Below are 72,089 nucleotides of genomic sequence, written 5' to 3'. Positions count from 1 at the left end.
AGGCGATCCAAAAAACTGTGACAGCCGAATCGAACGCGATTCCGGCGGATGAGTTTAAAAAATGTTTCTTGCAGTGGAAGGACCGCTACCAGCGGTGTATTGACGCTCAAGGATCCTATTTTGAAGAATATTAGTTGTATAAGCCAAAAGGTTTAATAAAACTGCTTAAAAAAGTAAGGCTCATTTCTTTTCAATCAAACCCTGTACTTACCTCAGCGAGGATGTTCAGGGGCCCATCAACAAAATAAAATCATCGAAAGCTATTGGCCCTGACGTACTAAGTAGGGTGATGTTGAAAAAGTTGGGTAGTAGAGTACCTCACAAGGGTTTTCAATATGTCTATGGTCAGTCTCATAATTCCTGACAAGTGGAAATCAGCGAGAAACTGAAACCTGGGAAACCCGCCAACCAAGTGGAATCTATCGGCCGATAACTCTCCTTTCCTTAGTAGTGAAACCTCTTGAAGCTCTTCTACTCCCACTGTACACGAAACACCTGGCCCCATTCACACACCAGCATGGCTTCCGACGAGCGCACAGTACCACCACAGCACTCACCGCCATAAGCACACAGATAAACCGCGGTCTGAGTGGTCGACATTCGTCGGTGATATCTCGAGACCGAATATCTAAACAGAGCAAGGTGTTCCGCAGGGTGGTATCCTTTCACCCTTGCTTTTCAATTTCTACATCTGGAAACTTCCCCAGCCACTAGAGAGAGTCTCCCTGGCCTCATACGCCGACATGCACGATAATAGCGTCGGGCAGTGACATTGAAGGCCTGTGCACCAAAGTGAACGACTACCTCGCCTGCCTTTCGCGCTTGTTCACTGCGGGGAATCTACAACTTTCCCCCACGAAGTCCACCCCGACCCTCTTTAGCTCCTGGACAAAGGAAGCCAAACTGCAACTTAAGGTAAAAGTCGACGACACACCAATACCGACTGTTATACCCCAAATATTTGTATTTACCTTCGACAGTCTGCTTTGCCCCTCTGCGCATACAACCGGTATTGCAACTAAAGTCCAAAATCGCAACAAAGTCCTCAAATCGCTTTCCGGCAGCACTTGAAGCAAAGACAAAGAAATCTTGCTATCAACATTTAAGGCAATCAGCCGGCCGATTCTGAACTATGCTACGCCTGCCTGGTCGCTTGGAACTAGTGATTCGCAGTGAACGAAGCTTCAGACTTGTCAAAACACAGCGACGGGATCTCTACTGATGTCCCCACTTCAACGCCTACACGACGAGGCTCAGATGGTCCTTGTGAAGGAGCATAATAACTGCTCAGCAAGTAGTTTCTCTTAGGGTGCTACCGTAGGTCTGAAGCAGGCAATGTACAGACAGACAATAAACGACATTCATCGGGAGACACTTACCACCTTCTTAAGCTCCCGACCCCCGAATGCCGTTATCGGAGTCCAACCAATACCCATTGCAGACGGAAAGCTTCAGCTGACTCGCGAGACCCGCGTAATTATTAATTATTTATCCAGAATCGACCCCGACATACCCAGTATATGTCCAACACGTCGAAACAGTACTTAAAGGGTTTAGAAAGCTGCTACAACAAGAAGAGCATCCTAAAAATTCACCCTTTTCATAATTTTTTTTGTTGACGGTGGTGTGCATTTTCTTCCATATGTATAACGAATGCGTTTCTATAATATTTTTATGTGGAGAAAATACACAAAACCACCAGGAAAAAAATATCCAAAATATAAAATAAATTTAAAAAAAATTAAATAAAAAATAAATAAATAGTAAAAACTTTGCTGTATAACGCGCTGCTATTATTGTGCACGCAAGTGTACATATACTTACTTGTATAAGCCCAGCCAATACTGCTTGAGTGCACCCTTGAATTTACTCGTTATGAGTGCCGCCCAACGTCCGCCGGTCGTCTTCACTGCTTCTGTGCGCCACTAACAATCACAATTCTGCCAATTACGCGGAAAGTATTGCAGTTAGTGCCGGGGAGTGGACAGAAGGTACAAAGGAAGCTAAGTGTTGTGCGATTGCGGCGATGGCGTTTCAGTTGATGAGAATGCTAGCACATTAAATACATCTTCTGCAATACATATTTATATACATATGTATGTATGTACATGATGAACACGAGATGAACACGACACAATCCAGCTGCTTGTGGTTGGTTATGGCAAGGAAAGGGGAACGAAAGGGGAAGGGAGAAGCGAATATACTTGGCTGGTGGTTGGGTGAATGCCAAGTCGGTTTTTAGTATATTGTAGCGCCAATATAGTTCATGCAGCTTACTTCAGAATGTCATTTAACTATACATGACGACAGACATACATATGTGCGTGCATACGTATTTATATATGTATGTGTACGTAGGAAAACTCATCCTATGGCACACTCTAAAATTCCCATTGCGAAACTCTCTCGCCAACTTTACGTTAGTGTAACCATAAGCGCTAAACCTTCACCCGCATTTCGGATTACAATGATCTAATTATAAGGCATGGCAATTAAAGCAGCTTGAAGTGACAAATGCTAGGATTTTGTCACAAATTATAAGGTCAATTACAGTTGATGACGCTGTAGGTAAAGCGAAGTTATTTGAAGGTAAAAAATCGAAGATGCTGGGTGCACTTGTTGTTTGAAAGTCAGATGGGGTTAATGAGGTGACTGTCACTTCAAGGGGCATTTCAATTTCCTCTATCAACATGTACAGTGAGCAACCAATAAATGGCTTCCGAATGGCGAATGTTTTGCGCGTAACTAGCATTCGGCTAGCCATCAGTTCGTAGCCCAGTGTGAACATGAAATATGAAATATTTAATAGAGAGGATCGCCCCTCGACATGCCATGACAAATCTACGATTGCACTTCAGCTATAAAACACAAAAATTGTATAGTACAAATGTAAAGAATGTACCTCTATGGCTTTAAAATTCATAAAGTTTGCGCTTAGAGCATTCGCAAAAAGAAAATTGACGAAGGTCTTGCGTGTAAAATGTGGTTATGCAATAAAAAAGTACTTTCCTAAAAATAAGTGAAAAGTTAGGACTTAGCAAGTCCGTCGTTGGATATTTCATGAAGAATTATCCGAGTACCGGGCACGTGAAGAAGATAAAACCCTGCCCCCGATTTGTTAAAATGATTACTTCAAGAGATTGACGTTTTCCGGTACATAGGTTAGGTTAGGTTGGTATAGTTGCCCAAGGAATGAGCACACTTGGACGAAGAAAGACTCGTCCTTTGTGATACCATTATGAAGGAGGTGAGGTGAAAGAGAAAGATCGATGGGATGCAGGGAGAGGGCGGGGCGAGGTGGTGCTGGGATAGTTAGGAGCGTGCGGATTACGAACGATGACTATGTTTGCGTCAACCACTTTGTGCTGCTGATGAAATTCATCACATTTTTAATGTTAGCGCCAGCTATATCAGCAGGCGTGGCAAAGAAGTAAGAGCCAAGATGCCTGGAGCTTAGCCCTGCCAGAGCAGGACAGCTAAAGAGAAGGTGCTGAGATGATTCCACCTCCATCCTCCATACATCCAGCTCAAAACGGCCTCGAGGTGATTCCAAGTCTCACAGCATTGCGTCCTATGAGAGAACCCACGAGATTAGAGAGCTTATATTTTGTCAGCCTCAAAAGCTCGCCCGAGCGCCTCCGATCCACACGTGGCCAGAAGGATTTCGCGACCTTACACGTTTGTGTACTTGTCCAGCGCTCGTTGAGTTGGCGCGATGCCCATCTTTCCAGGTGCAGACCGCAGATAGTTAGGGGGATCCCAATTCTCTCCCTTCGCGGGGAAATCACCTCACATGTCCCTTGTCTGACCAGCTCATCCGCCTCACAGTTTCCCGCAATGTCGCTGTGACCAGGAACCCAGATTAGGCTGATGTCAAAAAATTCAGACTCAGTCGAAAGTGATGTCAAGCATTCCTTGACCAGTTCCGAATGCACCGTCATAAACCCGAGGGCCCTTATTGCCGCTTGGCTGTCAGAGTAAATATTTACTTTCTTGACTGTTAGTACGCATGTGAGCAGCCAATCAGCTGCATCATTGATTGTGGCTACCTCTGCCTGGAACACACTGCAGTGGTCCGGTAACCTGAATTTGAGTCTCTTCGCAAAAGACTCCTCAGCAAACCTTTCCTTCCAACTTCGATCCATCCGTGAACAAGTTCACCAGGCCCTGCCCCCAAGTGTAGCCCTCCGTCCACTCTTCCGTTGGCGGAATATGAGTGGGGAAGGTTCCGGTTGATTGAACTTATAAAACAGTCATAAACGTACCGAATACAAATACATATGTATGTAGATCTGTTCATGAAGCAAATAGTTTGTAACAATTGTTACAAATTATCACGTTTTGGTGTTCATGTACTCAAAAAACTTGCAAAGTAGGGGAAAGGAAGAGAGCGAAATGACGTTTCATTCTAAGGGGAAGTTGCAAGTTTTGACTGGATACATTTTTACATGTAATAATTTGCAAGTGAGAGAAACAGCTGATCGCGAAAAATAATCACGAATTAAAATTTGCGAATTGCAATTGCTAATGAAATGTTCTTCATCTGACAGCGATGATGAAATGGGAAAAATTATTGGGGACAAAATGAAATCATGCGATTCCGAAGCTTGTTATTTCGCATTTTATTTGCTTTTTTTTTTAATTTAATACGAGGAAGCTCAATTGAAAAATTTGTAGAAGTCAGTGACACTGGAATTTGTACTCGTATAACAACAGCAAGAGATAAACACTGCAATGTTCTGGTTCAACCGCTTGGCTTCCTACAAAAAAAAACTACATTCGAGAACTAAAAAACGAGAATTCTCCAAAAACGACTCCGGGTAAATACCACCGTTATTATTTTGCATTGATTTGAGTTATTTTGTCAGATGAGTCTACGCTATTCCTAGAAGAATGTCATAATTAAAATTTTTTTATATAGCCCGTTAATAAATATCGCCGTTGTTATTGTAGAGCGTAAGCATTCCGCATAGGTATATGTATGGGGAATGCTACTGGAGTGGCAATCCTTGACCGGATATAAATCCAGCTTACAAAACCCGTTCAGTGCGATGTAGTCTAAGGGGAGACCCAGAAAAGGTGCTGTTTCGACTGGTTGGGTTCAGAGGGAGAGTGGTGTTAGGTGAGTAGGTTAGATAGGGCGAGCAAATAATTGGTTAATGTCGTGCGGTGTGGGTATGTCGACGTCGATTAACCTGCTACAGTAATCAGAATGCAATTCGGCCAAATTTAGGCGAGTCTCGCGAGGCAGCTGAAACTCTCCGTCTGCAATGGGCGGTGATTGGACTCCGATAACGGCATTCGGGGTTTGGGAGTTTAGGAAGATGGTAAGGGTCTCCCGATGAATGTCGTTTGTTTGTGTACTGTCTGGTCCAGTAGTTGTACAGGGTGGGCCATATAGCGTTTGCTTTTTGAACCACCTATTTTTTTGAGAATGGTAACACAAATGACATGTCAAATGTGTTCATAATTTACTTAAAGGTTTGGCATTTACGAAATGGGACGCTATACGCTTGAATAAAATTGGGAAATATTGAAAACCTATTTCCAAAGTGGTGAGTCTTCTTCTTCTTTTCTGATTTTCTCATCGGTGGCTACGTCAATAAGCAAAATTGTCGGATTTGGAGCTCAGAAAATCCACACGTTACTGTAGAGAAGCAAATGCATCCACAACGAGTCACTATTTGGTGCGGTTTTTGGTCTGGCGGCATCATCAGGCCATTTTTTTCGAAAATGAGCGAGGAGCCGCGGTTAGTGACATGCTCAACGAGTTTTTGTTTCCAAAAATTGAAGAGGATGACATGGACGACATTTGGTTTCAACAGGACGGTGCAACTTGTCACACTGCCAAAGTTACACTCGAACTTTTGGCTACCGTTTTTGAAAACCCAATAATCAGCCGAAATTCCGATATCAATTGACCGCCTCGGAGCTGTGATTTAAGCCCGTTTGACTATTTTTTGTGGGGAGCCGTTAAGGACAAATGCTAAGCGAACCATCCAGAGACAATCGATGCTTTAAAACATGAAATCGAAGTTGCCATTCATGAAATTGGAGCCCAAACAATCGAAAATGTGCTTAAAAATTAGGTTAATCGAATGGCCTACTGTAAAGCCAGTCGTGGCAGTCATTTGGACGATACTATTTTTTATTCATAAATGACAATGTTATATCTTCAAAATAAAAAAAAAGAAGTTTGAAAAAATATTGATTAGTTTTTTTCTTTTTTTTATAGCCGATTCAAAAAGCAAATTTTACATGGCCAACCCTATAGTTGCATATTGTCCTGGACCGTTCGTGGTGGCTATTGTCAGATGTAATTATTGGCCGTCAGTACGTTGTCAAATATGACTTCTGGTCTTTGAAGTGCCACTCCTTAACTGAGACAATTTAAGCGGTATTCTTAGGAAATCTAAAGGCTTCACTTTGTAATAGTGATTGGGGTATTTTGGTAGCTGTGCAGCTTCGTCCTCTCCTTATCACTAATTTCAGCCGACGTGATGGGGGCTGAATAGTTTACAATCCGCCGGCCGATCGTCGTAAATGTCATCAGCAACGTTTCTTTGCCTTTAACCCAAATGCTACTGGCTACGACTTAAGGTCTGGAGATGTTGTTGTTGTTGTTGTTGTAGCAGTATAAACATTCCCCATACTTGCAGCCGGAGAATGCTGCTGGAGTGACAGTCCTTGGCCGGATATAAATCCGGGTCGTTTCGGTATCGTAGAACCGGCTGGAGATGCTTTATCCGTCTTTGTATAGAGATTTGATTTGAATTGAGCCAATCTCCATTTGCTACTAGCTTCTTACGCAGCGAAGCTCTAGTCTTGTGCTACGAAAATGGCGTCCCCTCCGCAGTAGTCGTATACAGGATAAGGATCGAATTGGAGCCGATACATATAAGACTTAAAGCATCAGCCCACTTAAGAACTGGGTTAAGTAGACATCTACTTCCCCGTGTGATGTCTTGAACCATTTCTTTACGTCCATAATGTGTCTCATATTTGTTGCCAGACTTGCAGCAATGCGTTCGATTTTGCTCTCAAAAAGCCTTGCTGCCTCTTCTGCCAATATATTGATTCGAATCGGGCTAACAAATAATCTGTTTCTGTATTCTTTAGATCCTTTGAGCCAACGAGTACCGCTTATTGCGTCCAGAGCCAGCTGAGTAGCTGTGTTTACGGCGTGAATAGTGGATCTTCATTTTCTAAAACCGAACTGGTTTTCAAATATGCTTCCTTTAGCTAGAACCTCTACATAGAGACGGCTGCACATAACTCGCTCTAAAACTTTCCCCGCTGAGTCGAACAGGCCAATGGCCTGTAGCTGGAAATCGGAGATCTTCCGGTTTTTGGCAGCAAAAGGCGATTGTCTGTTCCAAATTAATGGGTAAGTTTCCTCAGCTGAGCATATGTTGAATAGGTTCAGAAACTACGATGTCCAGTGAGAGATAACCAGTTTCAAAGCTATATTTGGGACCGTCAGGAAGTAGTGACTCATTATTTTATAGGTTTTTGGCAACCTCTAGGACTTCATCACTAGAATAATTCGAATGAGTTTTGCTGTTCCTATGAAATTAAGGAGTTCAGTCTTCTTTGCCTCGGAAGTGGTGTATTGACTATGGTTCTTTGCAATATTGGACATCTCTGTCCTCTTTGTTACATTGAGCTTTTTGGATGTCTTCTTTAGTTACATTGAGCTTTTCCCCCAAAGAATTCTCTGTAGATCACAAATTTTCAGAAATCGTTGAAATTTGCTATCTTTAGTAGCTTAAGCGGTTGCCGAGCTGCTTTCTATGATGCTCTATGCTCCAGAAAAAGGAGTTTTGCTCTTTCTCGTTGGAGACGCCTTCTCCACTTAATATATTCTTGAAGGCTTCGAAAACATCTGTTCACTATGCATCGTGTATAGTATATACATATATATAATTGGCGCGTACACCCTTTTTGGGTGTTTGACCGAGCTCCTCCTCCTATTTGTGGTGTGCGTCTTGATGTTGTTCCACAAATGGAGGGACCTACAGTTTCAAGCCGACTCCGAACGGCGGATATTTTTATGAGGAGCTTTTTCATGGCAGAAGTATACTCGGAGGTTTGCCATTGCCTGCCGAGGGGCGAACGCTATTAGAAAAGTGTTTTTATTCATTTTGGTTTCACCGAGATACGAACCAACGCTCTCTCTGTGAATTCCGAATGGTAATCATGCACCAACCCATTCGGCTACGGCGGCCGCCGTGTATAGTACCATGATGAACATAATCTATCATACCTGTGTTCCACTACTTAAGAACAGGCATCCAAAATTTTATGAACTACCGGTAATCAAAAAGTACCTAGTTTGACCAAAATACACCAAGGTCACAACATTTCTTTACAAGTTTAATCCTAAACCGGTCCTTCACAAACGCTATGTAAGCAAAGTTCTATAGCAGTGTCAACACAACACCTGTTTCTTTTCCCATTTGTTGGAAATAATCCGTCCTCACTGATATTTCATTAAGCAAAAGAATGACGAATTTTAAGTTTTCACCACTTATATTAAAAAAACTGTATTTTAGCTACGGTTTCCACTTTTCTGGTATACGCATGAGAAATGCATACATGAAATAACATATGCGCACAAAAACAGAAAGCGTTGCAAATTACAAACGGCGACCACGACGACCACCTTTCCTGCGTGTAGAATCAGATGGGATGGGTGTCACATCTTCAATACGACCAATTTTCATTGAAGAACGAGCCAAAGCGCGCAGCGCAGATTGAGCACCTGGTCCAGGTGTTTTGGTCTTATTACCTCCGGTGGCACGCAATTTAATATGAAGAGCGGTGATGCCAAGAGTCTTGCATTTCTCAGCGACATCCTAGAAGCGAATAACGTTTTATTAATTACATTAAACAACCGAATGCAGTAAAACTTACTTGAGCAGCCAACATAGCAGCATAGGGTGAAGCTTCATCACGATCAGCTTTTACTTTCATGCCACCAGTGACGCGAGCAATGGTTTCACGGCCTGACAAATCGGTAACATGTACGAAGGTGTCATTGAAACTGGCATAGATGTGTGCAACGCCAAACACATATTCGCCTTCGCGCACTTGTGGGCCCAACGACACTTGGACTTCTTCTTTCTGGGCTTTTGCCTTTCGGGGAGCCATTGTTTTTTATTGGATCAACTGCAAGTAGAGGAGAAAACAACAAACCGTAAATTTAAAAAAAACAATTATCGAACAACACATATTTGTCGGTGAATTTATTTCTTTGAAACTAAATAACTTAAGGCATATTTTAGCCTATTCCAGCGTACAATTCAGGCTTATTTTTATTCATGTACATCCTTAACCACACACAGATTTACTAAAAACTTTCTGCCCTATATTGTTTAAAAACATCGTTTTTAACTGTAAGCACATTTATTTCATAAACAAATTCACCACTTTTGTAAATAATTAATAAAATTACAAAAATTTGCACAAGATACAGACCAATTGCGTTAAGCGGATATCGAAAAAGAAATTTCAAACGTCAAAATTGACAACACTGCTAGAACGACCCAGGGTTGCATTGAATGGCCCGATTTTATTCGCTACTAAAATTATTACTGGTATTCATAGAAACAAATAAAGTTCTTGCCAAGGCGTGTCTCTAGAAGGCAGGCGAATTGAGTACCTTACGTGGCGCCTTTAAGAAAACAGTTATTTTATTTTTCGCAATTTTGACAAGGCTGACGTCAAAGAAAGTATATGGCTGCGAAAATTCAGAATTCAGTGAATGGTTTGATAATATTATTAAACTAATCAAATTAATGAAAACGAAGTGCCGTGTGTTAAATTCTCAAAACACAAATTAATATAAAGAAGACGCCGTGGCAGAAGATTATGTTTCCATTGCTTTCGCCTACTCTTCTTCTTTTCAAACAAGTAAATCTCCTTCCTTTTGTTTGTTTATTCATGGACGCTTACGACAAACGAATTCGGAAGGGGCAATCTACTTCTCTATCATTCTTGAGTATTCATCGAAACAGATAAAGTTTTTACCAAGGCGTATCCGGTGTGATTAGAATTCGCTTTTGACGATTTGCTTGATGGCATTGTGAAAATGAAATGCTAAGACACCAAAGTGCTTACATGAGGAAAGGGGACTTTTTTCACATATTAGAAGAATTCAGTAGAAGGTGTCCATGTGGGATAAATTGCTTAAATTTATTAGTTTTTCCGCAATATTACATGAATGCGCCTATGTCACTAATTGCATCAGTTTTACTCTAAAAACATACTGCACTCGAAAATTTATTAAACAAAATGTTTCAATTAATTCATTTTCAAGTGCTGAAAGAAGGCAGAAATCGTTAATTAAATATTCCTAGCAAAAGGGACCAGCGGTCGAGGTTGGATTTCGCGTCAATTAACACATTTTATTTTTGATGACTTTCAATGTTAAATTTCAATGAAACATCCAATCGAGACAGCAATTGAATGAAATAAGCAATTCATGCCCGCCGTAAGATTTTTGCTGATAGGATACCAATCACTTTTGGTGGTTGTTTTTCGTCGGACATGAGCAGATGTGCGCGTTATTTTAGCCGGCAAATTTATATTGCATATTTCGGTCGACAGTTTTTTGGCTATGGCTTGCCGCCGAAGGTTTTCAAAATTAAGCAGCTCAATGTACCATAAAAAAGTTAATAAGCAACATCAAATGTCGTTTTTGAAATCAAAGTGCTTATTTATTTGCCCACACAGCTCTATACAAAACTTAAGAATATTTTTCTTACATTTAATATATGTTTTACTCTAACGCCGACTGCATTTCTATCTATTCGAACAAAAAGAATTTAGTTTGGTCCATTTGGATCAAAACGGCAACACTGATTACAGCTATGTATTTTTGAATTCGCTGTAAAGTGGTCTCGCCAGGTATCAGTGCTGTTAACCTTTTAAATTTTAAAAAGTAGAGCTTAAAGCTGATAACAACGCGTTCTACGGTTCTAAAGGTTCTAAAGGAACTGCATTTTTTTAATCAATTATTACTTTTCTACAACATTTTGTATTTAACAAAAGTATAAAATAAACATTTAAAGGACTATAAAATTTATTCGTTCATATCAAATTAAAAAAAAATTACACACCAAATTATTCTTGACGCGCTCAACATCTTCATTTAAGTATAGCAATGACAAGAGCCGAATCGCTAATATTGCCACATTTGCTATATTTTCAAATGCATTCAGGCCAGCTGAGTCTTTAAATGTCTTAACTTAAACCCTTTTTAGTGCATTTGAAATAGCTGGTTCTTATAAATTCAGTGCTGTCACAGCTCTAAATATTTCAAATTAACTGTTTTAACTGTCTATGAGAAATGCATGTAGAGCTCTGAAAAATAGCTTTAAAAGGGTATTAAGCACTAAACCATTTTTTTTAGTGTTTTAATTTAATCTAAATCATTTGCTTAAAGCACGAAGTTGGCAACTTATTAGTTTTCCCTCTCGCCATATCTGTTATCAGTCATAGTCCATTGCAGTCACACTCGCGGAGTCAAAGCTAGAGGGAGAAGTTGATTCTCCTTCTCCACAATTGCATCGATAATCAACAGTCTTACCACTGGGATGATATTAGATTTTCCCACCATTAAATAAATAATTTAAGTATTGTGTTACCTCGACTTTAACCAGAATAAAACAATGAACTGCATCCGAATTTTTTGTCGGAAATTTCACAGCAGATTTATACTTCACTTGATATAGAAAATTTTAACCATGGATTCATGGAATTTTTCTCAATGGCCAATACAACGTTTTTCCAAGCTGGTAGCACTGGACATCCCTGCAAGTGTGTGTGTGCGTTTTGTGTTCCAAAAGAAATTTTGTGTGTGAAAATTTGGCGACGAAAAATTTGGATTTTTAATAAATTTTCGCCTCGAAAAACGGGAAAGTGTGTAGAAAACTAAAACATTAAGTTTAAAGGACATGAATATGTTAAAGAGAAGTGCGAAATGGTGAAAAAAGTGTAAAATAATTCGAGTGATTGACTCGATTGTTTCTGCTACGATTGTCAGGGGCACTCGTTCGTATTCCTTTCGACAGTAGAATCGAATTTTCTCTGCATGAAATATGTATGTAAAAAACTAACTGAAAACTCGAAAATTAGTAAATTTTTTCGGAAAGAAAAGTGTAACATTTCTATAATTCGTAATTGTCCAAAAGTGGTGTAATCTAGTGAAATTGTATATTTTTGTCAAAAGACTCGAATGAAAAGAGGAAGGGGGAACTCATAAGTGAATATTAACGTGAAGGAAAGCAAAAGTGGTGGAAGCATATAAAAATCAGAAAAAAAGATTGACTATGCAGCGAAAAAACAACAAAAGGCAAAGAACGAGTGGCTGCAGTGGCAACAACACAATCACAACGTAAACAAGAACAAAGTTAGTTTAAGGCAAAATATAATAAGATTTTGAGGAACAATAGCAATGATGTAGGATAAAGTGAAGAGGAAGAACAACACACGAATAAGGAGTTAAAAAAGAATAGAAAAGACGAGCAGCTGGTCGCTCAGCGTTCGCTGCTGGTTCCGCTGTTCCGCCGTTGAATTGTGCGTAACTTTAACTGAATAGCCTATAGCAGCACTGCTTTGCGACTTCGTCGACGCAGGCAGAGACGTTGACGTTGACGTTGTCGAACTCATCCATATTGTTGGTTTGTACGTTTGTAGTGTGTGTTATGCTGTCGCAGTTATTTGCTGCCTGCAATCCCGCTTGGTCGGTTCTCGATTTGTTTTACAGTAGTCTTCGTGTTATTGTCGTTGCAAAGTGTTCTGGTGGGGGCCAAGTGAAATAACGAACAACCAAAAAGTAAATCAAATATCCCCAACATTCGTAAAAGGCCGCGCAGACATCGAGGACGTGTTTGTATGCATCAACAACCGACTCGTTTACAGAGCTCATCGCAAGAAGCTTGAGACAAAAGAATAACAAAAGTATAGAAAGACTAAATGAATAGTAGAATCGCCGTGCTCGTCGTCGAAGTGGTACGGGAATTCCTGTCTGTAGTTATTTAAATAAATTACGGACTGAATTTCACACAAGTTGGATATTGTAAAATAATTGTACATAAGTAATAATAAGCAAATTTAATTAAAAAAGTAGAATTCCATTACTAATGGACTAAAGCGAAGACACATACGCACACACACACACACATATGCATACACATCCAAACAACACTTCATCAAGTAACATATTCGTACGAAAAGGTTAAATCATCCGTCTCGTCGCGTGTAAAACTAGAAAAATATAATTAATCACGTTCGCAACCCGCACAATTTCAAGAAAATATTCTTGGACATACATACATTTATAAGCATAATATTACCATAACCCTTGGTGTATAAGAAGCAGCATCCTGGCGAACCGCAACGGTAATAACGGAAACGGTAGTGGTGGTGGTGGCAGCGGCGGCGGCAGTAACGCTGCTGGTGGTGGAAATGGAGGTGAGGGTTCACGACGGAATGGCGCTGGCGGTGGCGGCGGCGCAGCGGCTAACGTTGCGGGTGGTGCCGGAGCAGCTGAGTGGAATCCAGAGGAAATTGACCGTTTTAGTTTCGATGATTCGGATCGTTTCGAGGAAGACTCGCTTTGCAGTTGGAGTTCCGAGCCAGAATCGCTATGCAACAATTGGCGTGGTTGGAAGAAACCCTCGAGTTTCGGCTTGACCAATCCTATAGCTAGTTCAACGCCAGCCAGCTGTGCCCCGCGTAGAAGTGAAGTGGAAGGCGGTAAGTCCACCAAGCAGCATACAAGTTTTATGTTATATTTATATACATATGCATTTACAAAAACATAATTTAGTACAAATTATTATTATACTAAGTAGGTTCCAAGGTAAACAAACTTTTGTAAATATACTTTGAAAAAAAAATCTATTCGCGAAGTTCATAGAGTACTGTCGGCGTCATCGGTGCTTATTTCTTTCGATATGAGGAAGACCTGCTGTTATGGTGAATGGCGGGCGTTATCGAGTTATGCTGACTGAATTTTTGTTTACAAAAATTACTCAGCTAAACATCGGCGACATTTGGTTTCAACAAGACAACGCAAATGGCATACAGCGAGAGTTATTTAAAAAAACACCTGAATAAAACAATCGGATCCGGTAAATGTGTACGTTTATTTTGCCAAAACAGCCGACACAGTACTTTACTATAATTACATCAATATTGCGACACAGTTACTTTCATGATGGCCTGTTCCTTGTTACTCGGCTGATTAGTTGCCGCAATCTTGCAGAAAAAATCTAAAAACTATAGACAAACTAAACACATCAAATTTGAAAAGAAGTTCAAATTGAACTGGGTCAGAAAGTAATCTAGAGTAAACCTGCGTTTGAAAGAAAACTCCAGGTGTGTACCCTGCACTGGTACACAGATGGCTGCACCAGAAGGCAAAGGCGCCGGAATATATGGCCCCGGAACCAAGCGCTCTATGCCGAAGGGCAGTTTTCCAATCATCTTCCAAGCGGTGGTGTATGCCAACTGTCTATGTCCAGAGATTAAGTTAGACATGAACTTCCGGAAAGAGCGAATTGCCATTTTGAGCGGCTCTCAAGGTTTTGTCATCCTGTGAGATGAGATCCTCACTGGTATTTGAGTGTATGGAGAAATTGAATCTGTTAGGAGCGCATAATCGCATCCGGCTAATTTGGGTCCCAGGACACTGGGGTGGGTATGCATTGGCAAGAGTGGCCGCGGCATCACTATTAATAGAACCCGAGCCCTTCCTTGCTATGGGACAACACACCATCAAGAAGAAGCTTAGCAGAGCAAAGCGTAGCTTGCATCAAACTATGGGCCTACGCCATGGGAAATCCTTACTGGGAGAGTACAAATAAAAGAGATTTAAAACTTCATAGCCCTCCCCATGACTGCAGACTGAGTAGTCACCCGTACATTATCGGATATGGTCCACTAATTCTTGGCGTTTTTGCGACCACTCGCACCAGACTCCAATGCACATTTTCCTTGAATGTGACGCTACAGCGCGGAGAAGGTTGAGATATCTCGGTTAACTGCAGCCACAAGAAGGGCACATAAGCTAATTAGTTCGTTATGACGTTGCATAATTTATGTGACAGAAGGCGATGCTATCTCACAAAAGTTACACTGCCGAATTTATTACAGCTCCGTCACACTTCTAGGTGGTTAGTGTCGCGCGGGGTACATGTCGGACATTTGTTGAGTATGTCGTGGTCGATCCCGGATAGGCAGAAGTTTAACCTGCTACAATATCCGGAATGTAATTAACCCAAAGTAGAAAAAAAACTGTTCGCGGTACTTTTGTGCTCGTCTGGAATGTGATACGCTGCTCTGTAAATCTAAATCAATGTCGATTTCCACTTTCTTTGCATTTACCATAATCATTATTTTCTCCTGAGCAGTTTACAGTAAAAAATTTATTGCTTTCTCTCGAAAACGGAATGGCAAACCCAAGGACGATCATGTTTACTCTCTATTTACTGGAAATCTCTAACGATGCCAGCAAAAGCAACATCATCCTCTACAGCAGTGTCTACAACAGCAGCAATAATAATAGCAATGTTAACATATGTAAACAACAGCTCGTAAATCTCGGCGTTTAATGTCAATTACCTTAAATTACGGCCATCACTCGGTTAGTTGTCCGTCGGTGTCTTCGATTTGCTTCTCATTAATTTATTTCATGGCCAGCGCTGCCAGTGTCACAACAAAAGTGGATGTTGAGTTTATTGCGCTGTAAAATTCGATGCTGTTAAGGCTGTAGCGAAATTTTCCATTTAAAGAGTACAAAATTCGAATTGCTGAGAAATAAAGAAAACTGTAAGGAAATTAAGAGAAAAGGCTTCAGTGAGGTTGACCGCACCATACGCGTTAACCGGAACGACCCGGATTTATAATCGGCCAAGGACTGTGTCATATATATGTATGGGGAATGTTTATGCTGCTACAACAACAACAACAACAACCATAGGCGTATACAGTGCAGCCCAAATACCAGTTCATTGGCGCAAAAATTTAACTTTTCGTTCAGCAACTGCCTGCATTCTTTCAATTAAATTTAGTAACATATTTTTGATGGTTTTTGTCTCTACCTCACGAATACTTTCTGTTGAGAAGAAAAGGACAATGAACAGAGGGACGTTCAAATCATTTAGCGAACAAAGAGATTTAGCACGCGATAGAAATAGTTGGAAATCTTTTGTGACTAGACCAAGTTCTTAAATATTAGTTTGAGGAAAAATACTTTAACTGTTTTATGGTCGATATTTAGCATCTGCGTGTTGCGAAGACTACTAACATACTCGTAACATGCCTGTCAACTTCGATTGTTTCTGTGATTTCATTGACATTTTAGACATTATCGACATTTTCTTTGATATCAAAAAGATTCCTGAATGGAATCGACGTAACCAAAATTGCACGTAATCAGCTGTTACAATATCGGCACCATAAACACCATTCACAATTTCAGCGGCCGGCCTGGCTTGCATTTTCGTATTTTCGCCTTTATCAAAGAATTTTCTGTTTGTTGACTTCCATTGTAACTCACAACTGAGTGGAACGAACAAAAACCAGGTAAAGAATTGGTCGATACTTTAGGAGATATCGATCACTACCACCGCCTACCCAGAGAATAATAGATTTATTTTCCCCAAACTAATATGTACACATATGTTTGTATCTTACAGATTATAATAATCATCACGGAAAATTCGAAATTCGCATTAAACCTGTGAACCATATTTTTTATTGTCGATCTTTCAGGACACTTCGCAACCTAAACGCAAAAGCTTGTGAGTTTTTCATAGCGCAGAATTTTGCCAAAACTGGAGAATATCCAAGCGTATGACAAAATTTTGTACCCCATAAATTTTGGGTATTTCTCAACGTGGTTCTGATTTTAGGGAGTTAGGGGTAGTCAGAATTTTCAAGAAATTGGATTGCATTTTCTTAAAGTATAATATCTTAAAAATATTGTGTGAAAATTTGAAGTGAATCCGACAAATACTTTTCGAGTTATTCAACAATTAACAAAGGGCGCTCGGGCGCTCCGGAGCGTTCGAAAGCAAGTAGCTAGCAGCAGCTGCCAAACTTTAAATGCGTTTTTCTCAAAACCAAGTATTTTGAACTGGTGATCACTGTAACTTAAAAACCGCTTAGTAGATTTCAACAAAATATATATATATATATATATAATTGGCGCGTACACCCTTTTTGGGTGTTTGGCTGAGCTCTTCTTCCTATTTGTGGCGTGCGTCTTGATGTTGTTCCACAAAATGGAGAGACCTATAGCTTCAAGCCGACTCCGAATGGCTGATATTTTTTTATGAGGAACTTTTTCATGGCAGAAATACACTCGGAGGTTTCCCATTGCCTGCCGAGGGGCGACCGCTATTAGAAAAATGTTTTTCTTAGTTTTGGTGTTTCACCGAGATTCGAACCTACGTTCTCTCTGTGAATTCCGAATGGTAGTCACGCACCAACCCATTCGGCTACGGCGGCAAAATGTATACTGCTTTTGCCTGATCAAAGGATTTGGTTTTTTTTTTTTTAAAACTTCAATTTTTTTTTTCAAAAATTTCAATTTTTTTTTCAAAAATCTCAATTTTTTTTTCAAAAATTTCAATTTTGTTTTTCAAAAATTTTAATTTTTTTTTCAAAAATTTTAATTTTTTTTTCAAAAATTTTAATTTTTTTTTCAAAAATTTCAATTTTGTTTTTCAAAAATTTCAATTTTTTTTTTCAAAAATTTCAATTTTGTTTTTCAAAAATTTCAATATTTTTTTTTTTTTAATTTTTTTTTAACAATTTATTGTCGTTTTTTTTCTCGAAAATCTAAAAAATATTTCCTGTGGCCGCCATATTGTTAATTTTGAACAAAAAAGCTTCGATCAGGCACAAGATTATCTATTAATAAAACTATTTCTCTTGTCCGATTGATTTTAGAAGAATCTTCAAGGTCTTGTGATGATCACCGCAATGGACTTCTGAAGAAACGTGCTCCACACAAACAGCGATTACTTTTATAATTATTAATTTTTTTTTTAATTTTGCTAAAGTCAAGTGATGTATTAATGCTATATTTTTATTTTTGTAAAATAAAACAATTGACGAGCAAAAAAAAAAATTATTGAAAATCATCATTTTTCGGGCCTCTGACTACCGCTAACCCCTTATAGTCTAAAGATTCTTATATTTGACCCACCTTGTATTATACCACTGCCATGCATCGCCACAGCCGATGCAAATGCAAAATTGCGGCACCGCTATTATGCTACACTACTGATTCCTGCCTAGTTGCAGTTTTTCTCGTGATGAATCCATAGAACGCCCGCAGCTCCAGCTTCAGCTCTCCAGCTACAAACTAGTAATCGCATCACACAATTATATGCGTTCTTCAGCTAGTTTATTTTGAAAGCACAGCTGAAATGCTTCTTTGTTGCAGGGCTAATGTTGGTGCAAGACTGAGCTCTTTCCTAGTCCATCTGCTGCGTTGTTGAGTTCTCGCAATTGCTGCAGTGTTTTATCTTTTTGTTTGCAGCAACATTGCATTGAATTGTCTAAAAATAACAAGTTGCATAGTTTTTATTTTACTCATTTGTTTCTGTTTTTTTTTTGGCTCTCAGTTGACTCCATGTTTTGCTGTTGTCTCCAGTGATGGCAACTTCTGCAACCTTTTCGTTTGCGCAGTGTTCAATGCGCTCTTCCATGCATTTGATGTTTTGTTTGGAACGCTTTGCAAAAATCTCGACTTGAAATGCGTAGCATTTGGGAAGTTTGTTTGCGGGTCTGGGTATTTGGAGTACTCGATGAGTCTACGAATGCTTTGCGTCCAATTGGAATAGGCTAACATACATATATGTGTATATGTAAGTATGTGTGTGTATGTATGTATGTAGACTCAAGCATACCGCATATCTATGTATCTTTCTTGTATTTCGCCGCGAGCATTTTAGATTTTTCAGAATAGTTGCACACTTGTGCTTCATTGTATGCTCTTTTCTGTGTTTGTGTGTGTGTTAAACGGCCCGCTCAACATCACCTGTGCCTTGTCCTGTTGCTGTTTGTCTGTTCGCTTCTCTTGCCCTCGTTGTTTGTTTATTTTATTTTTTTGTGTACTCTTGCTTCATTTCTTTGCTGTCTGCTTGCCTGGCTTGTTTGTTGCTGCTGCTGGTGGTGGTGATTGTGAAGTTCGTGGCAGCTACACAGTCTTGCCATTATTACCGTTTTTCAGCTCTTAAGATAAAGATATCCATGTTTAACGCTGGTTGGGCTTTGACTGCCTGTCTTCCTGCCATCGTTTCTGCCATTCTCCTTATGTTTTCTTTATCTGCTGCTATCCGTGCTGCTCTTTCTTTCCCTTGTAGCCCTTACGCAGAAGTAGATATCTGCATCTTTTGTTGCCTGCTGTGATGGTTACTCGTATATGCCACTTCGCAACAGCCTAGCCTGCCGTTCATTTGCTGATGTCAAAAAACCATTTCAAGGACTTTCGCGCTGTTGTTTTAAATGAAATTAAAATGATGACACGATTTCCATTTTTTCAACCTGTGTTTACTTCGTTCGTCCCACTGCCGTACTATTCTTGTAGCTATAATATTTAAAAAAATTTAAGTGGTTGTTCACTGATCGGTTGCTGCTTGGTTAGTTGCAATGTAATTACCCTTCTTATTTTCATGATTTTTTTTCCTAAACGTGTATCTGGTCAAGTGTTCATTTCATTGTCTTAAAGTGTATAAGGGTATAAAGGGTGGGTCGTTAGTCGGTTGCTACAGACAGTTATTTCATGTTCAGAAAAGTGAGAGCAACTCCATATCATAACTTCCGTAGGAAATTTGTTCGCCTCAGGCTTGCACAATATATCAAAATATTGAAAAATTACTTCCAAAGTGAGTGTTGTACTGTCCAAACACTGGGTTTATTGAAAATAAGTTTTGGACGAGCTTTTTTTCGTCTTCTTCTTTTTGATTGGTGCGATAACCGCTTTAGCGATTTTGGCCGAGTTCAATCAAGGGTTTCTTTCTCGTGCTAACAGGCGACATTTGGACACACCAAGTGAAGCCAAGTCCTTATCCACTTGAACTTTCCAACGCAGAGGAGGCCTTTCTCGTCTTCTGCTACCACCAGCTGGTATCGCATTGAATACTTTCAGAGTCGGAGCGTTTGCATCCATTCGGACGACATGACCCAGCCAACGAAGCCGCTGGATCTATTTGCTGCGCTATGTCTCTGTCGTCGTAAAGCTCATACCACTCAAAGCTCCATCGCTTGCGATACTCGCCGTCGCTAACGTGCAAATGTCTAGAAATTGTCCGCAGAATATTTCTCGCAAACACTCCAAGGGACGCTTCATCGGATGTTGTCATCGTTCAAGCTGAATTGGAATTTGAAAATGTACAGCCGAGAAGCACCGAGATATTTGTTAACTCTTGAAACCCTCAGGCTACAAATCCCATTGTATTTAAAGGTCTGGAAGGGGAAAAGGTAGATATTCAAGTAGAAAAGAATAGAATATAATAGAATATAATAGAATATAATAGAATAGAATAGAATAGAATAGAATAGAATAGAATAGAATAGAATAGAATAGAATAGAATAGAATAGAATAGAATAGAATAGAATAGAATAGAATAGAATAGAATAGAATAGAATAGAATAGAATAGAATAGAATAGAATAGAATAGAATAGAATAGAATAGAATAGAATAGAATAGAATAGAATAGAATAGAATAGAATAGAATAGAATAGAATAGAATAGAATAGAATAGAATAGAATAGAATAGAATAGAATAGAATAGAATAGAATAGAATAGAATAGAGACATAGAGATGGCTAGACTTATGGGAATTTTGCGGATTCTTTGGTAAATCTGAAAATATCGTCCAGTTTGAGAGAACGAATATTACACAGTCTCAAGATATTGAAACCCAAAAATTCGAAGCCTTGCTCTAGGAAAGGTAGGACACTCACAGAGAAAATGTTTCGTGTTGCATGGCTCCTCAAAACATGACAGGCAATTCGAGTACTCATATGCTGACCCCATGGATTGTGCCCTGTAATAATACCGACCATCAACCGAACGTCTTTTCTTCCAAGTTTTAGAAGAAAGTCCGACAGTTTTCTGTTCGGTCTTGTCACAAAACACTTTGCAGTTCAGCAGCGTTCTTGACTGGACCATCGCTCTTTATATAAATTGCATGCATAATCCCTGATCCAATTCATGATTCCTGCAGAACTAATTCCGATTATTTGCTCTGGTCCCTGTGGGGTAACCGTTGGTCAATTTATACGACAGGACGGGTATGATGATTTTTCGTCTAGGCAGGTACTCAAGTGGACGGACCCGCACGCCTTGATCATGCTGCTGGGAACGCCATTTTGGTTATGGCCTTATAAATACCGACTTTTTGTAGGCTGCAATTGATGATCAACATGATTGGCGTATCGTATCAAACAATCCGTCGAACAATCGACCTTATGCGCACTAAGTCCGATAATCGCCTTACGACCAAGTTAGGCAAGTCAGACTTGTGGGCGTCGCTAATAACCGATTTGATGTGAATAACTCTTAAACGTTCTAGATCCAGAGAGAAAGAGAGAGAGAGAGAGAGAGAGAGAGAGAGAGAGAGAGAGAGAGAGAGAGAGAGAGAGAGAGAGAGAGAGAGAGAGAGAGAGAGAGAGAGAGGGAGAGAGAGCAACAACACGTTTTATATGGTCTTGGGAAAATTAGACTTATAGGACCGGCTTCTGTTATATTCAACAATTAATAGGAAGGATTTCATATAACAATAAAGCAAAAATCATTGAAATTCTTTTTGATCAGTTTTTATGAGCAACTTGTCCGTTGGTCTACCCTTCAATAATAAAATACTAGTTATAACCCTAAACTTGTCATGTGTTTCAATCAAAAGGGTTACTACAAAGGAAGGCAAAATTCACCCTCCTCCAAAATGCAAAAGTTCCGGTAGCAACCTATTGTCGTGGGAACGTTGAATGTTAGGTTGTTGTTGTTGTTGTTGTTGTTGTTGTTGTTGTTGTTGTTGTTGTAGTAGCTTACTAAACCCTGTCAGTGCGGTGTATTCACCGATCGTCTTCATCTAACGGTAGACCCAGAAAACGTGCAGTTTTGACAGGTTGGGTTCAGAGGGTGAGGTATGTTAGGTGAGTAAGTTTGATAGGGTTAGTGTCGTGCGGTGTGCCTTCACATGCTGCACATATATTGGGTATGTCGGGTTCGATTCTGGCTAAGTAGAAGTTTAACCTACAGGGTTCGGCGCTCGAAGTGTAACCAATTAAAAATCCATAAATTTAGTTTGGAAAATTATTTTTATTCACTTCAAAGTAAAAAATGTGTGAACATAATACAAAATTAATAATCAATTTACTTTTGCTCGATATGACCACCTTTTGCCTCGACTATGGCTTTGAGACGGTCCAGAAACGAATCGCAAGCTGCCCGAATGTCATTTGCAGGTATTTTGGCCCACTCGCGGACAATGACGGTTTTCAGCGCCTCGAGACTGGTGCATCTTTTATTTCGGACCTTGCTCTCCAAAATGTCCCAAAGAGAATAATTCATCGGATTTGCGTCTGGTGAATTTGAGAGCCATTGTGTGGACGTTATGAAGTTCGGAACGTTGTTTTTTAGCCATTCTTAGTTCACTCGAGCTTTGTAAGACGGTGCCGAATCATGTTGAAACGTCCATGATATGCCACCGAAATGTTTGTCTGCCAACGGCTTCGAAGCAACCTCCAGAATAATTTCCTGATAATATTTCGCATTTACCTTGACGCCAGACTCGATGACCTTTCGCGAAGCTACCAGTATCGTTGTAAGGAGTAATGGTGCGATAAAAAAAAGTGTATTTACTTTAAAGTGCTCGAGCTCACGAACAATCGCTGGCTGTGATTTTTCAGCCAAATATAATGCAATCACACTATTACGTTTGAAATCTATTACTGATTTTCCTTTTTCGCGTTTCGATTCTGTCGGGTTCGATTCTGGATAAGTAGAAGTTTAACCTATTTCAATATTCAGAATGTGATTGGGCGAAGTTACGCGGGTCTCGCGAAGCAGCTAAATATCTTCCTCTGCGATAGGTGGTGGTTGAACTCCGATAACGGCATTCGGGGGTCGGGTGTTTAGAAAGGTGGCAAGGGTCTCTCGATGAGTGTCGTTTAATGATTGTCTGTACATATCCATGGCAGCCGGTTTTACGTTAGAGAAATGACTCGGGGGTTTTCCCGACCAAACGCTGCTAAACTAGCCCTTGTCTAGCGCACCGTTGAATGTTGGGTCTTCTGCATCTGTGTCTTACTACATTTCCAATATTCGTAATTTTTTTAATGCGTACTTATTATAATGTTTAAATGGCTTTATTCTTATTATTTTCTTTTTTTCGCATTTTTTTTACGATGTTGATATTTTTTATTGTATTTAATAAATATCTTTGCTTATCTAAATTTAATATCGGCACTTCCGTGTTCGCGCTAAACAGCGAACATTGAATACCGAATTGACCTGACCCGCTTCGATGGCAATCTTTTGCTGTTGCCATTGTTGTTGGCGTTGCAATCATTTTAATTGAGGTTGTCACCGTAGCGATTCAAGCTTGTGCATAGCCGACGGATGACGAGGTGAACACCTCAAGCAAATAAAACAGGCGATAAAGCAAAAAGTGCAATGAAGTGCAGCAAAAGGGCTCTTGTAAGCGGTGCTGGTAGTTACGAGGGTTGATACTTACGTATTTTGGATTACTTATATTGACTACATAATGCATTTATGGTGGATTCCTGTTGCTTGTTTTTATTTCATTTACCCTTCATAAGGATATACTTTTTGTGCCGTTTACGGTAACTTTAGGAATTTAATTCGATTAAAAGTTATGTTAATTTTAGGAAGAGAGTCGAAGTGAATAGGTAATAATGAGGGAGATCTGGCTAGTTATTATTTTTTTACTACTATTTTTTTATTACTATTTATGAAGCATTGAGGCTAAATGAGTTTATTTGAGCTTGCAAGCCGAAGTGGGTTCTAGTTGCCATGAACCAGATGGTCTATTACATGTAAAGCTATTACTAATCACCCAGATTAGCATTTCCTCATGGTTTATAGTAATGCAGGGCTCAGAGATGAGCACATTTAGTGTTTTAGTACATAATAAGTCAACTTTTTTCATAAGTCTGATGAGAATTTTCTGCCTTTGGCTGCTGTGCCTTAAGTTGCATTATCAATCGATTAGTTGATTAGATTGTGTAATTCGGTATATATAAAAATAACTAATTTTCCATTGTAGGTCACGCAAATGTAGGAAACTTACTACTATTTTTTAAAGTGGGTTTCAATTTTGCTCCTAATGTCGCGTATTTCCAAAATACAACATTGAGCTAAGGGCGTACCAAATGACGTCTGTCTGTAAGAAAAAATTGTATTGTTCAAATGGACTACTCATTATTTTCGATACGCAATCCCAAAGCCTTCCATGTCTCTGTGTATAGACATGTTTTACTTTAGTCTGAAATTTTTTTCCTGCTTCTTTTGTAATGGATGCTTTTTGTGGAAAGTTCAATAAATAACTCTCAACAGATGGGGCTAATTTATTGCCGTGCAATAGTTGCTGTCTCATGGATCATGGCGCTTGATGTGAAGGCCCTATTGCCACTTAATTTTTTTCTGCCAAGATTGTGTTAGGTTAGGTTAGGTTAGCCAGGTTAGCCAGGTTACTTGTCTAACACAAGACACTCGTTGACCCTAAGGCCCATTGTGATACGTGTATTTGATCTCCATCCCCTAACTAAGTTGCTTAAACCATTTAGATCTTTGTAAGAAGGTAACTGGCCTCTCCAGTGAGACATTTAGGAAATTTCCCAGGTCTTCAAAGAAATAGTCGCCAAGATTTTTGGTACGGCTCTTTTGAAGTGCGGGGCATTCACAGAGGAGGGGTTGTACCGACTCAATTTCATGCAGAAGTCATTCTACAGGGTGCCAGTAGTACAGTGATTTGTTATAAAAAATATAAGGATGCTGGTAGTTGATCTGTTGAATCAAGGCAGACATTTTGCCCTTAAGACTCAGATTAAATTCAGTTTTGGCCTAAGCGCTGTTAACTTGGCGCACAATTTTGCAAATCTTTTGACACTGTTCTTTTAATCCAAAGCTTGGAATGACATCGATTTTAAGTGCTTTTGACATAGAATTCAAAGATTTATCACCGTAAATAGACGTCATAAACACAATTTTCTTCTAAAAATTCATGCACGAGAATTATTGTTAATATTGAATGAATTACTAACTGCTGAAATAAATGCTTTTAAAAGCACTGTTGTCAACTCATCTCCTGCTCTCGCTTCCAGCTTCATCTCCAACGGTTGCTTCTCATCCGCTGTCGCTGTCACTCCTCAGACTAATATACGAGACCAGCTCGTTAATCCTTCTAAGGATGATAGAATGCATTGCATTATGTACATCGCGAATCCTCCAACTAGCGTCTTAAGTTTGTTGGATGATAACCACGGTGGAAAGACTCTAAATGTGTGGCCAACATCAAACCGCTAACCGGCTCTAGACGATTTGGATGGAATCAGCTGACTTGCTTGGGTTGTGGCGGTGATTTGCTTATGAAAAAACCGAGATTGTGTTGGTGATATACATAGAACGAGAACACGTGTGAAATGAGCGGGCACAATTCTGCTGTCGAGTCCCCTATGACGTGGCAGTCGAAGTTACTCTTACAATTTTGCTTTGGATGACCAAACTTGTAATCTATCATCCTTGGATGATTCTCTCCCATTGTTTTTCTTTGTTCTCATATTCCAGTCCTCCCAGTTGGATACACCAAGTGAAGTCAAGTCCTTATCCCCCTGATCTTTCCAACGCAGAGGAGGCCTTCCTCTTCTACTTTCAAGCCGGAGCGTTTGTATCCATTTGAACGACATGATCCAGGCAATGAAGTCGCTGCATCTTTATTCGCTGCTTTATGTTTTTGTCGTCTTAAAGCTCATACAGCTCATTGTTCCATCGCTTACGATACTCGATGTCGTTAACGTGCAAATGCCCAAAATTCTTCCGCAGAATATTTCTCTCAAATACTCAAGGGCCGCCTCATCGGATGTTATCATCTTCCAAGCAGTTAGGACGGGCAATCAACGGTAGTCACTTGAAACTTTACTATACTATTGAAAGACTTTCAGGATACCTGCACCAGAAATGTATTTAGTTCGCTTTTTCTAAAGTGGCCGGTATTAAATCCGGGTCGTTCCAGTAATGTAGAACCGACTTTCGTGGGAACATGTTGAGAATATATATTTTACAGTGCCCCACAACTAGCGAATGGTCATCTTTGCCATTTTCCTTGAATGCTTCTAAAGTTAACTAAAGAGTATTTCAAAAGTGACGCCTAGATGAAAGTACTCAGTAGTAGGTTTTATTAATTTTTGACATTTTTCAAGTAGACGGATGCCTCGCTCATTGTTTTGAAAACTGTATGAGCTATTGTGAAACCTTTTGGGAATCTGTGTTTACTCGTTCAGCGCATCCTCTGTGTTAGCAAGCTTTTTTCCTGCGTCACACAGTGAGTTGAACTGATCAAGGACCGGGTTATATGATCGTGTCCAAATAGATCCCATTTGGGACATATATTGTGTAAATATATATTTTCTTTTGGTTTTGTACGACTTTCAAATCCAGCTCATAATCCTATCCTAGGCAGTTGCTTTGTTAAGGATTCGTTAATGCAGTCTTCTAACAGATATTTGAATTTTTAATATTTTTGCCGGTTGTATGCAATATATACACGGCCACCCTCGTATCATCATGGCGTATGTATATGGCATTAAAATGTTTGGTTCAAAGAAATTCTTATAAAGCTTTTATTTATGGCACAATTTATTGTTTATGGCTGCAAGAATGGCAAACAGCGAAATTAACGAACACGCAAAATTAAAATGGACAAGAACAATTTGCAATGCCTTATGTACTAAATTCTTTTTTTACAATATTTTTTTATTGCTTGCACCAGTTGTTGCTGTGCCTCGCTGAGTTGTTCTTGTTATGATTAATTGTCGAATTTGTGCAAAAAGGCAGCACCAACAAGGGTGGTAAGGCCATGAGTAATAAACAGCAACAAAATCAGCTGGCAAAAGCGTACGACCAGTAGCTGCTGCTCAGTTAGTGAAAGAATGGGTAGGCGTTTCAGCGACAAGCAAATGTCCGTACGCGAGCATACGCACGACACCGACAAGCACGTGGTCACGACAGCGAACGAGCAATGCCGATTGTAGAAGAAAATAAAGACTATGATGTCGAAGCAATAGCGGCAGAAAAAACTTTTAACATAACAAGAACAACAAAAATTGCATCAACAAATACATATAAGCGAAAGTTCAAATTGTTGTATTTGGGGTACATAAAAGGTTCGCTGCCTCCAACAGCAAAGCCAATGTGGAAACAAAAACGAAAACACAAACAATAACAACTGACATTTTTGCTCTCGTTGCTGTCGTTGTCCGATGTCACTGTCATCGTAACTACCATGGCTTGCAATGGTGCGCAACAACAATGACACAACGCGTTTTGTTGCAGTCAATTGGGCTATTTTATTTTACGTCTTATACTCCGACATGTTGTTGTTGCAAAGGTTTTGATATACATATGTATGCATCATTCGTAGTATTGTTGCTGCACTTCAAAATGTTTTTACTTGTTTCTTTTTGTTTTGTTTTATTATTACTGTAGCGCTGGCGTTGCTAATGTCAGTGTTGCTAGCGCTGTTGCTGTTGGTGTGGTGTTGGTGGTGATGGTGATAGCAACACTGTAGACGCTTACGTTGCTAACGACACAGCGACAGCGACGTCGTTGATATCGTCATCGTCATTATCGCCATACACACAAATACACACACGTACATGTACGTATACGTACATACATTCAAACATACATATGTGCGTAGATATGCAATAACTCGACGAACAAATGAGAAGAAGACGACCAAGACGACGATGAATAATGGTGCCACTATGTCTGGACTTAACCGAAACAACATGTGTTTGTTTTCGTTGCTTGCTCACTGTTGCTTTTATTGTTATTGTGCTGCACAAATACAAAGAGAAAAACGAAAGCTTACAAAAGCACGTCCATACAAAAGCAAACGCATACATACACATATGCGTACTTTTTCGCCATTTAACCCTGTCATTACACCCTCTATCCTTCCCTAGTATATACCCCATCAGCCTATTATCCCTTGACATTTTTGTTGTTGTTTTGTTGCGCTTGCGAAGCTGGCGACGCGAATTTTAAGTGGAATTTGTCTGCTTTAATTTAAAGGATTGCAAATTTCATATCGAGCACCACCGTTCACGCATTTAATTAGCCAACGTCTTTGCCTTTGGCAGTCCTGCATGGCTTTTGTTTTTGTATAACGAGTACGTACGCATGCCAACGGTTATACATATGTGTGTGAGCATTTACGTCCACACATACATACTATATACTACATACATATGCATGTATGTTTGGAGAATGCAACTCTGCAAAGAAAATAAGTAGAACACTTATTAGTTAGAGCTTCTTCCCTTTTCCTTATAATCAGGCGGTGATGTACTAAGAAAACTATTGGTGGGGCTTCGTCGGAAATATCCACTTTGTTACCTTATCCAGGATATAAAATTCCGCATGGTTTTTATATCAGTAAACACCCAGAATTGAGGATCACCAGGAACATTGATAAAGCAATTGCAGTTTTTTAAAATGGGTTGAGTGCGTCAAAAAGCGGCAATAGTTATGTAATGGTACGAGGGCTAAGGTTTTTAATAAAATGTGTTCGATTTCGTTCGAGAACCGTTAGATATATAAAAAACGACTTGCAAAATTAATATTTTCGGTGGTTATATTCATTCAACAGAGCTCGGAATAAAAACGTTAATCGAAAGATTTGCGTCGATTGTCTCCATATAATGTACGCCTTCAAGGTCACGTACTGGGCGTCCAATTGGGAATAATGCGGGCGGCACTATTGGGCTATTGCTTCTCAAAAATGCAGCGTTTACCTTCAAAGCATTGCGACAACGAGATGATGCTGATGCACTTTAAATACCCTTTATAAGTGTTTACATCAGACTTCGCAAATACGCAAATCTTTGAGGAATGAAATTTCTCTCTCTCACCTCAATACAAAACATTTCTTTTTGTTTCTCTCATTGCTGTTGTAAAACCAACGAGTGAACATTCGGTAATCTCCGAATCAGCGAACGAATCATTGCGCTCTTTAAGGGGTTAGGTGGGTTTGAAAATTTCAAAAAATCGATTTTTTTTTTTTTGTCTTATTAAATAGTATAATATGTTTAAAATATTCTCCTAAAATTTCAAATTGATCCGAGTAAAATTCTACGAGATAGACCCTTCAGAAGTTCCGCCCATCAGGCCATGTCAGTGCAGCGTTTCGCAGGTATACGCGTTTATCTCAAAACTCGATTTTTTAAGTCGGTGGACACGATTTCTCGAAAAGTTATGAAGCGATTTTGTTCAAATTTTGCACACATCTTTGGAATAACATTATCAAGTTATTGAACGAAGGATTTTTTTTTATTTTTATTACAACTAATTTTTTCGAGCCAACACATGACGAAAATTTGACCAAAAAATGTGTTTTTTTGTTCAAAGTCTGTCAAAAATTCAAATTAAATTTTATTTTTTTTTCCTTCGTCCAGTAACGAGATTTATCCATGTACTAACGAAATATTTTTGGTTTTTTGATTTTAAATGAACCAATTATGAGTTATGCTGTCCACGGCAAGAGCATTTTTTTGTGAGACGTTAAGGGAGATGAGGTACCAACGGCTGAGTTTTCGGAATTTTTAAATAAAAATTTCACAAAATACTGTTTAAATATGTATCTTTGATATGCTGAATTGTTTAAATAAAATATATGATTGTATATATTAAAAAAAAAATAGTAAAAATACCCTTTTTTTGAACCTCTGTAACCCACCTAACCCCTTAAAATCAAGTGATATGTTTTTTTTGTTCAATTATTCATCCCCACTCAGATTATTTCGAAATAATAAATAAATAATTTTCAGTGATATTTAAACGTGTGAATTTTCAGTCTTTTCAATTGAAAGGCGCGCAGTCGAAACAATGTATGTCATTTTTTATATACGGTGATTATATGTATATAGCTGTAGAAGTACTGGAAGATTTTATTTCATAAATCGGTTTTTGTGACACATCAAAAAAAAGTTCAAAATTTAAAAAATTAAATCGTGCGAAAATACAAACACGTACAGTGCGTTTAATAACTACAGCACTGGGACTTATTGACAAGTTTTGACAATTTATTTGGTTCTTATCTGGTTTTCATAATTTTTTAATGAAAATATAGTTCATTCTCTTACAAAAACCATATACAATAAATCCAAGTCTCATACTATGGTATGTGCACTTAAAAAAAATTAAAAAAAATTTCATAAAAATTTAAAACTTTTTAGTCTGAATTTTTCAAAACATTTCGAGTAAGTAGTTTTATAGCCTACCGAATTTTAGGGAAATAAAGTGCAAGTTTAAAAAATTGTTAAAACCTAACGAGATTTTTTGAAGCACTTCAAACTTGTACTTGCACTTCATTATACCAAAATTCAATGGCCTATAAAACTGCACACTCGAAAATTTTCAAACAGTCGCTGTGTTATAATAATTAAACGTAGAAAATTTCTTCGAAGCAGTCTTACTCAAAAACCACAGCTCCGATTTCAACACTCTGTACATGGTTGGAAAGCCTATGGGCTGGATGATTTGTGTGTAGTAGCCTAGACAGACGGCGGCATTGATCGGTATTACCGGCGCAGTTAATTTTGATTAAAATTGTAGTGTTACAGACGTTTGTTACGGGGATTAGTGAACAGCTGATTACCTTATTGGATAGTTTTGCCCGTAAAAGATGGATCGCAGGCGACAAATACGGGTATTAGCTGCCGTGGTACTAAAAAATAATTATTTATTTTCTCGTTATCCCCATTTGGTTATGAGCGGCTGTTCGTTCCTCTCCGTCCAGGTTGAACGTTTCTTTCTGCTTGCCATCTAAAATCGGAAAAACGAAAATGTTATAAAATATTTACTCCCTAATACTCGTACTCATCATATTGTCACAGTATTTTGATGCTGCGATGATTGTTGTCACTTTTTCTTGTTCTTCTCTCTAAAAGTTTCATTGTTGTTCATTCACAATAGATATTAACTGCCATTTTTTAGCTATGAGGCCATTCAGAATGAAGTCGTTAATTCCGATTAACGCCATCGTCTGTTTAGGCTTAACACTCATTTTAGCTTGGTGTTGCCACCTGTTTGTATTTAGAAAAAGTTATGTATAAAAAATAAGCATAAGTATTACAGCATGCATATTAAGGCAAATATTCCTAAACATTTATATTCCAAAAAATTTTTTCCGACAGCGTTGCCACCTGAATTTTAGTGCACAAAAAGAAACTAACTTATCACAAATTTCACTTGAATACTAAAATAATTAAATAAAAAATAAAATAATTAAATAAAATGTCAATTAAAAACTGAAATTGTTTTCCTCTCTCTTAAAAAATGTAATTTTTTAAGTGTTAAACACATTAAGTACCTATTTCATTTTATACGCAAACAAAGCCGCGCACACGAGCTAGTTGTTTATAAAAAAATATGTTTTGATATATTGAAAAAAACCATCCTTGCAAGTCAACCGCTCAAGGTTTTTTCGAATTATGAGCTCGACCGACTTGAAAAATTATTTCCGCGTGTAACGTGTTTTCGTTTCGGTACCCTTCGGACTGAGAGAGGCTGTGCCAAAGTTAAAAATTTAAACGAAATTAATTGAAAAAAAAAAAAATGATTTTGATGACTAAAACTATGTATATAGGGTGGGCCATGTAAAATTTGCTTTTTGAATCGGCTATAAAAAAAAACTAATCAATATTTTTTCAAACTTTTTTTTTATTTTGAAGATTGAACATTGTTATTTATGAATAAAAAATAATATCGTTCAAAATAGTCCAAAGGGCTTAAATCACAGCTCCGAGGCGGCCAATTGGTATCGGAATTTCGGCTGATTATTCAGTTTTCAAAAACGGTAGCCAAAAGTTCGAGTGTAACTTTGGCAGTGTGACGAGTTGCACCGTCCTCTTGAAACCAAATTTCTCTTCAATTTTTGGAAACAACTCGTTGAGCATGTCACGGTAACGCTTGCCATTTACTGTAACCGCGGCTCCTCGCTCATTTTCGAAAAAAAATGGCCCGATGATGCCGCCAGACCAAAAACCGCACCAAACAGTGACTCGTTGTGGATGCATTTGCTTCTCTACAGTAACGTGTGGATTTTCTGAGCCCCAAATCCGACAATTTTGAATATTGACGTAGCCACCGATGTGAAAATCAGAAAAGAACAAGAAGACTCACCACTTTGGAAATAGGTTTTCAATATTTTCCAATTTTGTTCAAGCGTATAGCGTCCCATTTCGTAGATGTCAAACCTTTAAGTAAATTATTAACACATTTGACATGCCATTTGTGTTACCATTCTCAAAAAAATAGGTGGTTCAAAAAGTAAACGCTATATGGCCCATCCTGTATAAGTAACTTTACTTGTTTTGGGAAACCCTGTATTTTAGAAAAAATAATAATTTTTTGTTCATATATAAAAAAAAAATAAAAATAAATAATTGGCGCGTATACTTCTGTTAGGTATTTGTCCGAGCTTCTCCTTTCAAATAATATTATATAATTCAACTATTTTTAATTTATCTTTTTTATATTTTTTTATGCGATTATATATAAAAAATGATTTTTTCTTTTAAAGGGTTATTTAAAATCACACAAATATATCGATATTTATTTAAAATTTTTTGTATGTGCGCTATAAATGTAAAAGTATTCATCTAAATACACTTATTTTATCCTGCCATAACCGATATGTTTTCAACGTCTACCAATCGTACCACAACAGTAAAGGACACTTGTGAGCAAAGTACTCCATTATTAATTTCAAAGTAAGGCAGAAGTAGCAAAAAAAGCGCAAAACTTTAAAAAATTACTTTCAAACTAAAAACCTCTTTTCCGGTCGTTTTGAACTCAATCGACAACTGTTGCGAGACGTATCGTTAAGTTCACCATCAGAATGCAAGTCAAGACCAGCGCTTGTTGTCTGACTGGCTGACCCTACATTCATAAAATTCAAGCAATTGCTTGTATGCGAGTATCACTTACTTGCGAGCAAGTCATAGTGTCTTTCCTGCCCCATTTCCTTTGGGTTCCCCTTTGCTATGCCGATCTGTATGCTATTTCCTTCCTCGTTGTTCACTTCGACCCTCCTTTTATTTTTCTTCACCCGTTACCCGTTCCCCGTTTCCCGTGCTTTTGATACGTCATCTTCGCATTGGCAATCCTGTTGGCCAACTACTATAGCATTGCATTGGTTGTATTGGTTGCTGTCTTTGTTCCGTTCCATCTCTATTTTGTTGCAGTTCTTCATTCGCCTGCCCCACTGGTTATCTTTTGACTTGTTGGTTTCTTTCTGTTGACTGGCAGACAGACAACGACATTGCATGCCACTTTAAGGTTGTTAGGTGGTTGTTGTCTTTTGTTACCTTGCTGACTAGCTGACTTGGCTACTTGACTGTTTGACGTTTTGGCCAGTTGACTGGTTGACTGGTTAACTGGACGATTGGCTATCGCTGTTGTTATACTTGTTGACTGTCGCTTTTGTGTTGTTGCTGTCGCGCGTTTGTTATCTTCAGAACTTGTCGTGTCAACATAACCAAAAACTGAAACCCAAATAAACGAATTCCATCAACAAATATATCTACATACATATTTTTATGCTGTATGAGCAATACAAAAATATCAACGAAAAGAAAAAAGTTGAAAAGACAGGCGCTGACGGGGAAACGCTGAATTGTGTTCACTTATATAACGGGTGTTTTATGTTTATGGTATAAGTAAATAGATGGTTTTTTATTCATTAAAATGCAAGAGAATCAAAGAATGAAATTTCGGCTTTGTTGACTTGCACATTTTAATTTCCCGCTTTTACTATAGCTGCCTTGGCTGCGACCTATTAAAATCAAATGGCCGTTAAAATTTTCAAAAAATATTTATCAGGATTAATCAATTACATGAGACACACCCTCTAAGAGAAGCGGCCAAATCACCTGAGCGAAAGAACGAATAGAGAAAGCACAGACAGCATTCAGTAGCAAGCTTAGCTGCCTATGGCCCTCGCAACAGATATCTAGAAATACCAAACTACGGATATTTGAGCCTGTGAGACATGGAATCTGTCGCAAAAAGATGCGCAAGCACTTCAAACTTTTATTAACCGCTGTCTGCGTAAAGTCATGCGCAAATTCTGGCCGAATAGCATTCAAAACAATGCACAAGCAGTGCCCTATTGTTAAGGAAATGACCAAACGGAAATGGAACTGCCTTGTCCAAATACTACGCCGACCTAACAACGACGTCACCAGAACTGCAGTTGAACGGAAACCGCAAGTCAGCCGTCGTAGAGGAAGACCGTCTAACATTTGGAGAAGGATTATTGAGGCCTTGATGGAATATACGAACAACATGGAGTGAAGTTCAAATATTAGCTCAAAATCGGGACCAGTTGAAATAATTTATTGAGACCAAATGTTCCATACAGGAATAAAATGATAAAATATATAATATAAATTACCTGAGCTAGGATGGGAGGCCAATTGAGAGCTGCCTTCGTGGAATGTTGTTATTTCTCGCTATATAACCTACTCCACTAGTTTGCTAGAACCATTCAACCTGAAGATGAAGTCGTGAACAATTTGCCAGCACCATCTACCACTGACATTGGTATATAGACTATTCGAGCCTCCAACATCCAAATCACACCAAACAGTGAACATTTCGGAGTGCAATGGGGCCTCGCGGCCGCCATAGCTGAATGGGTTGAGACTGCCGCTTAGTAGTGCTCTGGTTCCAGATCCGCTATGATAGAAAATAATTTTTCTTATAGCGCTTACCCCTTGGCAGGCAATGGCAAACCTCTGATTGTATTTCTACCATGAAAATGCTTCTCAAAAAAGGATCTGCTGTTTGGAGGTGACGTAAAACTGTAGGCCTCAAAGGATGTAAGCGCCAATTATATATAAAAGCCTTACATTTGCCAAACCTAACCTAAGCTCACAACGGACCCATTTCGTGGTCTAAGTGGCATCGCTGTCTCTATGTGCGATGCGGCTGCCAAACCTACACATCTCTGTCTGGTAGGTCCAGAAGAAAAGCACATACGCTCAGTCCAACCCATCTACATATATTCTAGGGCTTTAATGACACTGGATTTGGGTGAAGTAGTGTGATGAGTAGAGGGCACAATGCATAATGAGAATACATTCAAATAATATTAACATGACTTTATTGTTTTTTCAAAATATTCTCTTTAGACGTCAGTACACTTCTGCATTAGCTTGAACTGATTTTCAAAGCCTTTTTGCCACTCAGAAGTGGATACCACCAAAGCGAGCTGTTTAAAAGGGTTTCAATAACTTCTTCGGGCGTTCAAAACCTTTGACCGCGCATTTTATTTTTGCTGTTCGGGAACAAAAAAAGTCATCAAGTGGCAAGTTAGGGCTGTAAGGCCGATGACTTACTTTCTCAAAATCTTCCAAGTAATAGATGGATAATAGAGGTGAGTTGCTAAAAATGGCGTATAATCATTAAATCTTTGTAGTTACTTTCAGTCAGCGGCCGCCGTAGCCGAATGGGTTGGTGCGTAATTACCATTCGGAATTCACAGAGAGGTTGTTGGTTCGAATCTCGGGGAAAGCATAATTAATAAAAACATTTTTCTAATAGGCAATGGCAAACCTCCGAGTTTATTTCTGCCATGAAAAAGCTCCTCATAAAAATATCTGCCGTTCGGAGTCGGCTTGAAACTGTAGGTCCCTCCATTTGTGGAACAACATCAAGACGCACACCACAAATAGGAGGAGGAGCTCGGCCAAACACCTAACAGAAGTGTACGCGCCAATTATTTATTTTTTTTTTAATTTTTTTTTTATAGTTACTCTCAGTCACTTCAACTTTGGTGATGGGTTCTACGATACGTGTTGATAGTATTGATAGTTAATCTCCATAAGACTTGACATATCTGCAACATAATTCGATCCATCGTATTGCGTATAAGCTGTTTAGATGGTCAAGTGTCCAGTTTGATTGTTAAAAAGATTTTGTTGTCCTTGTATGGATTGTAATTTACCTGCTTATATTGAATAGTAATGGCCTATAAGTTCAAATAAACACCTGTTACATAGTTTGCTTTTGCTCCTATAGAAATACCGACATGTGGCACGAATACTCTTTGTCCACAGGTTCACTGGTATGAACGCTTGTTGTAAATTTTTGCAAATAAGTCATTGGCACGAATGAGCGTTTGACCGCGGAGAACTTAAAATGTGATGTACATGGCTGTGCATGTGAAGTGCAATTACCCTTTTTGGTTTACCGTTGCCGTTGCGGTGTTTTGTTGGTGCAAGCTAGTCTGATATCTTCCCAGCTGCTTGTTGCTTAAAAAAATAACAAAATATTTACAAGAAATGCCAAATGTACGTTTGCACTTTTCACATATTTTGATTGGCAGTGTGTTGTTTACACTGCCACGCCATCGAACTCAATATAAATATTTATATTTTGAAATTTATGTGAGTAAGAAAACCGACGCAACGTCGGTGGAAAAAGTAAAAGTTTTGAACTAAGTAGTAATTCCCTTCCCAGCATCCCTTGCCAACCCATGATTGGGTTCTTTGGTTGAATACGTAATACTAAATTTCATGAGAGATTAGATTTACATTTAGTTGAGGTTTGCACTTGGTCTTTTGTGCCCTCTACTCGTTACAGCACCTCATACAGATACAGTGTCCTTAGTAAACTTAAGCTAAAACTGAGTTGAACTGAACGTATGCGCCTTTATTCGGGCTGAAAATGGCCGAGATGTCGCAACCTTCTCCACGCTATAGCGCTGCATTCAAGCAGAGGGCGCATTGGAGTCTACGGGGATTGGTTGCAGAAACGACAAGAATTAGTAGACCATATCCAATAATGTGCGGATGACTACTCAGTCTGCAGTGGCCTGTGAGAATGCCCGTGAGCAATCACAGTTTATCCTTGAGAAGAGTTATGAGTTTTTTTAAACCTCTTTTGGTTGTACCCTCCCAGTAAGGATTTGGTCTGGCTCGCACCATAGTTAATGATGAGGTCGTAGTCGCTATTGCCAATGCATCCGCTACTTCGTTCCGCGTTATATTCCTGTGTCGTGGGACCCAAATTAACCGGATGCGATTGTGCGTTCCTAACAGATTCAGATTCTCGATACACCTAAGGATTAGTGTTATTCCACTGGGGAACATAGGACTTCAACAAAACATTTATTTTTATTTATTAACATCTTATTCTATTAACCGCTGTTCTCTTTACGACATTCTACGTTTGGTTGACTGCTTCTAATTCACGAAGGTTAGAACGCCTCCAAGTATTTCGTGGACGACCGGATTGTCTGTGTCGATACGGGTTCCATTCCAGTGCTGTTCTGCTAATGATTTTTTTGTCCTTTCTGAGAGTGTGCCCGATCGATCCATCACCATTTACGACCTCTTATCACTTTTTGGATTGGATCTTGCTCGGTGATCTGCACAAGTCTGTATTTCGGATACTGTTCGACTAAAAAATTAAGTCACGCAGAAAATGAAGTCTCTTTATTTTTCTACAAAATTCGCAATAATTTGCATGCTAAATTTACGTGGCGAGTTCCAAACCCGGCGTCTTCTCACATTAGCTCACTCCCGAACTGGTGTTTGGAAGCTACCAAGAGGATATTGGGCGATGCCCGGAAATTTTGAGCTGCTTGAACCGTATGCAGAAGAATTGTGCTGGCCACTCTCTCAAGTAAATGACGATCAGGGACTTTCCCTACTTGAATTCTATTGCCCGCAACTGCCTCACGAAAACTTCTCTTATTTCTGTCGTTTATGTTTACAAAAATTTGATTCAAATATCTTTAGTATGTATTTATTTATAGGTTTCAATAAGAAAACTTTATTATAGTTTATTTTATAATCCAACACCAACGTTTACGTGCTTGTTTACAATTTGTAAGTGATCCTTACACTTTTTCTCTGTTGCCTCTTCCCATACGTGCCTTTATGATGTGGCTCAATTCAATGCAAATCCACGCAAGGGGACTTCGGTATTGCAGCTGGCTTGGTTTTACTTTTTCTTGAGATTTGGTGGTTTGAATTTCAAAGTGGCACTGCTTCTTTATTGTTGCCTTGTTTCTTTACATACTCATTGGAATTTTTGCATTCAAACCACCAAATGGAAAAAACAAAATATGTACATGTAAATAATGGTGAAAAGAATTGGGAAGGTGTGGCCAATAACAGGCTGTCGTAAACGGGGGTCACGAAGCGGTTCGTTCACTAAAATACTAAGATTGTGTTAGTGATTTACGAAAAAAACTAACCAATTACACTTCGTTGCCGTCTGAACAACGACTGATTGAACGAATGTGTGAATATGTGTTTGGACAAGTGTGGGAATACACGTGAAGTGATCGTGCAGAACTCGGCTCCCGAATCATCCGTGTCGTGGCAGCCGAAGCTCTCCTCTCTCTAGGGTTCTTCGCCAATCGTTATGGTGACAGCACTCATCGACATAAATGACTAGATGTGAAACTCTGCAGCTCATTTTGAGAGAGAGCGCCCCATGAGCTCGTTTCAAAACTTGGCAGCATTCACACATTATGGGATTTTGAACAGCTGATAGGCGACTAGGCAACTAACGAAAGCAGTTCGTTTTTGCTTAATGGAAAAATGACGCGATTAAATATTTGTAATTATGTGTCTTAAAATTAATTCAATTGAAACGTAATAATTTCAATTGAAGGGAATTTTAGAATTTTCCAAAGCCTCTTATATCCTTTTCAACTTCTACTTTTAATTAGCCTTATGTACATAAAGTAATTTTATTGAAAACTGTAAGTTGGTTTCTGTAAATTTGTATATACGTAAATATTCTATGGTTGAAAAGCGTAAGTAATTGAATTCGAGTTTGAGATATTTTACAAAGATTAAAGGTAATCTACTTTAATTTATTCTGTTCGTTGTTTGAGAATTTTTTTTGTTACCCACTTTCTGTGTTATATTAAAAAATCGCAATATGTCATGTATTTAGTTATAAGTTATGTTTTTTGTGTTCATTACTTTATTATTATTAAATTACTTTTATATTTCACTTTTAAAAAATTTCATTTACATACAAATTTTAAATTTTTTTTCTTATTTATGTACATATTTCATACGGATTGTGCTTCTTTTTAGTATACGTAGGTGTATACGAGTGATATAAGGCTATTGAGCAACCGCACACTAAATACTAACCTCAATGGTGGTGTTGAGACTAAAAATTCCCAATTTTTATTTTAAAAATACCCAATTCATGTTTCTACCGCTGTGGCAATATTGGCGAATGTTATAAAAAATGCACATTTTTCAGCGCTCTCACGAGAAGAAGAGTTTCACATCTAGTCATCTATGCTCATCGACGTTATCGTAGTCCCTTTCCGTTGCCCATAGGATACACAAAATTGAGCAACACTTGTGATCGTAGAAAACAACTGCTTTCCTTTGGTTACATATTTACACAATACATCGGTTTGTGCGTGTTTGTGTTTTGTGGTATCGACACAATGTTGCCATTGATATTTTTCCCTATACACTTTTACAGACATCCGCGTTATCAGTTACAATTGTTCATTCCTTAATAAACCAAAGCCAAAATTCAACTAATGCAAATAGTTCCATTTATCTAAAATTTACATAGTTTTCAAGTTATTTTAATAAAAATTAGAATTTTTCTAAGTTTATTTTGTAAATGATTTTGAAATGTACTGTTTGGCAACACTGTCTGGTGAGAGAACAATCAGCTGACACGATTCTACGGAACTATCCAAAATCCTGCGATAAAATCTACGATACTACGGAACGGAAGGGTGCTGAGAATTCATTTACATGGGCTCTCATTAGTTTCATCGTGTCAGCTGACGCGGGCGTATGCAAGTGGCGAATAGATGAAGCAGCTGGTATGAATAAACATATCTTGGCAGCGCTGGGGCAGAGTGAATTGAGTCCCGAAGGTGGCGTCTTCCCAAAACTGTTATTTTATTTTTCGAGATTTTGACAAGACTGACGTACAAGAAACAACATGGTTGTGAAAATTCAGTGAATGGCTTGGTACTATTGTGCTTTGTGAGCTTTAAACTAATGAAAACGAAGTGCCGCGTGTTAAATTGTGAAAGCAAAAATTAATATAAAGCCTCCAAATGCAGTTTGTTTGCATTTTTATGCTGAAGACAACGTGCCAAGAAAGTATGTGTGTGTGCATGCGTCCGTATAATTTCTTGTGTTTGGTTGTTCCCATTGCTTTCGTCTACTCTTCTTCTTCATAAACAAATAATTCCCCATCCTTTTCGAATCTTACGACACGGCGAATTCGGAAGACGCAATCTATTTCTCTATCATTCTTGTTTGCATGCAAATGTTGTTGCTCTACCGAAATCACCTTGTGTGGAGATTCGCCCTGCTTGTATTTCTATCACTCTTAAATAAACCGCAATGAGCTGATTCCCTTTTCAATACATAAATAATTCAAACGAAAGTAAAAGTCTTAAAATAAATAGTCGAATACATTTATCTGGAGGCGGAAAGGGAGTTTATCAATCAGCTGAGTTGTATTTACAAACAAAACACTCTTGAAGCGATAAATGTCAATCAGTGCCTGTTAAGTTTCATTAACATACATACAGTGGCTACAAAATTTATTCGTACACTCACAGTTTATAAACAGATACACCTTATACTTAGCACGATTTATACAAAAGAACAAAATTTTGATATATTCGTAAAGAATAACATATTTATTCAATATTTAAGGAACAAACACTTCCAAATTCATTTCTGGAATTAGAGAACTTAAGGCAATAACGAAATAAGGCTCAATTTTATGCAAAAATATTATTCGTACATAGCCATATAAAAAATATTTTATTAAAAAATAATAGAAAAAACGAGTATTCTGTACTTTTTTGGGCCACCTTTAGATTTAATAACTGCTTCCAAACGACGATGCATATTTTTAGCAATACCTTGGTTTCATTAGCTACAATTTTCTCCCACCCAACACTTAAAGTTGTCTTTAATGATGCTTTTGATGTTATTTTGCGCTTAGACAAGCTGAATTGGGTACAGATCCGGTGATTGAGGTGAATATTTAAGCTGCTTACAGTGGTAAGTAAGCCATTTTACACGAGATAAGATGAGTGTTTTGAGTCATTGTCTTTTGGGACAAGAGCCCTCAAGCATCCAGTCCAAGTTTAACGGCACTATCATGCAAATTATGCTTCAAAATGCTTAAATACAGATGTTTGTCTATTTTATCATCAATAAAAACTATTTTTCATACTCCAGATGCAACTATGCACCCCAAACCACTGCATTTCTTCCTCCATGCTTTACGGTAGGAATACGATTTTTTTTATTATGTTCTGTATTTTCTTTTCGCCAAACTTTTGGAAGCCCATCTGATCCGGAAACATTAAATTTCAACTCATCACTGAATATGACGTTTTCCCAAAAAGAATCTGGCTCATTTATATAGCGTTTGGCGAACTCCAATCTATTCTTTCTGTTAATATCTGGATGGCTTGCGGCGTGCCACTCTGCTATGATGACCAGCGTTATGCAGGCAATTACGGGTTGTTTGTGGGCTTACTTTTTGGCATAGTATCTTGAATATTTCGGCCGCCGTAGCCGAATAGGTTGGTGCGTGATTAGCATTCGGAATTCACAGAGAGGTCGTTGGTTCGAATCTCGGTGAAAGCAAAATTAATAAAAACATTTTTCTAATAGCGGTCGCCCCTCGGCAGGCAATGGCAAACCTCCGAGTGTATTTCTGCCATGAAAAAGCTCCTCATAAAAATATCTGCCGTTCGGAGTCGGCTTGAAACTGGTCCCTCCATTTGTGGAACAACATCAAGACGCACACCACAAATAGGAGGAGGAGCTCGGCCAAACACCTAACAGAAGTATACCCGCCAATTATTTATTTTTTTATTTATCGTGGAGGTTATTTTTGGATTTCGCGCGACTGATGCTACTTTGTTGAGTTCCTCACGTGGAGTAAATTTTTTCGCCTTCCTGTTTGGTGGTGATTAGCTTCAATTTACCAGTATTAACGTAATCAGCAATAACAATTTGCACTGTATAATGCGATCTGCCAATTTTTTGTCAATTTCGCGCAGAGACTTGTTTTCCAACAACAATTTTACGCATTTCTAATGGTAAATCCGCACTTCGTCCCATTTTGTCACTTTCAAGCGAGATATTACGCGCAACTGAAACTGAATGGGCGATAAAAACTAAGAAAAAACAATCTTATTTCGATTTCAACAATATTAATATAGTAAAAACACAAACAATTTTTGGAACAAAAGTATCATGAGCTGGAAGTGTACGAACAAATGTTTTGCAGTATTTTGCTATGTCTGCCTGCTTTCCTTGGACCCCTCAGTGTGATTGTTTGCGGCAATTCATCAGGAATATAACATTCTTATAATGACCCAAAAGAAATATATTGTCACAGCAAATATTTTGCGCAAAGCTAAAGTTTTTTACGTACTACGCAGGGTGTACGAAAAAATTGTGTGACCACTGTACTTCAACTTATATATTCAACTATCAAATATACCCATGTTACTTTGACGATTTTTGCTGAAGTGCTAGTCCTTGGATGAATATAAATATGGGCTGCTCCTGTAATGCAGACCTTACAGTTGTGGGAACAGCACAGACATCAAAATTTTGGTTATATGGACGTCTCTTACCGTCCTGTATGATTTCATAAAATTTCAAAAACTCGCTTTGTGAGCAAAAAAGTAATATAATATGCCTACCGCTTCCACGACAGTCGATTCTACGTTACGGGAACGACTCGGATTTATATCCAGCCAAGGACTGTTATTCCAGCATCATTCCCCGTGCATCCATGGGGAATGTTTGTGCTACTACAACAACGATAGTAAGCCTACCAAACTTTGGTAGCCCTTTGTTCCCTCGCGGAGTTTTAGGAAATTATATTTGTATATAACCTTTGGGAGAGTTTGAAAAAGTGGGCAGATTCTGTAATTCACTTTCGAGTGGATTTCAATGAAATTGCGAGATAATTTATATGAAATTCACTTAGCTTCAACAAATAAACGTAACACGGCTGAAAACACGTGTTTTTTTATTTGTCCACCCGCCAAAAATTGTTTATAGTTTTATGTTTACCTCGATAAATATAATGATACATTTTTTTCTTTTTTTATCTTTTCAGAGGTTCCTTCACTCACCGAGCTCGCTGCGCACTGTGTCGCCTCATACATCCCCTTCGAATTGGTTGAACACGTGTTTCCTCCCGTGCCAGAGCAACTGCAATTACGTATAGCGTTTTGGAGTTTCCCGGATAATGAAGAGGACATACGTCTCTACTCGTGTTTGGCTAATAGCTCAGCGGATGAATTTAATCGCGGCGACCAACTATTCAAGACTCGCGCCGTCAAAGACACACTGCAAATTGGTTTGTTTACAAATTACACCAACAAAAGCAATTGCTTTTTTCTACAGGGTCTTTCAAGTTGGAGTTTCGTTTTTGAGCAAGTTTTTTTTTCATATTCCGATGGCTCTTTTGACAGATATTGCGAAGAAAATTATAATTTGCTAAAATATATGTAAATATGCGCATAAAGATAATTAAAATTTACTACGAAAATGGTGGATCTGTGGTAGATGTTGCTGGTAATAAAAAGTGAATTAAAAATTTTCTGCGTGGCACGTTCGTCTCGGCCGTTCATTTGAAAATGTCGCTGCTATGCAGGAAAGCATTGAATAAGATCAAAACTTGTCATTACCATCAATGGTAAGAAGGTGCGATGGCGTCACACTCTCCATGAAATAAACTAGAAAAAAGAAATCCATTATTTTTGCGTAAAAAACTTGCACATTACAGTCAACTATTACAGTATGGCCACCATAAACATCATTCACAATTTCAGCGGCCTGGCTTGCATTTTCGCATTCTCGCCTTTATCAAAGAAAAACTGTAAAAGGTACCGAATTTTCTCTTTGTTGTCTTCCATCGTAACTCACAACTGAATGGAAGGAACCAAAAACAGGTCAAGAATTACGAGCATAAACTTTAAATTGTTTGAGCCATCTACCGAGAAAATAATGGGTTTCTTTTTCCCCAAACTAATATACATACGGCGGCCGCCGTAGCCGAATGGGTTGGTGCGTGATTACCATTCGGAATTCCCAGAGAGAACATTGGTTCGAATCTCGGTGAAACACCAAAATTAAGAAAAACATTTTTCTAATATCGGTCGCCCCTCGGCAGGCAATGGCAAACCTCCGAGTGTATTTCTGCCATGAAAAAGCTCCTCATCAAAATATCTGCCGTTCGGAGTCGGCTTGATACTCGTACTGTAGGTCCCTCCATTTGTGGAACAACATCAAGACGCACACCACAAATAGGAGGATATGGCATCTTGATGTCCTTGAGTATATCAACATATGAAGCGTCAATCATCATTTCCTTAACCCAATGAATGGGTCCCACGCCTGGCCAAGAAAAGCATGCCCAGACCATAATGCTAGAACCACCAGGCTTTATTGTTTTTGTTGTATACTTTGGCTGGTATTCGGTATCAGGTGGTCGCCTTGCATATTGGCCCGATCTCTTTCCACCATACAAGACAATCTTCGACGCGTCGGACCATAAAATGTTGCACCACTTGGTCGAAGGCAAATTTATATTTTCTTTGGCGAATCGAAGTCTCTTTTCTGCATGCGTTTTGTCAACAACGGTACTTTTCTTGGACTGTGGGCACCCAGGTCATGCTCACGCAAACGCCGACGAACAGTCTCAACGCTCGAAGACACTTTTAACACGTTCACGCCGGCGCGTACCACCGGTGGCTCGCACAAGATTGCTTCATGAGGCGGCGTGTACCACCGGTGGCCCGCACAAGATTGCATCATGGGACGGCGTGTACCACCAATGGTACTTTATTAGACGGTACCTATGAGATGAGAAGCCATAAACGACTACCCTTATGAAAAAATTTCGTTTTATATAATATAACCTGCAATCGCTTCCGATAGAGCGAAAAGATGTAAACGTTGCCGTCTGTGGGCGAAGACTATGAATAACAGCGCCGGCGGGAACGTGTTAAGGTATCAGTAGCAGCCGCAAATGGAAACTCATTTGAGTATCTGACGATAGACTTAACTTCTCTAGCCGACATCGCTAGCTTTCTTCCACGCTTTTTGCCACTTGGTTTGTACTTGATGGCATTACGTCCCATTGTTGGTGAGCAACCAATGATATTTTGCACTTCCACATAAGTTTCTCCATCAGCAATCAATTTTTTTATGAGGGCGCATTTCTCGGGTGTGCAATTTTTCCTTCTGGACATTACTGCATGAGGAATAATAAAAGTTTGGCCATTAGCTACAGAATATCAATTAAATAAACTTATCTCACTGTTTTTTTTTTTTTAATTTTCACAAAGATAGTCGCGATAATATTAAGACTACTAAGATTTTGACTGACTAAAAAAAGTTGCAACTATAATTTCATGCAAAATTAACGAAACAAACAGGTTAAGTTTAAAAAGTCATTGCATAACTTGAAGCCGACTTCTTCATCTAACGGATTTTACAGTGGATGGCGAAAAATTGTTGTGATAAAAAAAACGTGACCACTTAAATGTAATGAGCCATAAGCACTACTAAGATTATATAATTGCCGCTTAGACCTTTTTTTTTGAGTGGTTGGCCCGAGCCCCTCCTCATATTTGTGGTGTGCGTCTTATTGTTTTTTCCTACAAATTGAGGTAGCTACCATTTTACGTCACCTCCGATTGGTAGATGGTTTTTTATGAAATACACACGGAGGTTTGACACTGCCGAAGAGCGATCGCTATGAGAAAAATTTTTTTCTATCGATTGGTGTTTTGTGCCCGTGGTTTCGAACCTGTCCTCCTCCGAATGGTAGTCACGCATCAACTCATTCGACTACGGCGGTCGCCTATTGAGATATTTATAACATTCACCGAGACAGGCGCCAAGATTTTACCAAACAAAAAAATTAACATTTGCAGGCGTGCACGCGGTTTCGAAAACCGCAGACAGTTTTATTTGAATTTAAAAAGGAAACTCGAACTTGAAACGCCTTTTTATATATGGCCTTAAAAAAATACTAATTCTCGAACTTTTATCATAGGCTTTCATTTATCAGCCACTGTAGTTGGTCAAACACCACGTGCCCACTTCAATGTGGCGGTTACCTTCGATCGTAGGCGCATATCGTCGTGCAATTGCACCTGCACCTCGCCCGCCTACTGGTGCTCGCATGTGGTCGCCGTCTGTTTGCATAGAATTCATAATGTAAGTCAACTGATTCAATACACAAATGTACCTTTATCTTCACTATAATTTGTTTAATAATTTCCTTTTTTTTGTGCACAGCCCCTAGAAGTATGTTTACGTGCACCGGTGTCCGAATCATTGACGCGCCTACAACGCGATCAATTGCAGAAATTCGCGCAATATTTAATCAGCGAATTGCCGCAACAAATTCTACCGACAGCGCAACGTTTGCTCGATGAGCTGCTCAGCTCACAGCCCACTGCCATCAATACAGTGTGTGGTGCGCCTGATCCCACAGCTGGTGCTTCTGTGCATGATCAGACCAGTTGGTATTTGGACGAGAAGACGTTGCATGCTAATATTAAGCGTATTTTAATTAAATTTTGCCTACCGGCACCCATAGTTTTTAGGTAAGGCCAACGGCGTTAGCCACTTTTTTTTTATTATGTTTTATATTAAAATTCTGTATTCTGTATTTATTTTACAGTGATGTAAATTATTTAACAAACTCTGCTCCACCGGCTGCTTCCGAATGGAGTTCATTGTTGCGTCCGTTGCGTGGTCGTGAGCCGGAGGGCATGTGGAATCTATTGTCGATTGTACGTGAAATGTATAGACGTTGTGATCGCAATGCAGTGCGGCTGCTGGAGATCATCACCGAGGAATGCATGATGTGCGATCAAATATTGATATGGTGGTTCCAAACGAAATTGTCGCTGATGATGGGTTCCAATGGGCATGGCGGCGGCAAACACTCGAATACACATTCGAATTCGACGGCCCTCCAACACGCATGTAGTTCACTGTGTGACGAGATTGTGGTGTTGTGGCGTTTGGCAGCGCTGAATCCGGGCTTGGCGCCTGATGAGCGTGACATGTTGCACGCACAATTCACTGCGTGGCATCTGAAGATACTCGATCGTGTAGTGAAGTGTCGCATGATGCCACAATCGTACAGCAACAAACATCAACAGAATTCAAGGTAAACAAATTGATAAACTTAACACAAATTCTTAACCCTATCCCGATCCTTACCCCCTGTTCCTTTACTTATCCCTATTGCTGTTCCAATACCTATACCTAACCTGTCCCTGTTCGTTGTTCTACCCTCGTTATCGCTGTTTCCTTAAACCTACATACATACAGCCATGGCCATATAAATAGCACATTTAGACTTTGAAAGCAAAGAGTTGAATATGTTTTTAAATAATTATATTTTGTTGGGGGAAAAAGCAACATAAAAAATAAAAAACTTCTTTACTTCCACTTTAAAACAAAAAATGGTCAAAAAAATTTCAGTTCTGATTTAATTTACGAGAATGTTGATAACTCACGAAACCTCCTGGACAAATAAATAGCACATCCTAAAAATTCCAAATAAAAGCAAAGATAGTAAACAAATCGGATAGTTAAGTAATAATATTGTTTTACCAGATTAGTATTTTGTACAGGGCTGTTAATATTCGACGGACCCATCTGGCAACCCTGTAGCTTTTGACAGAGACGTCAGATCGCTTAATGACATACCGCGTCGAAAGCGTCAGTTCAAGCAGATTTTTACCATGGAACAGTACACGCCACGCGAGCGCTCCCAAATTGTTGAAATTTACATTCAACAAAAGAAGTCAATTGTGAAAACTCAAAAGGCGTATAAAAAATTAAATAAAATGAAAAGAGCACCTTCTAAGAACACCATTAAAAGTTTGTACGAAAGGTACGACCAATGCGATCGGATGAGAATATTGCTCTTGTACGGGCCAGTGTTGAGACGTCGCCAAGGACATCCCAAAATCGCCGTTCTCAGCAGTTGGGCATTGCTCGGACCACTTTACAACGAATTATCCGATTGCATTTATTCCCGTATAAGATTCAATTGACGCAAAGATTGTTGCCTGCGGACAAGCCTCGTCGATCGGAATTGGCCCAAAAAACACATGGGTCCGTCGATTATGGGCAACCCTGTACTAGTAGGGGTGCCTTGTATATGCCGGGATTTGGCAACCATGGTGTTGCAATCTGGCAACTGACAGCTGTATCGCAAAGTTTGACATTTTTTGGCTTTTACGTACTCAGAATGTTTTGAAATACCAGCGCTATTTGTGTTGTTTACAGTAACTTAAAAGATTCATCTCGGTCCAAAAATGGAATGAAATCGTGAACATTTTCGTGCGATTATTTTTTACAACTTTCGACGTGGATTAACTCAGCAACATTGCATGGATGAACTTAATTCATTTTTTGGCGATGAAGCTCCATCAAGGACCAGTGTTTATCGATGGTATGGTGAATTCAATCGTGGTCGTAGTTCACTCCAAGACGAATTTAATGAAGGTCGTCCAAAATCAGTTGTTGTTCCGAAAACCATTGATGCTGTGCGCGAACTGATATTGCAAGATCGTCATGTGACCTATCGTGAGATTGAGACAATCTTAGGCATTAGTGGGACCAGCATACATTCAATATTGCATAAACATTTGACTGTCAAAAAAATTTGTTCGCGTTGGATTCCACAAAATTTGTCAATCGCTCAAAATCGCTCGTGTCGATTGGTCGAAGGAAATGCTCAAAAAATACGATCGCGGGGCTTCGAAACACGTCTATGACATCGTGACAGGTGATGAATCATTGATTTACGCGTATGAGCTCGAAAGTAAACAGCAGTCGACTGTATGGGTGTTTCAAGATGAGCCAAATCCAACAAAAGTTGTTCGCGCACGAAGCACTTCCAAGCAAATGGTCACCTGTTTTTTCGGAAAAACTGGACATGTCGCAACCGTACCTCTAGAACAACGCAGAACAGTAAATTCTGAGTGGTACACAACCATTTGTTTGCCAGTTGCCTTCCAAGAAATTAGGAAAACCAATCGCCAAAGACGGATCACTCTTCACCAGGTCAATGCGAGCTCTCACACATCGGCTCAAACAACTGCATTTTTGAGCACCCAAAACATCGAATTAATGGGTAATCCGCCGTATAGTCTTGACTTGGCACCGAATGACTTCTTTTTATTCCCGTACGTAAAAAACAAACTGAGAGGTCAACGTTTTTCGACACCTGAAGAAGCGGTTGCGGCATTCAGAATGCATGTTTTGGAGGTACCTCATTCAGAGTGGCGAAAGTGCTTCGACAATTGGTTCAAACGCATGCAAAAGTGTATAGATCTTCATGGAGAATATTTTGAAAAACAATAAAGTGATTTTCGATGATTAAAATTTGTTTTTGTTCTCTAATCTCGACATATAAAAGGCACCCCTCGTATATCCACCGTTTTTGATTACTTCATCAAGCCGTCGCTCCATGCTTTCTACAAGCTTGTGGCATCTTTCCTTTGGAATCGAGTACCAAGCCTCCTCAACTATATATATATACATATATATTTGGCGTGGGTGTTTAGCCGAGCTCCTCCTCCTATTTGTGGTGTGCGTCTTGATGTTGTTCCACATATGGAGGGACCTACAGTTTCAAGCCAGATATTTTTAAATATGAGGAGCTTTTTCATGGCAGAAATACACTCGGAGGTTTGCCATTGCCTGCCGAGGGGCGACCGCTATTAGAAAAATGTTTTTATTAATTTTGCTTTCACCGAGATTCGAACCAACGTTGTCTCTGTGAATTCCGAATGGTAATCACGCACCAACCCATTCAGCTACGACGGCCGCCTCAACTGCGGCCCACAATTCATCAAAATTTTTAAAATTTTTGTTAGCGATTTTGACCTTAACGTCATTCCACAAATTTTCTATAGGATTGAGTTCAGGGCTCTGCGCCGGCCAATCCAGTACATTAATTTTTTCTCTTCTGAGCCATTGCTTCACTGTCTTTGCAGTATGTTTTGGATCATTGTCCTGCATAAATGTCCAATTTAATGGCATAAACTCAAACACAAATGGCTCTATTTTATTCTGGAGTATATCCAGATACTGAAATCTATCCATTTTACCAACCACGCGAACAATCGGCCCAACACTATGCCAGGAAAAAGCTTCCCAAACCATGATGCTTCCGCCGCCGTGTTTAATCGTCGCTTTTAGTGAATCTAGGATTTAGCGCTTAATTTTTTGGACGCCGTACAATAGTTTTCCCATCTGGTCCCATCCTATTTATTTTGGTTTCGTCGGACCAAAGTACGTTTTTTCAAAACTGAATAGATTTGTCTTTGTGGGCTTTTGCAAAGGCAAGTTGGTGTTTGATATGTCATTTTGAGAGGAGTGGTTTTTTTCTGCTTATGCGGCCAAACAGCTGGGCTTCGTTAAGTCGCCTTCCTACAAGCTTTCCGGACACCTGTAGACCAGATTCTTGATTTATTTCAAGCATTATTTGCCGTGCCGACTTAAAAGGATCTGCTTAACATCACATTAACATCAGTTTTTCGCGGCTTTGGTTTTCTTTCCGTTTTATTGCTTTGATAAGATGAATCTTTCTCAACTAAATTAAGAGCACTATAAACCATTTTCCGAGAGCACATCATCATTTCAGCTATTTCTGCATAGCTTTTTCCGTTTTGACTCGTTCGGTATATAAGAGCTTTTTTCTCCGGCGTGCAATGTTTTCCACGTCCCATTTTTAGTAATTACAAATTTTATTTAAGAAACAAAATATTATACTAAAAATCGTTAAAACAATATTAAAGTTTTACTCTTCGCTGCACAAGTTAAAATGTGCTATGTTTGTATCCACTTCAATCCACAGCAATAAGCATAAATAAAATAGAACGCAAAAAATTCCATCGAAAACGGTAAATTCCTCGCATAAATATAAGCTTAATAATGGTAATAAATGTAAACAAACAAATTTATTTTTGATCAGAGCAGAGTTCGTACTAAAAACTTAACTCAACATATGTAAAGGGTGGGCCATGTAAAATTTGCTTTTTGAATCGGCTATAAAAAAAAACTAATCAATATTTTTTTATTTTGAAGATTGAACATTGTCATTTATGAATGAAAAATAATATCGTTCAAATGACTGCCACGACTGGCTTTACAGTAGGCCATTCGATCAACCCAATTTTTAAGCACATTTTCGATTGCTTGGTCTCCAATTTCATGAATGGCAACTTCGATTTCGTGTTTTAAAGCATCAATCGTCTCTGGAAGGTTCGCATAGCATTTGTCCTTAACGGCTCCCCTTAACGGCTCTCTACAGTAACGTGTAGATTTTCTGAGCCCCAAATCCGACAATTTTGCTTACTGACGTAGCCACCGATGTGAAAATCAGCTTCATCAGAAAAGATGATTTTTCGGTAAAAATGCTCATCTTCGGTCAAACGATTTTCTGCCCATTGAGCGAACCGAAAACGCATTGGATGGTCATTAGGCTTCAGTTCTTGCACCAATTGAACTTTGTAAGCCTTCATACCGAGGTCTTTATGCACAATTCTCCTCAAAGAAGTGCGTGAAATGTTCAATTCTTGAGAACGATGACGAGTTGAGGTTTTTGGATGTTCACGCACATTTTCGGCTACAGCAGCAATGTTTTCGGGTGTACGTGTTGTTTTATCCATTAACGATCCACTTTCACGAACACGATTAACAAATTGATCCACGAACTGTCTTGTTGGCAAATCGTTTTTTTGGAATTTTTTTTTCAAATTTCTCACAGTTTGAGTAGAAAACTCACCACTTTGGAATTAGGTTTTCAATATTTCCCAATTTCGTTCAAGCGTATAGCGTCCCATTTCGTAAATGTCAATCCTTTAAGGGGGGATTCTACTGTAAAAATCAAATTTTCATGGATTTTGTTTTCATACTTGTATTAATTTAATTAGTAAAAAAAAGTTTAGGGTTACATAAACACAGGTCTTGAGTGTACAAAAAAATTTTTTAAATTTATTTTCATTTCAAAATGGCAGCTGTACAGCCGCTCCCCCGAAACGCCTTTTGAAATCTGCCCACACTGTCGCGCATTTAAAAAAAATCTGAAATGAAAAAAACAAATTTTTTTTATTATATATCATTATTTTTAGTTGTTAAGCCTACTACTTGCAAAAAAAAAATTTTTTGTAAAATTTTTGAAGTTTTTTAAAAAATCGACATTTTTTTGTTGTCATTTTGTTATTAAAAAAGGGGTTATAAATAATAAATTTTTTCCCACCATAGCTTTAAAAACTAGTAAATATTGTTAAAAATATACTATCAAAGTTTGAGCTTGATATGTTATTTTTCACGGAGCTGTGATGTGGGCAATTTTGAAAACGTGGTTTCGAGAAAAACACGCTTAAACAATTTTTCATACTTACAGCTTAATCAGCTATTCCTGCCCCATAGCTCCCCTCTCTTAATGCTTTATTCTTTTATCCGAAATAATATCCAATGAGCATTTTCAAGGTCAAAAGAATCTATAGATATTCTGACATGGGTAACCAAGTAGAAGGTTGGAGTAGGGAACGTCTTATCTCTTGATCAAGCGCATATGACCGTAAACCGCTCGAGCGCTCAGTTTATACCTGCTTTGCTAAAACTTTTATAACTTGAAAACTATTCAAGATTTCTTTTTAAGATTTTCATGGAACATTCTAGAGTTGTTTCTGAGTATGTTTCAACAAAAAGTAAAAAATCGATTTTTTTTAAGTTTTACAGTAGAGGCCCCCCTTAAGTAAATTATGAACACATTTCACATGTCATTTGTGTTACCATTCTCAAAAAAATAGGTGGTTCAAAAAGCAAACGCTATATGGCCCACCCTGTATAAGGTTAACATTTGTGCTATTTATCTGTCCATGGCTGTATATCCCTCTTCCTCTCGCAACTGCAGTATTTATTTCTATCCTAAACTCGTTACTGTTTCCGATCTGTATTTGATATTAATCTTATTCTGTTTTTTTTATGCCAAAAAATGCATATAAAGGGTGATTAATTCAGAGGTATCGGTTTTTAAATTGAAAAAAAAAAATTCAAATTGATTGGGCTCTTTCTTATTTTTGTTTTGGGTAGAATCATCACATTTATTTTTTAGAGATAATCCCTTTCAAATATTGGCCGCAACTGCGCCGTAATTCGGCCATCCCTAAAAACCAATTTTGAATGACTGGCGACTCGCTGGAGGACTTTGGTGGCATATCGTGAAAAACTTTAGTAATGTTGGCTTCCAATGCCTCAATCGAAGCTGGTTTATCCACAAAGCATTTAGACTTTGCATAGCCCCACAATTAAAAGTCCAAAGGTGTGATATCACACGATCTTGGTGCCTAATCCACTGGCCGAGTCGAGAGATAATTTGCTCATCGAAACGACAATGCAGTAAATCCATTGTTTCACGGCAAGCGGCTGTATGGCAAGTAGCGCCGTAGCCGTCTTGTTGGAGCCAAATGAGTTTGTGTTGTGGAGATCGCGGGCTTCGATTTCTGACAGTCGACATCAAAAAGTGGTTTATCATTACGCGATAGCGTTCGTCATTTACAGTGGCACCGGCCTCGTCTTTGAGGAAATATGTTTTCAATAGATGTAATGCAGCCCATAGATGTAGGCGGCCGCCGTAGCCGAATGGGTTGGTGCGTGATTACCATTCGGAATTCACAGAGAGAACGTTGGTTCGAATCTCGGTGAAAAACCAAATTTAAGAAAAACATTTTTTTAATAGCGGTCGCCCCTCGGCAGGCAATGGCAAACCTCCGAGTGTATCTTTGCCATGAAAAGCTCCTCATAAAATATCTCCCGTTCGGAGTCGGCTTGAAACTGTAGGTCCCTCCATTTGTGGAACAACATCAAGACGCACACCACAAATAGGAGGAGGAGCTCGGCCAAACACCCAAAAAGGGTGTACGCGCCAATTATATATATATAATGCAACCCAAATATTGCTTATTGACGTAGCCATTAAGCCGAAAATGGGTCTCATCGCTGAACACCATAAGTTGGCCCGAGCGCGCGATGAACACTTTTCACAGCGCGTCGATTCTCGTAACACAATTTTGCGATTTGTTAACGTTGTTAGGCCATATGTAGATCTTTCCATGGTGAAATATCAATGGCGTGACAGTAGTCACGCGTGATCTGTGATCTGCCAAAAAAACTCTTTTGGAAAAGTACCTCCAATCTGATCACCCATTATATGTACATATGTTTATAAATATTTTGAACGGCTTTTTCAGGTCTGATGCTGAGTTGTTTGTTGGCTTCAAGCCGGCCATTGAAGCTTGCTATTTGGACTGGGAGGAGTATCCCATTGCGGGCATCACGCATACACACGATACCAATCCTATATATTATTCACCCTTCACCTGCTTCAAGCACACCGATTCGAAAAGCGAAACGAACAGCGGTCAAGTGAATGCCACGCAGGCTGTAATGGCAAACAACAAACACTACAATTACATCAGCTCATCCACAGATCACGGCATGCATGCAGCGTTTAAGCAACGTCACGAGCGTCCATTCCGCGAGCGCTTCTATATTTCGTCCAGCAACAACTCGAGCAACTCATCAAGTGACAGCGTGCATGCGCGTCTACATCAAGGTCTTGGTGCGGTTGGTGTAGTAGGGGCTCCCGGTGGGTTAATGCCCTCGGTAGCAGATGGTTTATTGAGCAATGTTGGCGTTGGCAATGCTTTGAGTAGTGTGGAAGCCAGCGGTCTACGTATGGACGCTGGAACAAGTGGGTGTGGCAATGGACATGGCGCGGGCGTTCCCGGTGGCGGCGTCACCATTACCAGCATTAGAGGGCCTTCGGCTATTGCTGATTTGCCACGATTGCCGATGAGTAGTGTTTCCGGTAGCGGTGGTGGGGGAGGTGGCGACGGCAACCGTTCCAGCGCCAGCAGTGAAGGATTTTGCGAGAATGAAGACTTTGGCGGCGATAGCAGCAGTAACAACCTCTGTGCTGAGGGTGGACAGACATTGGAACCATCCCACCCGGGCGCTGTAGGTGTCAGTGGTGGAATTGTAGGTATGGCAATGCGTTTGGAGGAGACAGGTGTTCCACGTGGATTCGAAGCGCTGGGTACGATTGCTGTCACCGATGTTCCGACTATGGGGACCGTTGGGAAAAGTGGTGGCTCTTCATATCAAACAACCACTTCGTTATCATCTGACACATCCTCATCCACCTCAAGCTCCTCATCGAACTCATCCTCCTCTTCGATGTTAATGGGAGCAGCTGGCATAGATACAACTCCCGAACTTACAGCGAAAAGTAATAGCACTAAAATGGCAGTACCGGCCGTTAGACGTATGTCGAAAGATGAGTCTTTCTCCTCATCCAGCGATGAGTTCACTGCACAAGACTCGCCGCCTGTGGTAAAATCGAACGAACTGACTCCCGTGGCGAGCACATCGGCGGCAGCAGCTGCGTCAGCGTCAGCGGCAACACCGGCTTCTACAGTCGCTTCTACACCATTAACATTCAATAAGCAAACGCCGGCCGTCAACATTTCTCACGCAAAAGTAGCAGCATTCGGTAGTCAACCCGTAGCATCCACATCGAGCGCAGTCCAACATGCGACGGCGTCTGTTAATGAAAAGCCGCACATATTTTCGAATGTTCGCCCCACAGAGGACGCATGGGATATACTTTTGGCGCGTGCTGAGGGTCTGCATGCACATGGACATGGGCGGGAGGCGTGCATATTGGCGGTACGTCTGGCGGAGGAGATGTTGGCAAACCCACCTAACTTGATGGTGGAACTACCACAGATCCCGAAACGGAAAGGCAAAAATAAGAATGTCAACCCCATCTCGCACCACCTCACTGTATTGGCATCCTCCACTTTGTCGAAGTGTGCATTCCTGTGCACTGTATTGTCGGAGAACTCTGAGCACTTTCACATTGCCTTCAGAATTTGTTTGTTTGCGTTGGAAATGCCACGTCCACCAGCCAGCACAAAGCCGCTAGAAGTGAAACTGGCCAACCAGGAAGCAGATATCCTCACGCTACTGAAAAGGATTCCACTTAACGAACCAGAGGTGCAGGTTATACGCGAACGTGCGGAATGTCTGCGCAGCGGTACATTCAAAATGCGCGGTGAGGCATTGCTGCCCATCAACTTGGCTACGTTTATCTTCGATGCGCTGGCCATGACGCTGGTAACTGTTAAGGAACAACGCAATCGCTTAATGAGCATGATGTATCGGCTTCCTTCCGACGAGAATTTGGGATTCGAAGCAGCTGTCGCCGCATTGGGGCTAAAAGCAAACGTATCGGAGGCAGAACATCCGCTCCTGTGCGAGGGCACACGTCGTCAACGTGGCGAACTAGCGCTTACACTTCTCTGCTACTACAAGGATGAGCCTCGTAAGATCGCGAAGATCATGGAAAAATTACTGGACCGCGAGATACATGTTTTGCTAAAATCACCGTTATTACCATCCTATTATTCGAGCAATCCGCCGGTGCGCACCGCCGCGTCGTTCATGTCGCGCCGTGAGGATCACGAGTACAGTAGTGGCATCAATGGCGGGGCACACAATGCCAATTTCAACGATATGTTCCTCTCAGACTATGGCTCTGTGGGCGGTAATAGCCGCCCACATAGTTCAACCAGCGCAGAACTAGAGTTGGGCATGGGCGCGCTGAGCGTCTCATCTTCGCTAGGCGGCGGCAGTGGTACATTGACTGGCGCCGGTGGCAGTTGTCAAGCCATGGGCGGACCTAGCGGTCAAGCAGGCGTTGCTGGTGGCGCCAACAGCCGTTCCAAGGATAGCCGTTATAAGGGCAAACGCGCCTTCCCCTCCATACCCAATCAGCCGTCGGAAGCCAGCGCGCATTTCTTGTTCGAGCTAGCAAAGAATTTACTGATTAAAGCTGGTGGAAATTCATCCACGTCACTTTTCACACAAGCCACCACCAATCAAAATCACCACGGACCGCATCGCGCGCTGCATATGTGCGCCTTTCAGCTAGGCCTGTACGCGCTCGGCTTACACAACTGGGTCAGCCCCAACTGGCTGTCGCGCACCTATTCTTCGCATGTGTCGTGGATTCTGGGCCAAGCAATGGAAATTGGTGCACCGGCTATAAGTTTTCTGATTGACACTTGGGAAGGTCATTTAACGCCGCCCGAAGCAGCTGGTATGGCCGACCGCGCCTCACGTGGCTGGGACAACAATATGGTATATCCGGCGGCTGAGCTGGCGCTTTCCGTGTTGCCACATGCTGCCGCACTCAATCCCCAAGAAATTCAACGCGCCATCCTGCAATGTAAAGAACAGAGCGATCACATGCTTGAGCGCGCCTGCATCACTGTCGAGAATGCAGCCAAGGGTGGCGGTGTTTATCCCGAAGTGCTGTTCCAAGTGGCGCGTTACTGGTACGAGTTGTACGGCCACACCACACCGAACAACGATCATGAACAGCACGACGATCATCTGGATCATTCGGCGGCGAGCCTAAGTGCGCTGATCGAGTCGCATCAGCACCACGAAATGCAACAACAAATGCAGGCACAAGTACAAGCACAGCAGCAGCAGCAAGCACCAAGCGGGATGGTCGGGCCACCGCCGGTTATGGCAACAGGGCCCCCGGGTGGCCCCAATGCGCCTGGTCAACCCGGTCAGGTGGTTGTTACCACAGCGCCGCAACCGTTCCAACAAGGTGTTGCCACACTAGCGTCCATTGGGTTGCCACCATACCCGCCATATAGTTTCTGTCAAAATCTCTATCATCACAACATCACCACTTACCCGGGCAATCAAATGCAAATGTACATTTCCGCTGGACCACCGCCACCGCAAGCATATCCGGGTTACCCACCGCCGCAAACGCAGCCACAGAATGTGCCACCCTTACAGCCAGGTGGCGCTGCCCAACCGCCCCCTCCGTATGTGCACCAGGCGTCTGCGCCTGGCAGTGGATTTCCACCTCAAATACCGCCACAACAATTGCCACCGCAAGCGTACCAGGCGATACAATGTGGTGCGGCAGGCGCACAACAACCCGGCTTTCCCCCGCAACCCGGTCAAGGTGGACCGCCACAGAATATGCAACAAGTTGCAGCAGCCGCGGCATACTATGCGCAATCAGCGCACCAACAAGGACCGCCACAACATCCCTCACAAGCGGCTGCTGCAGCCAGCGTGGCCATGGCCCAGCACCAGATGCGGCAGCAACAACAACAAGGCGTGTATCCGCCGTTTGTGCAAGCGCCGTCTATACAGCAGCCGTCAGTTCATGCTGCGCCGCCACAACCGCCTGTGCGCCAACGACATCCACATCAGTTCACGTAAGTTGAAAAAAAAAACATCTTTTTAGGAAATAATTCTGCAAGTGAGTTTCACTAAACATCAGCTTTTTTTCTTGCAGCTCAACTCAATTGCGTTATCTGCTTGCCGCCTACAACGTCGGCATGTTGGCCATGGAGACATTGGCGCGTCGCGTACACGATGATCGTCCTCAAGCGAAGTATGCCCGCAATCCACCCTACGGCGAAGACGTCAAATGGCTACTGCGCATCTCAAAGAAACTTGGCACGCAATATCTACATCAATTCTGCATATGCGCGGTCAATTCCATTGTTAGTCCGTTTGTGCTGCACGATGTGGCTCTAGATTCGGCGCACTATCTGGGACGCAACAATCATCAGTTGGTAATGCAGCATTTGCGCTCGGCGCTAACGCCCTTGGTGCAAAAGTGTCAACAGATGTAAGTGACGCTTCATAGCTGTAATTTTCTAGTTCTGAATACTGTTCAATTTTCTATACTTTCCATGAAAATGCAGGTACATTCAATGCATACACCAGAAGTTATACCATCTGACCCAGGCCGATTACGAGGATTTCGCAAGCATAATCTTGGCAGCGCGTGCCGCATTTCAAATCACACCCGAGGGCAGTGGTCAGTTCAAAGATTGGTTGCAGTCAATCAAAAGGTGCGTAAGAAGGATTAATTTCCTTAAAATGTAGAACGAAAAATTATTATCTGTATTCCAGATCGAAATCGTGCAAGAAAGAGTTGTGGACTCAAATTAATGCAGCTTTGCAAAGCAATTCCAAATGACAAAGACTTGATTCATTTAGTTTGCCGCATTCATCATCAGCCCCCAAAATCGACAACTATTTTTCTACAAATAATTCAACGACTCCGACAACATCATCGGCAACGACCACAGCTAACGCCATAGACAATGCAGCAACAAAAAACACAGCGGATACATCCTCAGCCGTTGCTGCGTCAGCTGCTGGCACGAACGCAAGCAAATTTGAGGGCATTTCAGCACCAACCGCGGCTGGTAAAGAAGCTGCTAGCAGTAATAGCCAAAACAATAACAATCATACTAGCGGCAATGCCAGCGGCAGCAGCAATGCCAACAACAGTAATTCACACAACAACGGCGGCTGCGGCAGACATGGGAAATCGAATAGTATGGCAGCAACAAAATCCATAAGCAGTACGCCGCCGAGTAGCGCAGAAGCAACAAACAGCAACAATTTCAATTACTATACGAGCGCAAGTGATTCGGCGGCAGCAGCAGCATCTGGTGGCGCAGGAACACAACGGCATACACAACCCTACGCACCGCCGCCACCACCACCACCACCACCGCCGCCACCGCCGCCGTCGTCGTCGTCGACAGAGCAATACCACCACCGGCATCAGCCGCAGACACAAACACATCATCCGCACTATGCCGGTGCGAATACAGTGACGCCGTTGTCGGATGCTTTCCACCACCAGCAGATGCAGTTGCAATTACAGCAACAGTATGAGCAACACTATCAGCTCCAAACGGCCTACTATCACCATCACCATCAGCAGCATCCGCATTCGCATCAGCATCAACAACAACAACAACTAGATGAACCACAGCTACAAGGGACATCACAGCCACCTGCACAGTACCAACATCAACACTGTCATGCAGCACCACCACCACCAGCAGCAGCGACAACAACAACAACAACGCAGCATGCAGTGCGAGGCAGACAAACACAAACGTCGCACGTGGCGTCTAAAGCACACACAACGAACACATCACAAACGAAGGCGCAGCAACCGCAGCAGCGACTGGCGCCTGCGTTGCCACATCAGCACTCGTACACGCAGCAACAGACCGGCGTTGCAGCAGCCACGACACAACAGCAGCCACAGCAACAGCATCTCTTTCCAACAGCTATGCTGGCGATAGCCACCGCGGCACCAACAACATACGGCAGTGGCAATAGCAGCAGCGGCACAGCGATACCCAGTGTCAGCACCGTTAATGCAACACAAAATGTTAATGTAATTTCAGCAGCGCCGATTGTGGTGGAATTTAGCAATTTCCCGCTGAATTGTATGCGTTCGAATGGTAGTGGAGTTGGCGCAGCGGCAGCGGCAACGACGCAACCGAACGGCGATGCGGGGCGTGGTGCGGCAACAGGCGGTACAAGCGGTCAGTCTGGTATGCATCATCATCACCATCGTCATCATCATCACTATCACAATACAGCAGCAATGAATACGCATTCATATCAACGTCCACTACAGCAGCCGCAGCCGCAGCCACAACTGCAGTCCGAAATGGTGCCCGTGGAGGAGCAGCCGCAATCGCAGCAGCTGCCACACCATCAACACGCGCACGCGCACCAGCACCAGCACCAACACGCGCCCCATTTTAGTTATCATCATCATCATCAACACTTGCGCCATCATCATCATCCATCAGCGGCGCAGCCGCCGCCACCGCCACCGTTGTAGAGCAGAAAGCAGGAAGCAAGGCGGCAAAGACAGTAAGAGCGCGTGCCGCCGCTAATTAGTTGTAGTGCAACAACAACGGTATGTTGGTGAGAGAAAAGCAGTAATAACAACAAACAAATAAGCAATTTTTTGAACTTACCACCGTTTCTCATAATAATAACTTGCTTCGTTTTGGTTAGAATTTTTCTTTTAAATTAATTAACTATTCAATTATCGTACGTTTGCTTATTTATTGAAATATTTACACGTTTAAAAGATTTCTGTTTAGTTATGTTTTAAATCGTAGGATTATTTTGTATGTGTGCACAGATTTACGTGCGTATATACACACATACACATATACATATATACCTTCAGTTAGTAGACTGGACTGATTTTTTAATTAATGTAAAGCAACATTTACCACTTTCTTCAGGATAATTTTTATTTAATATATTTACTATGTATATATAAAAAAATAATGAAGTAATATTTTATGCAACCGTTATAATTTTCAACTTAAATCTGAATAATATGTAATTATTTGCATACACACCCTCACGGGCGAAATGGCGTCGTCAAAAGTGGAGCGAAAAACGCATGTAAGAAAAATGTAAGAAAACGCATGACACAAAGAAAGTGAGTGAGTGGGGGAAATTAGGGCAAAACAGTAGCTGTAGAAATGCAAACAAAATTTAATTAAAATTCAACTCTGTTTGCAGTTGCAATGTGTTCAAACGAATATTTTGTTTTTTTAACTAAAATTTCATTTCAATAAAAAGTAAACAATTCAACAGCTCTTTTACGTGTTTTACGATCATAATTACATAGTAGAAAAATTTTCATCGCAATAAATTTAAAATACAATATTTTTTTAGCATTAAGTACGGAGTTGTGCGTATTTTTTGAATTCGTTGTTTATGTTTTGTGTTGTCACATTGCGCATCATACATACATGCATACATACATATATACATAGACACAATTACAATAAAAAACGGCACATATTTGCATATACATAAATATTTTTTACTTATTTTTTTAGTTTTACTTTATTTTTTTCATCATCATTACATTATTGCATACATACAAACATACATGTGAAATGATATACAGACATGATGGCGTTGCATATACCATGTACATATATTTTTATATTGCATTCTATGTTACAAACTTTTTTTGTTTGTTTTTTATACATTTGTACAGACATACATTTACAATTATTATAATTTTTTTGCACTTTTGAAGCAATCATTTTTATTTTATACATTTATTTACAAGAGAATAAATACCATTACATATACATACATCCACAATTAATGCTAAATAAATATTTTGTATTTTTACATACATATATTTTTTCAATTATAAATTTTTATTTAAAGAAAATGTAAAAAAAAACATTATTATAAAAGTGGTTTTGAATAAATATGATTTTTTGGATTTATCTCAAAACTCACGCAAGAAAACAAAAATTTGACTTTTTATTTATTATATATTTAGTTGATAAATTTATTTTGTTATGTTTAGAGTAAATCGGAGGCAAAAGATGCGCGAGGTGAATAGGTGCAGTAATATAAAAACTTAGTTGATTAGTTTTCGGATTATTAAGGGGTTAAGGGTAGTCTAGGCTAGTGTGACGTCACACACTCTGAAGGGTGTTCAGTGTGGCAGAATTTTTATGAAGGAGAAGTACTTTTAAAATTTTTTTTTATACTTATAAATGTGTATACTTTTTAAGGGGTTAGGGGTAGTCAGAGGCCAAAAAAAGATGATTTTCAATAATTTTTTTTTGCTAGTCGATTGCTTTATTTTACAAAAATAAAATCATAGCATTAATACATCATATTTCGACTTGACTTTAACAAAATTTCAAAAAAAAAAAAAAAATAGTAATTGTAAAAGTTATCGCTGTTTGTGTGGAGCCCGTTTCTCCAAAAGTCCCTTGCGGTGGTCATCACGAGACCTTGGAGATTCATCTAAAGCCAATCGGACAAGAGAAATTAGTTTTATTTATAGATAAGCTTGTGCCTGGTCGAAGCTTTTTTTTTTCAAAATTAACAATATGGCGGCCTCAAAAAATATTGTTCAAATTTTCGAGAAAAAAAACCGACAATTAATTGTTTAAAAACTTCAAATTTTTGAAAAAAATCGAAATTTTTGAAAAAAAAATTGAAATTAAAAAAATAATTCTTCGATCATGCACGAGTTTTTTATGCTTTTCAAAAGCAGTATACATTTTATTGAAATCTATCCAGCGGTTTTTAAGTTACAGTGATCACCAGTTCAAAAATCATAGTTTTGAGAAAAACGTATTGGCTGTACAGCTAATTAATTTCGTATTTTTTTGTTAAAAATAAACCATTTATTTAAGTATATTATAAAAGTGAAAAAATATATTATTCAAAATATTGCCCATCGGAAGCGGCAAATTTTTCCCATCTTTCTGGCAATTTATGGATTCCATCCCAAAAAAACGTCTCATCTTTTGCGCCGAGAAAGTCATCAAGCCATTTTTTAATACCTTCAACATTGGTGAACCGTATTCCAGAAAGGTGATTCTGCATCGACCGAAACAAGTGGTAATCAGAAGGAGCTATGTCTGGGCTAAAAGGCGAGTGAGGTAGAAATTCCCTTCTGGCATTTTCCAAATAATTTTTGACCGGTACTGCAATAGGTGGCCGAGCATTGTCATGATGGAAAATCAAATTCTCGTGTCTGGTCGCCCATTCTGGCCGTTTTTCGGCTATTGCTTGCTTCAAACGTATCAATTGTTGCCTGCATAGCTCTCCCGTGATCGTCTGGCCCGATTTTAACAGCTCATAGTACACATCCTTCTGATCGCACCAAATACAGAGCATTACCTTCAAACCATGAATATTCGGTTTTGGTGTCGATTTGGCTGGTTGGCCTGGTTTCACATATGATCTTTTACGCTGTGGGTTGTCATAATGAATCCACTTTTCATCGGCAGCGACAATACGATGCAAAAACGATTTCTTTTAGTGGCGATTAAGCAGCATTTCAGACATGCAAAATCGTCTCTCAACGTCTCTCGGCTTCAATTCGTGTGGCACCTAATTTTCTTGCTTGCGAATTTATCCGGCTGCTTTTAAACGTTTAGAAATGGCTTGTTGAGTGACTTTCAATGTTTTTCCAAGTTCGTCTTGAGTTTGACATGGATCTTGATGGAGTAATGCCTCCAATTCTTCGTCTTAAAGCGTTTTTGATGGACCTGATCGCTCTTTGTCTTCTGTGTCAAAATCACCACTTTTAAATCGTGCAAACCACTGCTCACATACTCTAACCTCTGGAGCATATTCAGGATAAGCTGCTGAGAGTAAACGATGTGCTTCTGTTGCATGTTTCTTTAAATTGTAGAACAAAAGCAAACCTCCCCGCAAATGCTGTTTTGTTGGAACGTAATTTGACATTTTGACAGTAATAAAAAAATTTTAATATTCTCTGTGACATATCAAATTTGCTTGAATTTTTGGCGTGCTTTAACATATGTAGAATAACTGTCACTGTCAAAATATTGACTACATAAATAGATATGAGATTAGTAACAAATACGAAATTAATTAGTTGTACACCCGATATTTTAATTTTGCTATCGAGCTCCGGAGCGCCCGGACGCCCTCTGTTCATTGTTGAATAACTCGAAAAGTATTTGTCGGATTCACTTCAAATTTTCACACAATATTTCTAAGATATTATACTTTAAGAAAATGCAAAAAAATGCAATATTTTGAAATTCTGATTACCCTAAATTCCTAACCCCTAGGATTAATTCCTCTGAAATGGTATGTTTTTTATTTGACCCTTATGGGCTCCCCTTGACTTTTCGAGTTATACTCAAGCTTCTCAACGGGATCGCATTAATTTTTCGAGATATATTCAAGCTTCTCAACGGGATCCCATAACTTTTCGAGTTATATTCAAGCTTCTCAACGGGATCCCCTAAACTTTTGAGTTATATTAAAATACGCCCAGCGTACCAGTAAAAATGATTGCTAAATACTGTTCTAGCGAAGCGCTGGCATACGTACTCTGGGCGGCCGTAGGCCCGACTTGTGAGTTTAACATATTTCTATTACACTTAACAACTTGAGCTTCCGAGTAGCTTCCCGAAAATAAATTTTATACCTAACCTTTTAAAAACGATCCTCGAACAGGGCGAAAAAACGCCAGGCACGAGTGCCCCACCGCAGATTTTAAAAAAGTTGTCCAACGGAGTGTTAAAAAATGACAGATAAAAAATTTTTTTAAAAATTTCAAAAACAAGTTAAATTTTTTTCCAAAGTATATTTTATTACAACAAAATTACAACAACAAAAAATATAAAAATGCTAAAAATACCCCAAATTCTGTTCCCAAGAAAACCATTTTCATCGAAATCTACTTGATTATACATACAATGCGCGCTCGCTAACGTGAACTAATAAAAACCAAGTGAGTTCACATTAACAAAAGCATGCACGTTTCGAGTGCCAAACAGTTATAAAGTCTATACATATTAACGCCATTAAATTCACTTTTTATTGTTGTGTGATATGCGCTGTAAATTGGAAAGAACTTTTTATTTAAAAAATCAGTCATCTTTTTTGCTGTCTGCTATTTTTCTAGTACTTGGAACACAGCTTTCTCCCTTAGACGTCTCAATATATTCATATCATTTTGATCGTCGCTTTCACAGCTGGCCCACTGTAACGTTTGCTTGAACTTCTCAACTGCTGCACTCCAGTGCCTCGTCGTTGGGCTCGTCCTCGTCATCAAAACGTACATTGGCTCTGACATTTTTCATAATAACGAAATTTTGAATAACTCACATAACACAAAGCGCAGCATTTGAACTGTGACGGAGATCGACGGCATTGCACATCAAGAAACGCAGTTGAGCTCGCCAGTTTTCTTTTCAAGCGGTCAACGGCTTGCCATCTAACCAAGTCACACTCGATCCCTTTTGTGAAAAATCGAGTATTTCAACTTTTTCTTTTAATCCTCCGTTCTGCACCCCGGTCTGTCTGGAACTTTTTCGACTTTGGACATGAATTTAACATATATCTATTGCAGCTAACGACTTGAGCTTTCAGGTAGCTTCCTAAAATTAAGTTTTTCTATCGATTTATGGATAAAACCTTTTAAAAAGGATCCTCGCACAGGACGAAAACAGGCCAGATCCGAGTGCCCAACCGAAGGTTTTAAAAGAGGTTTCCAACGGAGGGTTAAATTTAAGCACTCAAGTTTCTTAGAACTCATTTTTATGCAGTAAATCGAAGAAAAAACACACCATGCCAGGCCAAAACTGCGACTGAAAAGCCTTGCGCGTTACTCGCAACCACAAATGGAATGCAGAACTCGCTGATAGGAGACTCCCCGAATTCAGAATTATTTGAGCTCGATGCAAATGAAATGCAACCTTGAAACGCTCTATGCTCATGTTTTAGAACTTTTTCTCCTTGTTCTCGTTTTAGAGTAGTGAGTGCACCCAGTTTGGGAGTGTTCACATTATCGAGCGAGCGCTGTGGTTACGCACTTGTCATATCTGAACACAAATCATTGGTCAACCGGAAGACCATTTAAAGACTTTTTGATTTCTTTTTAACTTCTAAAACTTCTGCACCAATTCTTGAACCATTTGAAGACATTTTGATATACAATATATATTTTTTTTACCTTTATACATTTTTAAAGAGTTATTCCATGTGAAGTGCTCCAAGTATTGTGGACATTGTCGTCGAAAAATTCTTCTAAACATGTTTTTATTTGCAGGCTTCGATCGATTTGCAAACGGGGTGAAAAAAAAGTTCATGAATTCTCCTCTTTAGATTTGTGTCTTACTGTTATGAAGTCTTACAAGTACGAATAGCTGAGACTATGCTGCGTAACGCCTTCAAGCTTCTCAACGGGATCCCATAAGTGACAAATTAGCAATAAATACTGCTCTAGCGAAGCACTAGCATACGTACTCTGAGCGTGAGCGTTCTTAAAAAATGGCTAAAAACAAAAAATATTATCTAAAAAGTTTGAATTTGCTGCCCAAAGTATACTTTATTCTACAAAATTATAAAAAATATTTACAAAAATGTTAAAAACAACCCACAATTTAAAAACTCTATACCAAAATTTTCATCATTGCTTAAATCTCAAAATTATAAAAATTCTTTTATAATTTTTCCCACTCTGTCTTAGCAAAACCAAATGGCAAACCTCCAAAAATATTTCTGCCGTGAAGAAGCTCCTCAAAAACAAAACCCCCATTTGCCATTCGAAGTCGGCTTAAAACTGTAGGTCCTTCCATTTGTGGAACAACATCGAGACGTACGCCATAAATAGGGAGAGGAGCTCGGCCAAATACCTAACAGAGAACTTACAAAAAAAAATTGTATAAAATTGTTAAAAAGAACCCAAGTTACTTCAGTTTAAAAATTCTATACCGAAATTTTCATCATTGAATAAATCCTAAAATTATTAAATTTCTCTCACAATTTTTCCCACTCTGCTACCTAAACTCACCTAATATATTTTACCATTTTGACTCACGTTTCTTTTTTTTGCATTATGAAACAAACTCCGATGAGTTTAAGACGCAGAACGAGTTGAACTGCACCATTTTGTCCTTATGCCTCCCAGCCTGCTACTTGAAGAAAAACTTGGATTAGAAATTTCACCACATTCCATAACGAAGTGTTTGACTGTCAAAAATCAGTTAGACACAATGAGAGCGGGTCTTAACTAAAGGGTTTTTAAATAAAAGGTATTATTTTTTTTTATCCAAAGAAAAATGCTATTTTTTAATATAAATGATCGGATGTTTATATCATTATAAAGAGGAAAGTATGGCGTTAATAGTGGAAAATAACATCAGACAAATGACCACCACGACCACGCGTACAGCACAATATTCTTTTCATGAAAATTTCCATAACCGAATTACAAAGTGGCTGCCCTATGTCCACGATAGCCTCACGACTTCCATCTTTAAGGTTTTGAATCGACCCTGGGCTGTTGATGTAGACCATCACATGGCCCCAAAGAAAAACGTCACAAGGTGTTAAATTACAAGATCTCGGTGGCCAATTGTGATCACCTCTTCGAGAGGTAACACGGTCCGGAAACTTTTCCCGTAAAAGATGAATGGTTTCGTTGCTTGTGTGGCACGTAGCGCTGTTTTGTTGAAAATAAACTTTGTCCAGATCAACACCATCCAATTCCGCCCATAATAAATCGTTAATCATCTCTCGATAGCGATAGATAACACCTGTTATTGGAAAACCCTTTATATAAGTATATAGAATGTATACACGATGGAGAGAATAGAATGAGGTGGCGCCTATTGTGGTCCCCTTACTTTGCTCTCAGCGCATTTGGCAATATAAGCTGATTTTCGTGATGCCACACTAGCACAATTGGTGATCAGTGTGACCAGATTAGCATTTTCCTAACTTGATTTAGCATTGTTTTTGTTCTCTAGACCTGGAGGTTTTTGTTCTTTCTTCCACTAAATTCTTTGCAGAGTGGCATTTTTTAGACTTTTTTAGTATACAATTTTTTTAACTAAAAATTTTGCTTATTCATTATTATTGTTTGTAATTTTGTTTATTTACATATTATTATTTTCAAATTAAAAAAAAATAGAAAAAAAACACCAAACTCAAAAATGTTAAAAAAGTTCGCATTTTGTGTATAAAAACGCACTCAATTTATTGCCAAGAGCAAAAGGTTGGCAACACTTCACAACTAGGCTAGTGTGATGTCACGCCCTCTCTGGAGGGTGTTCAGTGTGGCAGAATTTTGAAAAAGGAAAAATACTTTTTACATTTTTTTTATACTTTTAAATGCGTATATTTTTTAAAGGGTTAGGGGCAGTCAAAGGCCCGAAAAAATGATGATTTTTCATAATAGTCAATTGCTTTATTTCACAAACATAAAAACATAGCATTAATACATCATGTTTCGATTTGACTTGAGCAAAATTAAAAAAAAATAATAATAATAATTGAAAAAGTTATCGCTGTTTGTGTGGAGCCCATTGCTCCAGAAGTCCCTTGCGGTGATCATGATAACTCTTTGGAGATTCATCTCAAATCAATCGGACAAGAGAAATTAGTTTTATTAATAGATAATCTTGTGGCTGATCGAAGTTTTTTTTTTCAAAATTAACAATAGTGCGGTCTTAGGAAATATTTTTCAGATTTTCAAGAAAAAAAAACGACAGTTAGGTGATAAAAAAAAAATTGAAATTAAAAAAAAAAAATCGAAATTTTTGAAAAAAAAATCCTTCGATCAGGTACGAGTTTTTTTTTTCAAAAGCAGTAGACATTTTATTGAAATCTACCAAGCGGTTTTTAAGTTACAGTGATCACCAGTTCAAAAAACATAGTTTTCAGAAAACGCATTTAAAGTTTTGCTATTGAGCTCCGGAGCGCCCGAACGCCCTTTGTTAATTGTTGAATAACTCGAAAAGTATTTGTCGGATACACTTCAAATTTTCACACAATATTTTTTCCATTTTTTTTAATTCTGACTAATCCTAACCCCTTAATAAACAAAGTGAATATACTTTTACTAGTGCGAAATGAAACAGTGATACATTGAATCTGTGTTAACCTCGTAACTTCATTTTTTTCGAAATTGAGCTTTTTAGCGAAAAACACTTCTTAGCACTCCTGTTACGTAAAACATACAACGTTCATAATGATTATAGAATTTTTTTCAGAGCGTTTCGATTTTTCTCGTATCTACATGTTCGAATTCAAAAACCTCGTATCTACTATAAGTATCGTATCAAATAAGTTATAACTTTTCATAGAAGTTAAGTAACTCTAAACATTTTTATCGATTTATTGAAAATTATGATTTTGTAGATACGAGGCTAGCACAGAAAGGGGACGATCTGCAGTTGCCACCTTTTGCATACCCATTATTTAACGGGAGTATTGCTAGGCATTAGCTGATAGGGACTTCCAAATGTAAACAAAAATCAGCTGCTGAAGGTAACTTCAAACTTCTCAAACCTGGTAGAGCTCTTAGCTGCAGTTCGGCAACTGGCCTATCTGGTACCTTATTAATCGTATACAGTTTTAAAATATATACATACATACATCGGACATGTTTGCCAAATCATTATATTATAATAGTCACATATTCTAATTGCAATGAAGTTCATAGATATAATTCTAGTCAGCGCAATTTCCCTCTACCTCCCGTTTGTATATTTTCCGGGGAAGCTGGCATTTAAAGTAACTGTGTAACTGAGAGTTCTTAGAAAAGCATATATAGAAATTTTAAACTCTTTTTATTTCATTGAAAAACTTTGATTTTTGAATTTTTGAAACATTTTCAAGTTTCTTTTTCATATCTCCTTACATTTTCATGTATATTCATTAATTTTTGTTCCCCTCTTTCAATTGCGAAAATTCCATATCTCCTCCAAAATAGCAACACCGATTTTCACTGAGTACACAGGCTACTCACAGTTATAAGTACACATACACTTACATATGTATATGAAAAACTGCCAACTTGCAATAAAAATATGAATAAATATGTAATTAATTCTGTTGTATATTCTTCTACTCACTTCGCAGCCAACACTACTGTTATACATGCATACATAGATTAAAAAATGAGAATTCACTTTTAAAAATGCTGCATTTGTAAATAAGCACTACCACTAAAAAAACATGCGGATTAAAAAGTATAAAGAGAATAGTGTACATACATACGAGTATATGAGTATTTTAAGAATTCTCCACTTAACTATTGCTTGGTTATTCCTTTTAAGCATTTACTGATTTTCTATGAATTATAAAATATATTTGTAAGTAATATTAATTTTTTTTAGTTTAAATATCTCTTGAGTTTAATGATCTCTAAAAGTGTCATCTGTTTGTAGTCTTTTACGCTAATGAAATATACCAACCAAAGAAGAAATTAGAAAAATATAATTATTTGATACTAAAAGTAAGAAACACGTACATATAACACCCATGACATCAACACATAGCAAAAGCAATATAATGGTTAACAAGCCATATAAGTTGAAAAAAAAGTGTAACAAAAAACTCAAAACGCGTGTGTTGTAGCAGTTGAATAAAAAAATAAAATATACACCTAATCATGTAATTCGAACATCAGCCACATTTTCGTGTTAATGAGAACTACCACACAATTATTTAAAGCACACTTTTCGGCGCTGCATACAAAAAATATGAAACCAGAGAATGTTAATCATTAGCCTTAAGCATTAACATCTCTGCTAAAAGCAATAATTAGCAGCAGAGAATGTTAATGAAATGATGAACAAAATTATTACGTCTCTGTTATTATTATGAATGAAAACTAATGAAATTAACATTCTCTGTTAGCAGGATTTTCGTTACCAGCCGCCTACATATGGTTGCTTAATATTTTATTTATTTAATATATTTTATTATCATTACGCATTTGAGGTGGATGTTCGAGTTAGATAATTAGACGGTAAATGGATAAGCTTAAAAAAATGTATAAAGTGGGTTTTTAAACGAAATTCAAATAGAAAAGCAGCAACTAAAATTGTACAGCGAAATATTCAGTAAACAGTAAATAAATAGTAGTGACAGTAACTAGCGTTTTGCGTTGTTAAACTTGTAAATAAATGCTAATCTCCCTCCAATTTCCCCCTCCTGAAAAACAAACGCAACTAAGAATTTTTGCAAACAAATACTTCACGTAGACATTTACAAAGAAACAAATTCGTTATTATACGCATTCATCGGGATTTGTGTTTGCATAGATTTGAACTAAACTATACAAACACAACTTAGTGTCTCAACTTTTACTTTTTATTAGTTCAAGATAATTTTTTTGAATCTCAAAAATAAATATTTGAATATGTCTGTGAGCACAAGCAATAAAAACTAAGTAAAAAGAAAATTTAACAAATGTTCATCAAAATTGAAAATTTT

The 72,089-nt window shown here is 39.2% G+C and overlaps 3 protein-coding genes across 3 annotated transcripts; 2 read left to right on the top strand and 1 right to left on the bottom strand.

The window, feature by feature from the left end:
- Positions 1 to 8,513: 8,513 nt before the first annotated feature.
- LOC129239237 (40S ribosomal protein S14a) lies at positions 8,514 to 9,559 on the bottom strand. Its single transcript, XM_054874589.1, has 3 exons — positions 9,481 to 9,559; positions 8,917 to 9,171; positions 8,514 to 8,858 (listed from the first exon to the last, which is right to left on the bottom strand). The coding sequence occupies exons 2-3, from the start codon at positions 9,151 to 9,153 to the stop codon at positions 8,640 to 8,642; spliced, it is 456 nt and encodes a 151-aa protein (XP_054730564.1). The 5' UTR covers positions 9,154 to 9,171; positions 9,481 to 9,559; the 3' UTR covers positions 8,514 to 8,639.
- Positions 9,560 to 13,355: 3,796 nt separating this feature from the next.
- Positions 13,356 to 59,522, top strand: LOC129238156 (zinc finger SWIM domain-containing protein 8 homolog; the record flags this gene model as incomplete). Its single annotated transcript, XM_054873192.1, has 9 exons — positions 13,356 to 13,764; positions 43,453 to 43,695; positions 46,402 to 46,565; positions 46,647 to 46,957; positions 47,035 to 47,529; positions 54,638 to 58,702; positions 58,783 to 59,121; positions 59,198 to 59,347; positions 59,409 to 59,522. Coding segments are annotated over 9 exons (6,243 nt in total), but the record flags the coding sequence as incomplete, so codon positions are not given.
- On the top strand, positions 59,482 to 62,455 carry LOC129239536 (transcription factor mef2A-like; the record flags this gene model as incomplete). The annotated part of the gene is made up of 1 exon (XM_054875090.1): positions 59,482 to 62,455. A coding segment is annotated over one exon (1,674 nt), but the record flags the coding sequence as incomplete, so codon positions are not given.
- Positions 62,456 to 72,089: the final 9,634 nt, after the last annotated feature.

The sequence above is a fragment of the Anastrepha obliqua genome, chromosome 2 (assembly GCF_027943255.1).
Source record: "Anastrepha obliqua isolate idAnaObli1 chromosome 2, idAnaObli1_1.0, whole genome shotgun sequence".
Taxonomy (NCBI): Eukaryota; Metazoa; Arthropoda; class Insecta; order Diptera; family Tephritidae; genus Anastrepha; species Anastrepha obliqua.
Note: the sequence above shows the minus strand (reverse complement) of the source record. Positions and strands in the feature narration are given on the sequence as shown.

What these genes read in the sequence shown, in the direction of transcription:
- LOC129239237 (XM_054874589.1), bottom strand. Translation starts at nt 9,153, where the DNA reads ATGGCTCCCCGAAAGGCAAAAGCCCAGAAAGAAGAAGTCCAAGTGTCG. An exon ending in CTGCTATGTTGGCTGCTCAA is followed by an intron (nt 8,859 to 8,916) that starts GTAAGTTTTACT and finishes ATTCGCTTCTAG; the next exon opens with GATGTCGCTGAGAAATGCAA.